Source organism: Melopsittacus undulatus, chromosome 4 (genome assembly GCF_012275295.1).
Source record: "Melopsittacus undulatus isolate bMelUnd1 chromosome 4, bMelUnd1.mat.Z, whole genome shotgun sequence".
Classification (NCBI taxonomy): Eukaryota; Metazoa; Chordata; class Aves; order Psittaciformes; family Psittaculidae; genus Melopsittacus; species Melopsittacus undulatus.
In genome coordinates, this window is record NC_047530.1 from 26,561,573 (window position 1) to 26,632,991 (window position 71,419).

Consider the following 71,419-nt stretch of genomic DNA (forward strand, 5'->3'; position numbering starts at 1 on the left):
AGAGCATAACAATGCAGCATTGGAGTGCACTGTAAGCTCTTAAAGAGGTACAGATGCTTCATCAGTGACACCTAATTGAAAACAAACATTTTTGTCAGTCAGTTTATGTGGCACATTGCAAAGCAGCAAACCACAAGTCTAAACATCACAGGAATCACTTGCTGCTTACTGTTCCTCCTGAGATCTCACCTGGCTGAGTTTACCACAGGAAAACATTCTTTGGGGAATTCAGAGAATGTGTTTTACTCTCACTGAAAAATTAACTGGTTTGCTCTTTTCTGAATGAACTCTTCATTATAACCAGAAGTTCTTTTTTTTCTTTTTAATTCTGAGTAGTGGATTCAGTTAACATATTAATGGATGAAAGACCACTAAATTCATTTAGTCTGAGCTATTATCTCTTTTACCATAGGGCAAATGACTGAACCCACTAATTCCTAAAGGAGAATGTATTTCCCTTACTATGAAAATATAGTAGAGTATGGTTATTACAAATATACCAGTGCATGCTGATTCCTTTGTCTGTAACTGCTCTGCAGAGACTAAGAATGAGGTCTTCTCTTTTCGCATCTCTGAAGTATCTACAATATTCAGCAGTGCTATAAAATGACAAGTAGCAAAGGGGTTTATTTTTAGTGGTCATTCAGAGTTTACTCTGGTCATTTACATATGTTGACTTCAAAACGCCCCTGAATTGCAAAACAGTGAAGCAAAACCTTATCAATGGTGCCATGCCTTCATATTAAAATAATGCCACTGATCTTATAAGCAAGAGCTTCAGTACCCGGTCATCATCAACCTAATAATTTTTCTTTTGGCATTAAGAAATTTGGGGGAAAAAATAAAGGATGGCACTCATAGGCAAATGATTAACAAATATTAGGAATCTATCCCTATCCCCTCCTGGAGTCTGTACACTTCTATGGATATGAAAAAGCAATGTAATTCCCTTTTCTCCTACCAAAGGAATTTGAATCAGTCACCATGGACAAAAATGCATCATAATGTTGTCATGTCAATCAACGCTTTGACAGACAATGCCAAATCCAGTGACTAAGGCTTTGTAAAGTATGAACAAGTTTCTGCTCAACAAATCTCTGCATAGATCCCCCTAATCATATTTGAGAGTATTATTTACCAGGTGAACCAAAATAAAAGAAGAAAGGGAAAAAAATAGATTGATCCTGACCAAATGTATTTTTGTGTTTTCTGTGACAAAGACCCCCACTGTTTTATTTATTGAAATGAATCATTTTTGTATTTTTTAATAGCAAAAATTAAAGTATAAAATGTTACAAAACTGCTGATGCCAGCTTCCCCCGTTTTCACCTCTGACTTTTATTCACAAACTGCAATGCTCAGGTAGGTCACTTGAACAGAACAGCCCTGTACTGAGTCTCCCAGGACAGCACCCCAGCCCTGAAGCAATAAGGCTATTTGAGGTATGAATCTCTTTTATTGACACTGTTCCACTTTGGAAAATAAGCATTTCCTAGATCAAAGATTGAAACTTGAGTGGATATCTTAAACACATAACTGCATAATTACTTTATATAAAATATATCTGGCTTGAAAGCTCCAGTGTAACCTCAGCTTCAAAATGCACTCTGGCTGGGGAGTTATGCGCTCTTCTGACACACAGGAAGAGCTTGATTTAAATCCCTGTCATCAGTTCCTCTCTGAGAGACCACAGGACAGCACTTCCTATGGAGAGCAGCTCCAATAAGCCGTTTTTTCAGGAAATAATAAAGGAACATGCATCTCTATATGTGCTGCAACTTCTGTGCAGTCGAGAACTGGGAAAGGAGGATTTGAACATGAAAACATCTGTGCTCTACCAGTACCTCAGGCACTCAGCATGAGGCAGGCCAGTCAGCACCAAAACACCCAAATCCTCAATTCCCATGAGGGAATGGCACCTGTCAGCATTACAAAGTGGAAATCTCCAGAAATTTGTTTGTTCGTTGTTAAGAAATGTTTCAACCTTGTTTCCTCTAACTGATATTTCTTCCATTCAAGAGCATATTTTTATTGGTATACTTGTGGAAGTAACCAAAGCAGCCAGTCTGCTTTGAGACAAAACCAGCACCAAACTGGGCCAGAAGGAAGCATTTTAAAGCCCTTTAACAAAGATTTTGGTAGGTCTCAGAGACTCAGTCTACAACTCTTCCAAAGGAGCCAGCCTGCACTATCCCTTTGAAGGCTCCAATAAGGTAGCAAACCTGTTTTAACAATCTGTCCTTTCTCATCTGCAGAGGGAAAGCAAGTCAAGTGTGTCCTTATAAACTACTTTAGTAAAATGGATGTGCAGTACACACTTCATTACAACTGCCATGGGGATTAAAAGTAACTTGAGCAAATGGCCCCAGCTCCTTTTAATTATCTTTTGAAGATACTCGACCACAAAAGAGAAAAAAAAAAAAACAACAAAAATAAAAAACGAACCAACAAACCAGCTTAAGAGCAGCCGGGTTTGCTGAGGGACCAGAGCAGCTACCACAGGCTGTGGGCCCAGCCCCCGGAGCCTGGCTCTCCTGCACAATGTCCCAGCCACTGGCAGTGGCAGTGGGCCGCAGGAGACAGGGAGTGCGAAAGATCCTCAGAGAAGCCCTTCCACGGATGTGTGCAGGACCAGACCGAAAGGCGTCCGGCTTTGTGTCTGAGCAATGCTGCCCTCCTATGGTACGTTGCTCAGTCCACTCCCTTCTCCACTGGCACCCCTCTGTCTCAAATGCTCCAACAGGCCCTTAATCCCACCAAAACGGCAAAAGGAGGGGGTACGTGACGATCAGTCGGTTACTCTTCCTGGCTCAGGGCCTCTGAAACATATTCCCAGATGACTGATCCAGCTGGCAGAGCCCCATACTCTGTCCAGGCCTTTGTGCTTGGCCACAGCCTTTCCCAGCCTTCAAGGTCCTCCTGTTTCCTTCTGAAGTTGCTTGGCTCTGCAGCTCATTCCCCGGTTAACCCTTTCAGAGGTAATGCAACAGAGAAGCAAGAAGCGGAGAAGTTTAACCTAGAGCACCCTCTTTTAAAAACAAACCTTTACATCATGAGAAGTACCAGTTGTAAGAAGCTCCTGACTTACAGTCATGTACTCCCCTACTGCACTGTCCGGGGTGACTGCAGCTAAAGTCCTTAGGGTGACCCAGTACTGAGTCTTCTTCCTTGTGACTGACCTCTCCTCTTTAAGAGATTATTTTTCTTTTGAAAACAGTTTCTAGCTGCAGTCTTACCTACTTACTAGCATACCTCCTCTTACTTATTGCCACAAAGTGGCTGCAAATGGCTGTGGAGTTGTCTCTGCACACCCTGCTCACAGCAGATCTCTACAGCTTTATGTGGACTCCCTTCAATACGACTCAGCACTGGCTTCATTTCGGGTTTTCACAGCTTACTAAAATGTCTTTCCACTCCACCACGAGTCGAGTCAGTAGAGGCCTCTTGTTTATTGGTGGGACCTGGCTGTTAAGTCGTGACTACTTATGAAAATTTATTCAATAAACACACCACTTGTCTAAAATGTGGCACAGGAGACTGAAAGGTCAGCGAGTAGTTCAGCAACAACAGAGGCACCCACATCTGAAATGATTTTAAGTGGACAAAGACCCCCAGCTACATTTTTGTGAATGTTTTTTTTTCTCTCTGTAGAGGACACTCATGGGTTTACAAGCAGCTGCAGAATATAAATGTATAAGGAAAAAAATAATATAAATTGAAGAGAATTATCATGGGAAGAGAAAATGGACTCTGCTCAGATCCAGTTGGTGCCCTGGATAGTTAGTGCATATTTTGTGCACTAACTGAAGTTGGTTGCATAAAGCACTCAGATACATGGAGCCACTTTTAGCTTACAGGTAATGCTCTTCTACCTCTCCCTCAAATCCCCCAAAAACCTGTGAAATCACTTCTCCAACAAGAAACAGATCTGCCTTATACCATGCCAGCCAGCTTTCCAGATTCACTGTGGTCAGAGCTCTGCAGTTTTGAGGCAAACCTGTAGCTTTTATGTAATAAAAAAGTAACTGAATTTGTGTTTACCAAATGCCTTCTCAGGTGCTTTGCACATCTGGTTTGCTTACAGTGTACATATATAGTTTATATATGTTTATAACCTTATAAAGTTTTTAAAGCTTTGGCAGTCTTTCAGCCAGAGCTGTGATGTAGGTCTAATGTGTGCTTATGTGGCCTGAGCTGAGTATCAAAATACCGGAAAGTTTCAAGTGCCTTTACGGACTCGCAAGTGGAGCTAAATAGAAGCTTTAACCCAAGTGAGGAGGACATCTTCTGTGTGTAAAACCCAAAGTTTTTCCTACAACAATTCCTGGCTCACTGTAATCACTTAAATCAGATGATCCCAGGCAGTGTATTCCTCCCAGGGACCTGCAGAGCCCTACAGCTGTCTGCATGGACACACAGGCTCTCATCTCCCAGTACCACACCAGGTCTCACAATCCCCCTGACCCACTGCTGTCCACACTGCTTTGCACATGACATGAGCCTGAGCTACAGGTCTGGCCCACACTCCAGCATGCCTTGTGTGGCACAGCCAAGGTCTTCCTCTGCCAGGTGGGAGGGCCCTCTGCAAGACTTTACCCTGGCATTGCTTTGTCTGAATTCCACAGACCCCACTGGGGAGAGGGAGAAGGGAGCATCAGCATGTACCCATCTACTCTTGGATACAGAATTTATCTTTAGTCTCAAGCTTTGGTTCCACATCCCACCTCAAAACTTTCCCTGAGCTCCTCCTCAGTGTGTCCTCCTGCTCCGACCTTTGCTCTCTCCTTGAGCTCTGATGGTTTTACCACTCCACTATGTCATGCTTGTGAAGCCTGATAAACAGCTTTTGATGGTAGGTCGTAGCTTGCTTCAAGCAGGCAATCCACCAAGCAGTGGAGATTTTGCATACAAAGCTATTAAAACACAGGGTAACATGAAGGGTCAACTTGTTTCCACACTGCTATAGCAAGCACTGAGAAGATAAAGACAGAACACATTTCTGTAATGAGCTAATTACACGTAATACAAAAGAGCATGGGTTACCTGCTTAGAGGCTGTATTCAACAGTGATGGATCTAGGAATGCTGGACACTGTAGTTTGCATTCCTTATAATACCTGAGTATCTGTTTCAAACCATTTCCTGACAATCTAATCTCCTCCTTGAAATTTCAGAAGGTGTAGGCACCAGTTTTGTCTCCCCACTCTACCCTCGGAAAGTGAAGCATGGCTATTTTTACTAGCGTTACAAGACATCTTCCATTTAAACCAAACGTGTATAAAAAAATTGAATACTTTTACAGCTTTTATACATTATGGTGAGCATTGTTATTTCCCTTTTTGAGAAAACACCCTCTATGAAATATATTTAGAATTCTTCATATAAGCTGATGAACTGATTGTAGTCATAGAAATACCAGAAAACTGACAAATTGCAAATAATTATTTCAAAAGATACGTACTGGTCTTCTACTACTGATGTACTAGCAGCTTCCTATAAAATAATAGGTATCATTTTGAAAATACCAGATCCTCAAATAAAAAGAAATACATACCAGTTCAATGTCCCTACTGTACAAAGTGGAAGGTTTCAGGAATGTAATGGAGGAGATTGTTACAATTAATTAAGCAACCAGAGTTTGCTTTTGCATAGGGCTCTTTGTCTATGAATTGCAAAGAACTTCTGAGCAGCAGGCTATGAGTTTTCCATTTTTCTTAAAGAGAGGTAAGAAAGGCTCCAAAACAAATCCTGTCTCAGCAACAGAGACAGACACTGAACCCAGCACCATATTCAGTCCTAGCACCCTGCTGTAAGCATTACAAAGTAAATGTAATACAGATAAAGAGGCAGAAATGTGCCAACTTCTGCCCTGGGTAATACCAGTGGAATCCTAGCACTATAATTAAGGTGACGACACAACCTAGTCAGTCAACCATTGCGTGTCTGCCCAGCTAATTATATTTTAACTGTTCCAGCAGCTTGGATAATCAGTTGGCAGCCATGCAAATGCTTGGTTGGTGCAGCACATATATTTCCCATCTTAAGGTGATTAATGTCATTCCCAGCCCAGGAGAAGCCAGATGATGAGTTAAGTGCAATCCTGGTGTTTTAAAGCAACTGATCAAGGGAAATAATCCAGGGCATACCCACACTACTCCTCATTTGTGCAGATAAAGAATTTAGAGAAGAACTTCCACTACACACAGCTCCTCAGACCAGCCTGAATGGACTGAGGCTGGTTTACTCCTGGGGCCGCCACAGGACATTAACATTGTACCTAAACAATTTAGTTGGACAATGAATCAAGAATAAACGCTTTTCAGGACTTGTATGAAGGACCAGGAGGTGAAATACCATGTGCTGGCTGGGGATTTTATATGCAGTTTAGCACCTGACTTAGCATGTGATGCTGAGCAAGATGAACAATGTTTCTGGTCCTGTTTCCCTGTCTTTAAAATGAGGAGGGTACTTAGTTCCTAGGTATGAGCTCCTCCTACTGAGGCTGTAAGATGCAATGTTTGTAGAATAGCTTGGGATCACTGGAAGAAAGATGTACAAAATCATTATTGATCCCTAATGTTTTGTATACTCTGCTGCTGCACTCAATAAAACAATCAAGTATAGAACATGTTTCTGCAAAGCCAACATGTAGAAAATTCTCTATTGTCTCTTTCCACTTTAGCAAGCAGCCCATGGAAATCTTTAGAATCCCTAATCAATACTATTTAAAACATCAAGACTGATTTTATACTCTGCATTCTTTGTAATTTCTCTTTCTCTCAAATAGGTAGTATTCTTGTGGGAAGAATGTCTTCCCTTCATGATTATTACAAACAAAGCTTCAGACATGCAACTCTTCACATATCAGGTGAAGGCCTAAAATTTTGGAGGCTTCCATTATCCTTTCAATAAAAAAACACTTCCATGGGGATTTTCCTGCTTTTACTTGAAAGGAAGTGTATTTTGTTTCCTTTCAATGTTATGGTGAAAGATAATGTCATGACCACCTCATAGACTTACTGGTAATCCATTTCATGAAAAATCAAATTCACCTGTTGTATAAGCGTAGCCTTACCATAATACAAGAACGCATACCGGTAGCCTAGGAGCAAATTTGTTCCCACTTGTCCCTTCCAATCATTCATCTTGTGCTGCATGTCTCTTGGAGTCATAGGGCTAGCCTGTGCATCTCGACAGCCCTGAAAATTATTCTAAATCAGTTCATCGTATTCCAACCCAACACTTCTTTTGTTTACAAAGTTAATAGCCTGAAATGGACATTCTAGAGTTAACACTGTGAACTGCTTAATTGGTCACAAGAAGAGCAAAATGCAAGTGCCAGGCTGAGTGTGACAATGCCCAGCTCCACTACTAGAAGAATGCTGGAAAATTATATATAGGTCTTAAATTTCTTCTTTTGGCCTGCAAAAGACTGTTTTCCATCATTGACTTTCACATGCAACTTATTATGTGTATCTGTCTTTCAACAGGAAAATATCAATGATGAGGCACAATGATGCAGCTTGATTGGACACTTGGCTAATTCTCTACTGTTTGAATACAGAAAGGAATTTCTGAGTAAGGAGCATAGGACTCTGATCTTATGTCAGGACAGGTGTTCAGAGCTGCCCAGCAACTACTTTTGCCTAGTACCTGAATTATTTACATCCAGCTCAGTAACAGCTAACATTAAAGTATTACGGGCCATGAAAAAAAACTGTTTCTCAGATAAAATTAGATTTAAAATTTCCGTCTGAAAACAAAGAAAAAAATCCCACCCTTGTTTTAACAAAAGGGTTGTACACTCTGCACATTTAGTTAGCTCATAGCAGGCTTGAATGAGGGAAAATATTGGCACAGCAAAGGGGGTAGGAACACATAACTAAGGAGCAGCAAAAGGAAACAGGACTGTGCTACTGACCCCTTGTACCTAATAGACTGGCTTTGTTGTAATGTGAATCTACTCTCTGAGTGATATCTAGCCTATCTATAGAAACATGTGAGACAGGAATCAACCGAATGAGTCTCATTCTCCAAGTATAAGACTTGACAGGTCTGAATGTGGGATTTAAATGCCTGAACAAGGAAGGAAAAAGATTCTAGTGATTAAAATTTTCTGCAGAACAAAAAAATTCCAACCTGAATCCACACAGTGTAAAACATTAAGGACATCTTCTTATCTTTGGAAATTATTTTACAGTTAACTGAATAACAACACTGAAAATAAAGCCTCTTTTTATTCTCTCTCCTTGACTTGCAATGGGAAGGATTTAAAGAACTATATTTGATCCATTAGACTGAAGAACTCACAGTACTGTACATTGTTTTAGTGTACTAAATTTAGTTGACTCCTGTCGCTTTCAATTACCCTTCTAAAAAGGACAGATGAAAAATAATGTCTCTATATCATTTGGTTTGCTTGTGATTAATTCTTCTCTTCTAGAGCTTGCGTATGTTTTGTAGGGTTAGGGACAACAGAACAGCTTAAGGGGGTGAAAAGCCTTAATAAAAAGCTCTTTTTCCGAGTTTGAGGTTGTAGAGTCTTCCCTTTCGTAATTATATCTCATCAATAAAATGTCAGGACTGTTGATAAGGACACAAAAGTCAGAGAATGGACTAAACCCTAATGTTGGTCAAATAGGCCAACTGTAAGAAATCCTGAATGTAAAAATAAGTTTCTACACATGCTATCCTCACCATTAACATGAAGCAAAACTAAATACAAGTTTTACATCATTAATCCACTGATTTGTCCATTTTTGCCACAGCAAAGAACTGTAGAATAGCATGCCCTAATTCTTAAAAAACTGTGCTCCGCATCAGGGGTACTCTCAGACATTTCAGAAATAGTTCAGTTCCATTTCGTATGACTTATGTGTATGCCCTCTGTAAGCTATGTACAACTCTTAACACTCCTCAGCCACTCAAAAGGAGGTAGAAAGTAGGCATGAATACTGGGGCAGGTCTTGAACTCAGCCTTTTCTTTGCAAAGGATACATAGTGAGAAGCAAAGGGTTTCTTACTGTGATGTCTTCCAGCCATCAAACGGTAATCAAATACTTTGATGAGGATGAAGCAAAAAGATTAATGCATTTTAGTGATCCGTTTAAATTTCCAAAATAGTAATTGTTGAACTTGACTGCTCTCAAAACCCTTGTTCTGAAAACAGAAAGAAGCAGCAATGATTTACCCTGAGTTTCTGCTGAGTCTGAATGATCAAAGATATATCAAAGTTTTTATTCCTCCATCTTTTTTTTTCTTTCAGTTTTTTGACTGGGCTGATACTCCACAAAGACAAAAAAAAAAACAAACAAAAAACCACAAACCACCCAACCAAAAAAAAAAACCAAAAAACAAAAAACCAAACAAAACCCAAACCAAACAACAAACAAACCCCACACACACACACACCAAAAAAATACCCAGAACACCAAAGCCAAAAACCCAGCCCAGGCTTATGGAGAGGAAGGAAGTGCTCCATTCAGAAATTCACTAATTCTTTCCAACCTGCCTGTTGGAAAGGCTAGACAATTCTCCCTTGATGGTGCTTCATTGTCAGAATTAATCTTTCACTCAAATCTAATGTAAAAAACTTCGCAGTGGTCACGTATGTGTCATTGATTTCTCCAGAGAAACACAAAGCATGAAATCCAAATTCTGTAATAAGACCTGGAAGAACTTCTGACAGGATTGAAAAACTTTATCATGAGTCCTACAGTAGTGCTGGTGACAGTAAACTGGGTAGTAAAGCAGCATCAAAGGCAAAGTTGACGATTAGGAAGCGTATATGGAATTGCCGGAAGTTGTGACTTCCTGGAGACAAGTGTCTGTGGAGTAGATATCCTGAAATCCCTCTTCCCCAAACATCCATCAGATGTTCCTTACCCTTTATCTTGATGAATGTCTTCTTCAGACACTGGGATGCCACCCGGAACTGGGGGAGAACAGATCACATCTGCACCATAGCTGGCACAAGCATAACTAACTGGCAATGCCTATAAATTCTGCTATCAGGCATGTAGACGTGCAAGTCTGATAGTTTTTTGTGGTCTGATGGCTTAAGTAAATTGCCAGCAGATCATATACTACAAACATGCCACTGCTTGTGATACAACAGCAGGTGTGTTCTTGCCCGTAACTGGAATGCAGTTGATAAGGCAGAGTTTGAAATTTACCAGTTCAGACAAAGATATCTTCTTCAGGCTGTGACAAAGGCAACAAAAGAATGGAAATATCATAGTAGACATTCACTATTTTCTTTATGAACAATCTATTTGATGAATGTAGTTTCAGTTAAAGCCCCACTTTGTGAACAGGAATCATTCTTATGACAGAAAATGATGCAAGTCCCTTTGCCACCAGAGATTCAGATCCCTGTTTGGCTGCTGTTCTACTAGACTGATCAACTGTAGGCAGATAATATGCCCTGGTACTTTTCTATATAAGTCTTTGCAGTTAGAAATAAAACTTTTCAGTTTTAAGAAACTGGACAGTCTCCATTGCTTGGTGCTGACCTACATGGGCTATCCATGCATTCAGGCAGGTTTCCACAGTAAAAAAGCTCCCAGTGGAATGCAACATGATCTACAAAAATCTTTGTCTGTCTTCTAATCTAGGTACTTGAGAACTCATGAGATAATAAGGGGTTTATAATCTATGCTGTTTCTCCCTTGGGGATCATTAATACATTAAGAGACTCAGAAACTCCTGAGAAACCGTACCAAGACAATATACATACATGAAAACTACTACACATTACAAAGTAAAGGAATACTCTGGTGGATGAACATCATACATCTGGATGAAACCATTTTCCAGAAAAGTCACTTCTTTGGTACAATTTTTTTCATTCCCATCCTTCAGAAAAGCTACTAGGATTTTTGAAGGCAACACGATATTGTGGAAACACAGTAAACAATAGGCTTCTCTAACAAGTCACATGCAGATGTGTCTGTAGGGGAGAAATGGAGGGAAAATGGATGGAATGGACAGAACAATGTCTATACATTTTGTAATCTGAGGAGATGCTATGGTGGAAAAGCATAAAAGGAGAGAATGTGGAGGAGAGCAGAGAGCAAAGCCTTCTCCACTACTTGTGTCCCCTTTAAAGCTCCCTGTAATATCACAGCCCCTGCCAAACTGTGAAACCCAACTGACCTGTTGTGAATTAGTGGATCCCCCAGTACCCATATAGGACTCATACTTCTGGTCCCAGGGTTTTGAACATAGCAAGCACAGCTCTGATCAGAACAGTGCATCAAATAGCAATTAACATTGCCTGCACTTAAAGGGGGAAGAAATCAGATTCAGTAGGACTGAAAGAGACAGATGAAGAAAATACCCAAGGTGGATGGCTCTGTTTTGCTTTTGCCAGGCAGATATTATGAAGAAGCGGCAAGCCAACCGCTGGTGTAGGAAAGGACAACGCCTTAACTCTTCCACCCTAAGCAAGAAGTAGAGAGCCTGTCCAGAACAACAATGCATTTCCTTCACTGTAAGCACAATGGTATGTTGTGCCCTTGCCTGCTCCCAGCCTGCTAGTGTTTCAGGTCTGCTATTTCTCCCCTCATTTTCAGTGCTTTTCAGGGCAATGTAAATTTCAATAAGGCTAATAATTAGCCTAATAAGGCTAAACAATTAGTCTAATAAACCTAGTGTACTTGCTGGAATAACCCAAGAATTCACTTGGAAGGCAGAAGGAAGAAACATATTGACATGAATTAAGCAAAGTAGCTAATAAAAGAATTCATTTTACCGTAGGTACTCAACTACATTCTAGGGCACTGGGTACTATGCAGATGGATAAGAAAACAACCACCTCTTGAAAGCGCTTAAAACAAAGCCAACATGCAAAAACTGTAAAGAACACAGCAAAACCACAATACATTTCAAAACATTTGTTTCCCACTCCTGCAGTTCCTCATTACCTCTGTCACTGTACTCTTGGTTAATCAAGGAATGTCAAGTTCAGGCATAAATTCTGTGGGCTAGCTTAACAGTTACTGTGTTGCAGTGTGTGATTTCAGTTAAGAATTACTCATTCCTCTTCTGCAATTTTGCTTCCATCAGTACTCTTAAAGGATTATTCAGCCAGCAGTGTGCTAAATAGCCAGAAACACTGTCTTCCTTGTGGGCAAGGGCTACATTTTTAGAGGAACATAAACTTGATTTTCAGATACTGGATACTTGCAGCTCTTACTGGCTTCAAGTAATATTTTGAGCTCTACCATCTTAGAAAAGTCAGAGTCTATAAATTACTGATGATCAGCTGTCAATGACAGAAGGAAATAATTGTTAGACCACATCCAGATATTTTCAGCACTCTATTGTTTTCTAAGTATGATGCTGTTTACTGTACACCTTCCACTATGGCCATCACCAAGCATTATTAGAAGTGAGTCAGGGATTACACGCTTGCTAGCACAGATCCACCCCTCACCATTCCAAACAGCTCCATAATGAGAGATTAGTGAGGATGTAAGAATAAAGGCTTTTTTCTTTTTTTTAGATAGATGTATCTGTTTTCAGAAAGGAATTCGGTTTATTAGTAAAACTGGTTTTGTTCTGGTTTAGCAGCAGACAGATTAAAGTAGCTGGAGGGTTACTTACTTTCAAGTAGATCCAGTTTTCTATTCTTCTCCTGGCAGAAAAGGAAAGTACCTTCAGGTTTTCAAGGCACAGATCGTGTATTTCTTGTGGCATGAAGTAATTTCTTTTAACATTCAGCTGTGCAATTCACCAATTCCCAGAACTGCATGTTATAGTTTGCATTCTGAACAAAGCTAAGTACCTTCCCTTCCAGGGCTCTTTTGTCTTCTAAATGCACCCTCCTTGGTTGTATTTCATGTTATTGTGTTCTCACTGCTTCTGTATAAATGAACATATTAATCCTTAATTTTCTAGGTTTCTTGCTCCATTTGCCAAGGAAGCATTTTTCTTCTCCCAGAAGCTGCAGATGCAGGTTATGACTGTGCCAGCTTCCTCCTGTTTGGAGCCGTCTGGCAAAAGGAATTAGTTCAGGAAAGTTCATGAAAATGTATGTTTTGTTTTCACTTCTACTGTACTTCACAGCTGTCTCACTGTGTTCTCGTCACTTTTCTTTCAAGTACACTTATGAAAACCCATCACAGCAGCTAAGGTCTGAAGGGCTGGAAAGCTGACCTTCCAAGACAAGGGATAGACATATAGGAGGTAATCTTTCATCAAATGACAGTTTCTCCACTACACTTTTACCCTTTGGGGTATCCCTGAGAAAATGCAAAACCTCAATTTTGGCTTGTTGCAGCACTCACAGTGGTGTTGAAAAAGCTGTCAGGATTCACTTGTCAGCAGCTTAGGCAGTTGTAGAACTTGAGGTCCATTTAAAAATACATCAGGTATTTGTAAGTGGTATACCGAAATGCAAAAGCATTAAAATCTGGCATAGAAGCCTACACAGGCAGGATATGGTCAACCCTGAAAGAAAGCAGGTTTTGGCTGGAATAAGATGAAACAGACAACAAGAAAGAACTACAAGTGCAATACTGCTGGTGATTCCATGTTTAAAAACATGGCATGTCAGTGTAGAGAAAACTAGTCTGCAGCATCCAATTAGACCTGTTGTATTTTTCTAAGTTGTCTGGCTCATTCTGCATCCAGGCAAAACTCAGATCACAGAAAAAGTATACTTCATCTTTTATATAACCCTTCGGGAGAAAAGGAAAAATAAAAAAGAAATAATAACACACACATACAAAAATAAAAAAAAACCACAAAAAACAACAAAAAAGCACACCACAAAAAAAACCCACGAGCATCTCCCCCCAACAACTGTTGCTATAGAAGTATCATCCACAGAGAAAAAGGCCTAAAATGAAGCAGCAAAGAATTCATGGAATCACACTTCTAAATCTTCAGCTTCCCAATTTTGAAAATACAAGGGAAAAAAACTGAAATGCATGTGAGTTAGCACACAGCTGCATAAGGCTATCCCTGAGAACCCAACTAGAACTGTAAGAATTTCCAAAGATGTTGATCTTACCACACCTCCTTTCTTCCTGTCTATAAGGACATCATGAAAATATGTCCTCAGAGAACGCAAAGTTTCCTTCTCCCTTTGAGTACTGCATCATTGCAAAGAGCCCAGCACCCCACAACAGCACAGGACATGAAGGGACTGGCACTAACCACCACAGAGCTTTTACAATCAGTTTGAAATTACAGTGCAGCTACAAGCAGCAGGATCTGACTCACGTTCAGTGAGCATCAGCTCTACATCTTGTTTAACAATGGAACTGGTCCACTGTGAAAACCCCTAGATGTCTCAGTATATATGATGTTAAAAGCATACATCCACTGGTTATTCAGACATAATCTGGGGTTTCCTTCACACGTCCTATAATGAAGCTACTAATATTAAGCTATCATCACCCATAAAGAGCACTGCAAACCATCAGCAACTGGTAGGCTTTCTATTAAAACTGTAGCAGTGTTAGCATTTGATGTCTTTACAATAGTAAAGATGTTGGGTTGTTTTTTTTTCTTTAAAGCAGAAAAGTCTGAGAAAGCCATTATTTGTCACAGGATGATCCAAAGGCTGTTAATCTCCTGTCTACACCTTAAGAAATAATAAAAAAAAAAATCTAATTTTAACAAATGCTACCAGGGATAAAAATTTCAGACTGATGCTGTGTTAAAGTACTCGTGAGGATGAAGTATCCAGCTATGGTCTTCAGTAAAAAAGAAAATTATAGGGTCTATCAATTAGAGAAGCGGTGCTCTGAGCCTATGTGCTGGCATGCTTACAGTTTTTTTAATGTCTGGCAGGATGTTTTACAAACTAAACTCAGCAAGATGACAATTCTACCAGAAGGTGCTTCAGATGGTTTTGCTAATAATTTTGATCAGCTGAAATGGAGAAAAACATCACTTCATTTATTTGGCTTTTCCAGAACCTGTCAAATCTGTGAACTATTAACTGCCCCGTTCTGCACCCCCCATCTCTCCCACCTTCTTCCAGAAAATACACTTCACTTTTTGGTTTTGTGATTTTTTTTTTTCCTTTAAGTATTCTGCATAATCTGTCTTTGTTCCCCAAACAAACTTTGGTCATTCTTTGTGTATTTCCTTTGCTAGAAGGAAGTGCCATTTCTCGAGAATATTCATTGGAGGCTGGTACTGCTACTGCTGCAAACATCTAAGTGCTAACCACCATATATTGGCTTTTGTTTTAATAGCCTTTTAACCAACTTTGTTAATGGACTGAATGCAATTTAGATATGGAACTTGGCTAAAATGTAGCTTCAATTGGCTATTAAAATTTAAGAGCCAACTAAGATAGCTAATTACAAAAAAGCTCCAGTGATAATGCTAAGCAGAATTAGTAATAGCAAATGACAGTCTGTCTAGTCTTATTCCCAAAGGGAAAGAAACTCTTAACTGAGAAGTCAACCAGACAACGTACAGAAAACCTAATTGCATTGCTGGTATTATGGCATCCCAAATCTGGCAGCTCACTGGGACAAAACAGTGAGAAAAGTCTGTCAAACTATTCAAGAAATCAACTGACCCCCTTCTTAATGCTAGCTGCAACAGATAACAGGACTTATGTTATTATTTTACATTAAGTGACTGGGAAATATTACTGCTAAAAATATCAAATTGACACCATTTAAAAAATATCTTATACCTGTCCTGAATTTGATTCTCTCTCTAGATATTTTAGATTAGGGGGAAAAATTATAAACAATCTGTCTGCAAAATGTTCAAGTACTAAAGAAGCATTCTGTGCTTCATTATCAATATCCTCATTACACCATCAGCTGAAGTGCCGAGTAGCTCTCCTGTGAAGATTTATCATGTATGGTGGCCACTTTGAAACATAGGTAGCAGTTTTTAACATTCCCTACTCAAGTGTTTCCCTGCTGTGCCTGTAAATGTCAGTCCAGTTTTTTCACGGCTGTGCGCACAGATTAGAAACAGCAGGAGAGCTTGGGAGTATGACTACAATACCAGTAAGGACACTTGTCTTCATGGCACTGCTCAAGTGATTCTTGGAATGCAGGACCCTGCTGTTTTCTAATATTTACACACAACTGGAGTCATCAAGAGCAGTAAATGCAGTCTAAAGGCAGCTTGCTTCTTTTGTGTTAGGGGCTTTACTTTCAAACAGGGATGTCAACAAAATTCTACTACACCCTCTGCTTCTTAGAAAGTGGTGCATTTCCCCATCACTGTTTTGCAAAATAACAAACACATATGTGTGTGCAAGCACAGACTGTGTAATACATACAGCAGTACTGCAGGTATTATCACAGCCATCCACTTGGATCATTTTGATTGTCCCAAACTTCAAACATCACTGCAGTTCGCAACGAGCCAAAGGCATTCTTGCCCATGAAAACTGTAGCTTTGCAGAGTCTCCTGTGTGCAGTAACAAAACCCAAAACAACATTCAGCTAGAATGGAAAGCACCCTTTTTCTTCACAGAACTCCAATCAGTACAAAGAATAGTTTTGGGGTGGGAAGATGTAGGAGTTGCTTACAAAATCTGCACCTTAAAACATCCTTTTTATATACACGGAAATGGCTGTTTGTTGCATTTGGCTCTGGTAGTGTCAAAAGAAAGAAGAGTCCTTGAAAACGTGTAAAGAAAGTAAATAAGTTACTAAAAGAATTAAAATGTCCAACAACTGAAGTACAAAAGAACATTAACTTTGAGTATGCAAAACAAGCAAGAGAATACAGTATGCTTTCCTGACAAGAGTTCTTCTGAATAGTGAAACATACTGTTTGAACAGAATGATTAAATGAAATCATTAAAATGATAGTTTGATTTGAGGAGTCTTAAATATAACAGAGGCTTCAGCAGTCCTATTTTTACATCTGAAATAAAGATAACGCCAAGCTTATACTCGTCTGCCACACTTTGCAAATAACCAGGAAAACGAGTCTGCACAGCAGTCAGAACAGAAAGGAGGAGGTATGACACCTTTTAAGTATGTTATTCCAGTTTTATTTCAAAACAACCGATTCCCTTGTTTTCAAAACATGGTTTCATCATTCATTCAACATTTTATCCTACAACATACTTATTTCAGTCAGCAGCTACTCAGACCTTATACAATCAAGCAAGCAGAGCACTTGACATCCACACAAATACACCACCCATTGGCTCATATGGATTCATTTCGGTTTGCTAAACTTCATAAAACACTCTTCCTGACAAGAATGTTGTTTACTCCCTAATTATGCATATTTTTGCAGTATTTAAACGAAAAGAAATGGTATCACACTAATATTAAACATTGCATTTTTCGACTCACAAGTCTGAAGACTCAAAACCGAGCAAGAGACTACTTTTAAGAAAGGTTTTGGAAGATGACATGCTTCTCAACTATTAAAAAAAGGGAAATCATTTTGTTATGAGAAGCACAAGCAAGTCAAGCTTTTACTGGAACTAGGTATTTTACAAAGTTATTAATAATTATAACTTTTCTAGCCTTTTCACTAACATAAAAAGAAAACTTAAGAGGGGCATTGAGAATGGGCATTGGGTTTCTGTTGGTTCTTCTCTTTGCCCTGGGCCCTGTCTAAAATTCTGGTCTTTTTCTTTCCAGGGAAACTCTGAATAATTGGAAAGTTATATAAACAGAAATACCATCCAAAAGAATTCATTACCTGTCCTCCAAAGAACTGTTTAAAGGCATTTTATAACAAACTAGAACGGAATGATGAGATTTTTGTCTTATGTTTTAATTTTTTAATCAAATTCAAGACAGACTTAAGAAATGTCTCTACAATCTCGGACTTCATCTCAGTGTACATCTAACTAAACTTCAATAAGACTTTACTCAAAATCAGAAGGAATCAGATGCAATACTGCTGTTCCTTCCAAAACACCTATAAGGAAACTAAGTAAGGCTTTATTTCTACATTATAAAGCAGAAAAAAAGCACTTTTAGTTTGCCTTTACGATATTCTTGTATATAAAAATAAAAATGCATCCTCATTTCAAAGTTGGAAAATTTTGCATTAGTATTTAACTATACATAAATTATGCAAATATTTTCATACAACATTTATTCTTCAAAACCAGGTACAAACAGTTGTCGTGTTTTTATAGGATTCATCATTTAAAAAGGAAAGAAAAAGTCTCCAGTGCTATAGTAGCTGGCAAAAACCCAGAAGTGATTAACTTAATTTATTATTCCATCTATTTACTTCTGGACTCTCTTTCTGGTTTCTGTACCTTTCTTGGATTTTGGTGAGGTCATATTCCGGGTTCTGGTAGCTACCGCATCTGCAATTCAAACAAAAAAAGACAAGCCTTTCTATAAAAGTATCAGAAATGGATGACAAGTAAATGCTTATAGTCTTTTAAGAGGATAGATCAACTCAAATCATTCACTTAGTTTTGACTGGGGGCATGGGAGACACATCACATGGACTCAGAAAAATTTGCCATAAAATCATTTGCCATGACACTAATTTCCCCTGAAAAACATATTGTACAATTCCACTTGTCAAACACTACATTACATACAGTTGATCCAATTTAATAGCCCACCTCCACCACTAGATGAAGAATCTGATACTCTTCAAAACCTAAGCTCCTCCTTCTTTCCCATGCACCAAGTATGACCCTATGATCCCTCCCAGTATGAAGCCATTTTTGGTATTTGTTGGACCTTTTCCTAAACTGATCCAGACGCATAACCAGGCAAAGAATTTTTTCTGGTCTAGTATTCTCACAGTGTTAGTGGGTTGCAGCATCTTAGACCATTCTGAATGGAGCTGATAAAAGAGGACATGGAAAGAACACAGGTAGAAAATGCCAAGCTGTTAAATCAGCTCAGCTATCAGTACAACTTTATCTACAGATTTGAAGTTATTATTTGACTAGTTTATTAACAAAGGTAATGAACAGTGCATCTAAATAAGATTCATAACAAACCTGGCAGACAGGTTATTCAAAGAGACCATACTTAAATGCAATAATAAGAACCTCCCTGCACTTTGATGCTTCCCTGCCCATTAGCAGGGAAGAGGAATAAAAACCACAACAATCCACCACAGTTCATTTCTGTTACTCACAGTCAACTTTAATAACTTTAAGAAAAATATATCACATATAAAAAATTACTACCATTTTCATAAATGCAGTAACAATGGAATGCTTTTCATTTCCTAGTCGAGGTTTTTTTTTAATTATTGCTATTGAATCCTAACTTCCTCCTCAAAGTCGGTATGCCTAACTACTTAAGTTATTGATTGTAAAATTATATGTAATTGTACAGTTCCTGTCATCTTCTTAATGTATATTACTGACAAAAAAAAGAGGTAAAACTGAGTTTCATTGAACTCTATAAGAAAAAAGCTGCTTGCACAAGACAACAGTCCTTGAGCAGTGTGAGTCACTGATTGTTCAAGCTCAATGAGTGAATTCTGGAGAAAACAAGAACACTGCAAAATAAACCAAATAGTCTCGAGTCTACTCAACAGCAAAACCACATCAAGAAAAACAACAAACTATTGCAAACAGTTTTGCTTTCATGTTTGTTTAAGTTTACATAAGTTAATTTGCTCAAAAATGTTGTTTTGAAATTAAAAGTATCAAAATTAACCTTGAAGAATTTTTCTATTCTTGAAAATTAAATGGAGAGTGAAAAAAATATTCTTATTCCTTTTTTTATCCCAAAGTACTTGCTGCTTTCAACATAAAACCATAAATGGATTTTGTTGGACAATATATCTTTAATAAATCACTTTAAAGAAATGGACAGCTTCGGTGTTAGTCTCTCATTGAGCACAGTAGCTGTATCAATGGAAGACCTGTTCTTGCAAAACACACACACCCCAACACTTTCCACCCCCACCCCCAACTGCTTTTTAAAAATCAGATCCACTCTGGTACCTTAGAAGTACTGGAAGCTAAAAACTATACAAGCAGTTACCATAAAATAAAGTAGTAAGTTAACTATGTAAATCATTCCTTCTTTCAGCTAAATTCTGGTTTATGTTCAAGAATTAGTGTCTAATTTTCAGTCATTAAGTATTTCAGCTACTGTAATTGTGAAATCTAGCAAATGGCGAGTCTTCTGAATTTTCAAATTGAACAGCCTCAGTGGTATGTAGGCCAAGTTATTCTATCAACCACATGAACTGTACCAGTTTACTTCTCTCCATCCCTTCTGAGATTTTCCCCTGGAATTTTTTGATTGCAACAGAAAGCAGAAAATCAGCAGTTTTTAAAAAAAAAAAAAAGCGGTAACTTGATCTTTTTCCCTTTCACAGGTAACTGAGGTTAACTGATCTTTCTTCTTCTTCAATCATATACTTTATAATCAAATGCTGCAATGACAGGTAAAATCCATGCATTATTATCAGAAAGACTGTCGATATGAAAATGATCACCTGCAGTAGGAAACTACTACAGGTATTTGGTTAGGAAAAAAAAACAAAAACAAAAAACCTGAGTCACCAGATTTGCATGTTTGTATTTCAGGAATCTAATCTTTCATGGTCATCACGACTAATACAAGAAATTAAAGCTTACTAATTCCTAGTTCAGTGAGAGTTTACCTATTTCTCATTGCCTATTCTGAAAAGCCAAAAAGGAGAAGAAATCTACACTGCCTCTGATTTTTCCTTTATTGCATCAATGAGTTCTTTTTTAAGGTTTTTTTAACCAAACCATCATCATGAAGAATCTGTGATTCATAACAAAAAAGGGAAAAAAACCCTTGTTATGGTTCTTTTATTCATTATTTCAAACTTAAGCAGCAGAAATATTCTCTTAAACTAAGTTAATTATGTTAGAGTAACTGCTCTCAACCCATGTTTAGCTTCAAAGTTTACAGCTATTTCAGAATTGAAGGTCTTTCTGCATTTTCAAAATTAGCCTGATAACGTATACCTCATGAACTTTTCTTGTGGGAGAAATGTCAATTCCGTTTCTGAAAACAGGAGAAGTCCTGTGTGGGCAACACCAAATGAGGACACAAAGCTACTACAAGCAAAGGAGAGGGTTTTTATAAAGCAGACTAAACTGAATTAGGTTGCAACAACAATTTAAATAAGGAAGAATTATATAGGCAAAAATAAACCAGATGGGGTCACTGCACAGCTTGTTTTGAGACTGGAACAAAGATCAGCAGAGGCAAAGAGTCCTGCAGGCTCTAGAGAAATTGTAAGACAAGTTGATTGTGATACCTGATTCCCTTCATGTAAACAGTATTATAAAGCAATTTTACAAAAAAACGCTGGCAGCACTGTGTATAGTTTTGGGCTTTATCCTTCAAGAAAGTTTTGAGAAAAATGGGGTGGTAATCATGATCATTTAATTTTAGCTTAACTGAAGAAAGGTAAAAATGATGAGAGATGCGATGTGCAAAAATACATCTAATCTGCAAAAAGTTGCTGCACACAATGAAAGCAATATTCATGTCTGCAGTGGATAGGACAATAAGCTTAAGAGAAATTCATGTTAGCTACTAAAAATATTCCTTTATCAAGCCCTTTTTGGTAGCAATGATAGTTAAATATTATAAGTGGTGTTGACCAGGGATGCTTTAGAAGCTTTATCATCAAGATTTTAAGAGAAAATACAGTATGTATCAAGATGAACACTGATGTAAATAAGCCTGTCCATAGAGTGGTGTATAGTTTCCCTTCTCACCTTGTTTTCCAATTCTACACACACCATTTGAGAAATATGCATAAGTCTTGTAAGTAAGAGAATATCATAGGCTAGAATATTTGAAAACAGAACCACATACAGATTTTAGACTGTAGACAAGCATCAGGTCAGTGAAAAACATCTAGCAGCAGGCATGCTGGATGTTAGCAACTGCATCACTTGCATATATTATATTTCCACGTAGCAAAGACTGAGTATATGCCAGTCTCTGTATAATGGCTGAAGAGTATTAGCAATTCTAGTCTATGCAAGCTCTTAAACTAGACCTCTAGTAACCAACATTAAAAACCACAGCTAACATATTTCAACCTCAAAAGCAGCACATGTAGTTGAGTAAACCTTGAAAGGTTTCCTTAAAAAAAAAAAACAAAAAAACTAATGTGTGCACACACATGTGCATAATCTTCCACACACACTGCTGTATGTTTGTCTCTTTAAAGAAGCAAAGGTCCTTGAAACTGGAGTGCTGGATCACCTGGTGGAGAGTTCTCAAGGGGTTTCTGAAAAAGATGTTCTCAGATTAGTCTCCACATAAATGGAACTTAATCACCATTCCTGTGTAGACACCTGTGCCACAGCAGGATATGACACAACTGACATTCCTTTGACAGTAGCAACTTCATTCCACACACACTGAACTGCCCAAGTTAAGCCAAGAATTGATGGAGTAGGAATGAGAGAGCTACTGACCTAGCACAACTCTCCCTAGTCAACCAGATACAATCTTGCACATGCCACTATAGCAGACCTCAGTGCATCAAATTAATCCAAGAATATGTTTTGTTACTAATTTAAGTAAGTAACTGTGGGCTTTTCATTTGCAAAGGAGAAAAGTTTAGGTCTGTCAGTTCTTCACAATTCTTTCACTGGCCATAGCATGATTTTTGTCTTGCAAAATGTGCTCCAGTCATATTTCAGCTGTCTTTGACTGTATCACATAACCACACTGTTTGCTGGATGGCTCCCCAGGAAACATTATTGCTTCAACTGCACCTTTAAAGGGTTCCAAAATAATCAAACTGGTAAAGGAAGGCAAGAGAACAGAACTGATATAACTTCTATTTACATATGGTGAATAAGAAAGAAAAAAAAAGCATTAGAAGCCAAAGACTGCACTCTGTGTCCAGCTGAAAACATAAAACGGGAACTGAAGCCAGGCTGTGCAGCACTTAATGAGAGTTAAGCATCACACTTACCTACAGTCCCTCAAATCAGTTCGGGCAGTTTGAATATGGTGCAAAGGAAGAGCTACTTTTCTTATAAGATGATGGAATAAGGAAGAGTATGCAGTGCTCTGACAAGCCCTTTCTCAACTCAGCCAGAGAATACTGTATGGCTGATAATATCTTGTAGGGCAACACCTCTCAAACAACAATCTTCTGGTACTTTAAAGGCTGCTGAATCAACTACAAGGGCAACAAACAGTAGTTTTTGTTAGTTGGCTTGTTCTCTTTTCTGTACAAAAAGAAGTATGATTCAGGGAAAAAAAGAACAGAGAGACCAGAAGAATGCAAACTGGGGACAGTATTTTTAGCAGGGCCCATTGCAGTATGATGGGGAATAATGGTTTTATACTAAAAGAGGGGAGATTCAGGCTGGACACAAGTTAAAAATTCTTTACAATGACAGTGGTAAAATACTGGAACAAGTTGCCCAGAGAGGTAGTGGGTGCACCATGCCTGGAGACATTCAAGGCCAGGCTGGATGTGGTTCTGGGCAATCTGATCTAGTTCAAGATGCCCCTACTCATTGCAGGGGGCTTGGAGCAGATGACTGTTGTGGTTTAAGCCCCTTTGGATAGTTTGGGTAAGGTGTCCCACATCTGCTTCCTCACGGGTTCTTGTGCCTCTCCTCACTGGCAAAGCATGAGACTGGGAAGTCCTTGATCAAAGTAAGCACTACTTACCAACAACTAAAACATTGGTGTGTTACCAGCACTGCTCTCAGGCTAAAGCTGAAACACAGCACTGCACCACCTATTAGGAATGAGGAAAATAACTGGTACAGCTGAACCAATGATAATGACCTTTGAAGGTCCCTTCCAACCCAAACTATTCTATGATTAAATATGGACTTGAATTCCACTAAATATATGTTTGTGAGGTGGGGATGAGAGAGAAGAAAGTTAATTTGTAGAGTTATGGGATGGGGTTTAGCTTTAAGTACTCTGTTCTTCCAAGTTGTCTGCTTCCTGCAACAAATAAAGCTGATACATTTCCATATTATCATATGGAAAAACATCAGGACACAAGAATGTACTATTTGATGATTTTATGCCTGTGTATTTCCCCAAGATAACATCAAAACTGTGAATGTGCTTTTAAAAATTTTAATATAAAATTGTTCCAGATAAAACTAACAGATTTATTTCTATTTGTAAAAAATGCTTTACTGAAGACATTCCAAAACACAGTTGCACATACACATATAAATCAGTAGTCACATGCAGCATGTGCTTAAAAATAGCCCTCCTTTCAATCACACAGTGATTTGCAGGAGCAACAAAGTTTAACTCAAATATATTACTTGCAATCTTGAAAAAGGTTAGTTCCCTGTCAAAATTTGAGTCACTGCAATAACAATTTTTCTTTATTTCCTGTAGAAAAATTTCACTTGCAAATTTTACGAGTTTGAATTGCAACACTTGTTCAGAACATCTTCAGGTCACAGGGAAAAAATTAAAACTAACAAAAAAAAAACCAACCAAACCAAGCAAAAAGCAGAAATCACTTATATGCTTTAGTTCTACATAGTGATTTAGTTCTACATATGAAGTCATTATACAAAAGCTTACCGCATGGAAAACCATCTTCAGAAGGTTTTTTGTTTTGTTTTAAATTAATACTTTTTATAAGCTAATAAAAAGTAGCAGTAACAATAAAAAGTGTAACAAGGAATTTATATGTATTTACATTTTAAGTGTGTAAGTGCTAGAAGGGATCTGAAGAGACTGTACAGAAATAAGCTTAAAATATAAAGGGAAAATACGTAGAAAACAGTGTCCAAGCAGACAAAGGAGTAAACAAGAACACTCCCATACTTAACGTTTTGGACATTAATTTTGTGGTTTTATTATTACAAGTGGTACACGTTCAAGGCGCTTCTTAGTGAATGACACTTGCGAATTGTCAAGGAAAACCATCATTCAGGAAGAACCACAAAGATTTGTTTTATATCCAATTTCTTTTTAATGTACCCATAATTCAAAGATCTTTATACTTAAAAATCATTTCCTACCACACCTCTTCTAATTTAAATAGATTTTGAAGGTCCTCAAACTATTTTGGGGTCAGCCATAAAAAGACAGATCACTTTACATTGTGTTTGAATAAACACAGTGCAAACCACAGAAGCGAGTTTGTCAACATTTCTGACAACTGAACATTTCTCTGTGCTAAAACCTGAATCTTTATGTTAGTTTCTACATAAAACATACAAGTATATGATTTTAACTTCTAAAACCAGATAATGTACTCTCATACTACAACATTTAATTTGCAGCATTTCCGAGACAAGTGAGGGAAGACTAGGAATGGCAGAGAAAGGGACAGATCTTTTCATGATGAGTCACAGACAGATACACCATTTTAAGACAAATATCCACTTACGCCTGGAGTCTGTTACACATACTAGTCATTACCAAATCCTTCACAAGAAGGAACACATGAATAACAGTCAGCTGGAAGTACTATAAGGTACAGGTTTTGCTGAAAATATATGTTTGTATTGGGATGTAAAATTAAGAGGTAAAAATCTACCTACAATGTGGGCATTAGTGTGGAGTAGCAAGACAAGTAACAAGTGGCGGCATAAACAAGCTCAAAAAAAACATATTATTTGCTTTCACCTAAAGATTGAAGACAAGGCCAATAATTCTCTAAATATGAAAATGAGCCTAAGTGTAGATTTAATCCAACATTAAGTAATAAATCTTGCTTGAAGAAAGAAAAAATTATTTTTAAGACAATAACCCAGATACTAATTTATGCAAAGTCATGCAATGTAAGTAAACATAAAGCTAAGTACCTATTAATTGAGAAATATTATTAAACCTCAATTTTGGAAAGCTTTCTAATCAATCAATCAGTATGACTGTTTTAATATCAGATGTGCGCACAGGTTTTTATACTGCAAGAGTACCTGAACACCCCAGTTAAGGCCTTACCATGCTAGATCCTATTCAGCAATAGACATGCACAATTCCTACCCCTAAGAGAACAGTCTATTAAAAAAAGACACTAAAAATTTACAGTACTTTCATTGCCATGTCTTATCTCTTTACACTGTCACAATTAGAAAAAATTCACAATAGAAAAGAAAAAGGGCTGGTAAAAAAAAAAAAAAAAAAAAAAAGAACAAAACAAAATCTGTTGTAAAAAAAAATCTGTATTTCTAGAACCCAATCTTCATCAACCCCAAGATTTAAACAAATTGCCAGTCGTATGGCTTTTATCTCTACTGGTAGCTTTGAAATTCAGGTTATTTACAAATTCTATAAAACTCTTACTTTCCCAGCATTTATGCCATTTCCACCAAAGTTCCCTACACTGGCCGTCTACTCCATGCAAGCTGATTAAAAACAAGCATATTACTCCTATTAATATCATGCAGTACACCCCTGCAGAAGCGTTGGCGGATACGTACAGTGTATGCCAAAATTTGGTATTCTGCTTTAACAGCATCATCACTTATAGCCTGTATACTTTACTATCATACATAAAGGCACATAATACTGAAAATGGAGCTGTAACAGAGTGTGAAAAAAACTTTTCATTTAAAATAGAAATCGTCACTTCTGATACCATTTTCCTTGGTGGAGAGACATTGACTAATATAATACTTCACCACCATCCATATTACCTTAAAAAGGATACCTCTTAAATTTCTACCTTTCAGGACAGCATATGGGTTCCAGTTATCACAGGGGTGAAAAAAAAAGTAAAAATAAAAAGGAAATTGGTAACAAGCTAATTTAAATAAAAAACATTTTAAAAAATGCACAAAATTTTGTGCATCTTATCTTGGAAGTACAACACAGCTTGTTTCTTGAGGGCTTTCCGAAATCCTGTTTCTAAAAAGAAGAGTCTAACACTCTTGCTTGACAGCTCCAGAAGCACTGATGTCTAACATGACTGAAAGAAATGGCCTTTAATGAACTCATCCGAAGTGGCTGCTCTATGCTGAGAACAACCAGGGGAAACAGCAAGAATTTCAAGATGCCCATCCTTTCTCAGCACCATTCTTTATTCCTCCTCCACTAAGCCCGGGGGCTCCAAAGCCTCTGCAGCAGTAGATTTAACTACTGGTGGAGACCCTGTAGCCACTGTGCATCCTGCTGTACTCAAAGTGCTGCACAGAGGATCAGGAACTTCTGGGGACAACTAATTTTTTTCAGGCAAGACTAAAACTGCATAGTCAGATGTGATTAATGCTGTTTAACTGAACAGGAAGAGGTAAACAAGATTCTTCACATCACTGCTTTAAGCCCAAATACTCATGAGATGTCATTTGAACACCTGAAAAGTAACCCATCTGGCCATATCCCCTTTAGAAACCAATAAAAAAAGCACCTCAGGAACTTTTAAAATGTTCCTGCATGCCTAAATTTTGATTTCTACAATTAACAGGTATCAAGAAAAATACCCATTTTACTGGACAGTATACCTCAGAATATTGTTTTAGTCACAGGACTAATCATATACGAAGAAACAAGTCTACAGTAAATAAAATTAGTCATAATTGGAAATGCAGTTTTAAGTATTTCTAAATATCGAGTTTTCCTCAGTTTATCAAAAACATCAAAAATCACAAGATTATGAAACAGTCACCCTTTCCTTCAACACAGATTCATGAGTCATGTAATAAGTGGTAAAGTTTTTAATTCCAAATTTGGAGAGAACCAGATTAGTAAGAACATGTATCACTTTTCACCTGAAATTACTTGATACACTCCCCTCACTTAGTCTTCATTAAAACTGATAGTATAAAAAGGTGAAATGAGAACCATTTTGCCTGAAACTCTATAGAATTTACAAGAGATGGTTTAAATTCATGTCTCTCGCTCATTTTAACCACGGGCTGTTGAATATACATATAGCCTCCCAGATACCTTTACTTAGTCTGAAAAATCTTAGCATTTACAAAAAACTAATGCTACCACTTGGATTGCGATTCCTTGAGTTCATTTTTCATCTCTATCTATGAGAAGTTTAATTTAGAATCCCAGGAAAAAAGAACTATAATATGTAATATAAAATTAAAGTACATTCTGCTCAAGTTTATCAAATCACAACCAGAAAATACTCAGCTGTATCAAATATTTTGTTATAAGGTCTTAAATGAAATCTGAAATGCTAAAACTATGAATAAACATCAGCACCATATCAAGTAATTTTATTCCCTTGAAAGAAAGTATACTCTCATTAACCCTCTTACAGACAAAACCAGACCAGAAAATTCATGAGTTTAAGTCAACAATTCAAACAGCATTCCAGTAAGACAAATAATCACCGATTTTAATGATCAGAATTCTATAACTTAGCTGGAAATGAACATAGCAGTGTTACCTCCTGGAATAAGATTAGCTTAATTACTTGGACGTCATACCACCCTGTTTGATTAAATATACTAGCATAAATCTGTAACTTATCAGTAATATCACTGTCTTTGAAATGTTATATTTTCCCATCCCGCCATATTCCATTAAACTTTTTTTAAACAAGCAGGTTTATTTCAGGGTAGGTTCCAGTGATACCGCTTTATTACTTTTAGACTACTTGAACACAGACAACATCTGGTCTTTTACTGAAAAGTCTGAATTAAAAGTTCCGTAGGAAAAATATCTTTGTAATTACTTGAATCTGTTTTGCACACAACAGTAAATGGTAAACAATCTCCCCATAAGATCCTCTATTTCCCCAAAACATACCATTAGCTTGCTCATCCTATTTCCTCCTTCTGTCCCACTGAGAAGGGGAGTGAGCGGCTGCGTGGGAGTTTTGTCCCTACCCAGGGTTAACCTGCCACACCAGTACATGTGACTGTGGAAACAACCTTTTGACTTACTAAAAGCAGTAGTAGGTTTCTTTTTTTCCGGGCTTCCTGTAACTTCCATTTCTGCTTCAGTGTCCTCACTGGCTGCAGCTGCTGCCTTTTTATCTGCTGCCTTTCTCTTTTTCTAAAGAAAAAAAATAAAGATAAAAAAGGCAAAAAAAAAACAAAACAACTGAGCTCAAGAACAGAAAAGACCAAAGTAGAAAATACCTCACCCTCACAAGGTATTCCCTAATTTTAAGCACCATTTCTTCACACAATAAAATGTCTCCAGTTGTAGAGATAATGTATTCATATATTAATGCAATACTAGTACTAGGCAACAGAATATTTAAAAGTTCAGTTCCCCCATCTGCAAATCACATTAGGAGTTGAAATCTGAATGTATGAAAACACAAGTTTTTATGATCAAAACCTATTTTTTTATTTACACAGAACAACTGTTACAAAAGAAGCAGTCTGAAAAATCAGCACAAAAAACACTTTACCCAAAGTTGTTAATTGCTTTTTTTAAAAAGCAATTACACCTCATTAAATTCAAGTTTATCTGGATCCTTGCTTCTTAAGGCTTTGCACAGCTTAAAAGTAACTAACACCCACTGACAGTACATTATTTTTTTTCTGATAGCAGCTATGAGTTCTGTTCCAAAGAGAGTTATTTGGAAAATCTGAACTCTATTCAAGGTACATTATCTTCAAACCTCTAAATGGATAGAACTGTTGTTATCTGTGTATTACAATTAATCTCACTATTACAAAATATTCTTAAGGTAGTTATGGAAATATTATTTTTTTAAAGCCACATGATTTTTTTGCAAAGGATGAGTTGACCTGTATCTGTATCCAACATAGATGAATGCTGGAAGAGCTTACCCTTACTATTTTCTTTCTTTTTTTAAAAAAAAAAAATTGTGTTAGACTAGAGCTTTACTAATACAGCTTTAAAAGTGGCTAGAACTTCACATAGCTCATGAGAGAAGGGGAGAGTGCATTACATCCTTCCTTTCCAAAGTGTTGCTTCATGATTACCATCTAAACCCTGCTGGGCTGAACAGATTGGTTCGATAATTACATACAATAACTGCAGTGGGCAGGTAACCCTCAGCTGGCACAGGGCAGCTCCCCTGTGAGAACTTCCATATGCAAACTGCACTGATGGAGTGCATTAGGTACATCTTTCCTGCCGGTGCACAGGCCTGATTACCGCCAGCCAAGACTCCAAGGTTAGCATGTCAGCAGATTTGTGATGCATTAGGCAGGAATAAACACAGACACTCTTGTTCATTCTGACCAAAATTAAGGAGGACTATTTCAGCACTGTACTGCTTTTATAATCAGAGATAATGCATTCCTCCCAATTGTACTAAAAAACATTTCAAATGCTCATCAAATACAGATATCCACTACATGCTGCACAAAAGCAAAATACATTTATCTTGTTTCCAAGATTACTTAATAAAAAGTGGTTTCTTAATCTTGATGCACGGGAATTACACAAAAGCAGAAATCAGGCAACATTCACCTGACAAAAGCAACACTTGTGCATCTGAAGCTGAACATCAGAAGGGGCCACAAATCACTAAGATCCCTATTTCTCCAATTTAGTTTGCTCCTAGTATTTCCCAGCAACTCTTCAGGACTAAAGGAAAATGTGGTCCTTGTCCTAAATAATTTCATCAAGAGCTGCAAATATTTCCTTCAATACGTGGTAAGGCTAGCTTCTTGTTTTGCTAGAACTATTATAAAAAAAAACACACGCACACAAACCATGCATGTACCATACGGGGCAGAGGTGAAGGGAGAGGGAAGAAAAAATCCCACAACCTCCAGCAGAACTGTGGACTGTGCTTTATTTACTTGTATGTCTGGGGAAACTTGAGTCATGATACAAGAAACAAAATGTTAACTTTCAATATAGCAGACATCTATGCTATTAGTCAGATACCAGCAGTAGAAAACTACTGAGACTGAAGAACAACCATGCCTATGTTCAACATATAATTCACATCATGGCTCAATTAGCTATATACAAGCTAAAAGCGCAGGAGACTCCTACATTTTAAGAACTTATTTATGCAGAAGCTAGAAATATTGTCTCCTAGCTATGAAATAGCATAACTTCAGAACACCAAACAACACTGTTTTAAGAGAGTATTATGGTGGCTCACCCCAAAGGAATTGAAGAGTAGGTGTTTTAAGACATGTTGAGATTAAAAGATCAGTACAGCCAAAATGCCATACTCTATATAAGAGGTCACTGTCTTCTCAAGGGTGGATGCCAGACTGCATTTTTCTTTTCCAAATTGGACATTAAGCATGCCAAAAAGAAATTCAGCATGTGCTAGAAGATACTGGCTTTCAGAGGAAAGATGCTACTGATCAGTGGTAAATTATCTTTATGGAAAGCATTTTCTAGAAGAGTTTGGAATTTGGAGATTATTTTTAAAACACTCAACCATCACATTAACTAGCATTCTATGTTATTCCTTTCTTTCTCTGCATATCTAAGTGTCCAGCCATTCTTAACTAACCCAAATCATCGTCTCCCTGAGAAAAAAAAAATAGTATCATGTGCTCCCAAACATGTAGTCTGGGAAGGGAGACATCCTGCTCATCCAGTCATTCTTGAAGTGCAAAAATACACCCTTGGAAGAAGGACTGACACCATATATTCTTCTACCCTAGACTATACCACAGATGTTACAAGGCCTAGAAAATCCACTGTGGATTGAAGAATCATCTGTCCTGGTATCTGGTCAAAATCAAGCAGGTTAGGTCAACCTTATTTCAAGGAAAAACACCTTATTCTGTTCAGACACTCTAGCAGTAGCTGGCATGAAGTAGTTAGCATGGTTCCTCAGAGGGTGAGGGGTTTTTCTGGTGGCTTTTTGTTGGTGATGGGTTTGGTTTTTTATTTTAAAGAAAAGAAAGAAATCCCATGTTAAAGAAACTAAGTCCTAATTGATCCTGGTAAGCAAGAACCTACACAAAATTACTATCTCACCTTTTCGGAATGGTCTTGACTAATACTGGCTATCGAAATTAGATTTTTGAAGTTTTATTCCACTGGAAATGTTCACCAGCAATCTCTGCTGGACAAGGACATTAAAGGTCACAGATGTTGGCTCTGCAGCAGGCCAACTTACTCAGCAAAGAAACCAGTCAACCATTAAAAACAGATTTTTTTTTTCTCCCAATATACAGGTCTCAAGCCATGTCAATCCACAGGAGGAATAAAAGAAATTATAGACTCATGGAATCATTAGGGTTGGAAAGGACATTAAGATCATCTAGTTCATTATGCTAATGAACTCTCCTTTTGGACAGATCTTTAGATACAGTTCAGCAAAAAATATTAGTATAGAGACAGTGGCCGTGCGATTTTAGCCAAAGTACTATTTAATTGGGGGAAAAAAAAAAAGCTGGACATGTCTCCTCAGAAGACTTTAAAATCCTATAGCTTTTTTTCTCTTGTGCTTTTTCCTCATCTTTAACACACTGCTGATCAAGTCAGTAAACAGGTAGAACTGTCATACTATTGTCCTATATTATAATTCTCAGTTCTGTGGTTCATGCTAAAGGAACCAACAAACTTCCCACCTGTTATTAACAAATGTAAATAAACAAGTAATAAATACACTTTTGTGTATGGGATAACACAGTTATATTATTTGACCATTTGTGTTATTATTAAACCATTTTAAAACACACTTTTCTTAAGGCTTGAAAAAGCTCTTACACTGTACTCAAATGGGAATCCAAATCTAGAGTTTGAGGTTTCTTAAATACAAGGAATAAAATACCCACACACTATCAGTACAGTTAAGACTCATAATAACATATTAGATTACAGTGAATTCAATATGTGAATTCCACCTGGCATCAAGATGCACACTTAAAACTGAACTTTGAACTAGTCATGAAAATATGAAATGAAACCTAAACTTACTTTACTTTACATGCATTTTGATCCACCTGGAGTATTAGCAGTTTAAGGAAAAATAAGTAAATTAACAGAATGTTAATCTGATCATATGTCATTACACTATGCATCCTGCTATCCAGGGCATTATATATTATGAAAGTACACCTATAAATATCATTCTATATTAAGTTTTAATAACAATTAGTGAAGTTAGAGAAATTATGTGTTAAGAGTTGAACTTAAACATTTCAATATATGCCTATTCTCTACTTGATGCAATTATTACACTTACTTCCAATACTACTAAAATTATTTGGCTCAAAAATGCATTAAAAGCAGACATAATTTTTTAAAGTAATAACCTTTTGTGTGGGTTTTGTTTGCAAGTCTCCATTCTCTGACAAGCCAAAGTCAAGTACTCCATCATCTTTTTGCCCAATGGCCTTAAGCCCTTGCAGAAGTATTTCTCGGAAATGCTGATAAACAGGTTTCTCTTCATAGCTCAGTAGTTTCACCTTTTCCATGTATTTGGCTATTTCATCTAAAGAAATGGTACCTCCAATTAATCTCTATTTGAAAACATTTTAATTATTCACTTTTACCATAAAAGAGTCAGAAATTATGCATACACTACTTATGCTATTTTTTAAAATGGCTATTTAAAACTCAGAATTATGATTTACTACAACATATTTTGGAAAAAAATTATACCAAGGTTCATTACCCAGTGATAACAGCATCACTGTTTTTTACATGTTCATTGCAATGAAGAAAAGTTAGTTGTAAAAAAATTTAACAGGCCAATCTTCACCAATGAATGATTTTTTGCATGGTATTTCTTATGTATGTATTTATAAACGTTGAAAAGGAAATTCTTATCTCAGAACTTCATCAGTTCAAGACTGAAACACGCATTAAAAAAAAAACAACAGAAAAAAGCCCAACATGAAACATTTGACCACTGCAAGAAAAAAAGACCAGCAAAACCTCTTCTGATCTGATCATCAGGGGTAGCTGCAAGTAACTAAATATTTAAGATCTCAAGAAAGCATATTTCTAATAGTCAAGCTTTTAAAAAAAATAATAAATCTACTCAGCAAATTGCCAATGCAAAATATAAACAGTCTATACTATATTTCAAGTTTGCTTTACTTCATATTTTGAATCTCAAATTCCACTGTGAAAAATAAATTTACACATCTCATGCTTGCAAATACTTAACATTGTCTTTAGTCAGAAGCAACACAGTATCTGCAGTTTATGTAACTACAGCCAGGAGGAAGAGTCTAAACTTCTCTTTATCAACAATCTAATTCCTGCCACACTGTTACTTTGATAAAAGCAGGAGGAAAAATAGATACAAACTTAAGTAAACAAGTAGGACTTAATAAAGCAGCAGATTAGAGTACAATGACCAAGACAACCCTCTCAGGAGGTGACATACTGATGACAGTATGACAACTCCTCACCTTCTATAGCAACTGAATCCATCTGGTTTTATTTGAATGCAGAGCAGAATAGCCTTTCCTTGTATGCATCAAACATGCCCCACCTTAATACAAATTTCAGAGCTTCCAGCCACTGCCTAAAGTTGTCTACAATTTGGTGATGGGACCCAAACCAATTGATGGATTTTATTATTTTAGAAAAAGGACACTAAATCAAATTATTAGATAATGCTTACCACATGGTACAAAACAAAGTATTTTAATTAAAAATAGCTCTTCTTACTTGGTTTGTTTTTGTCAGGAAAGCATTTGTCCATCAAAACTGAGATATCTCTACAGCTGAAAAACAAAATTATTCAAAATTAGGGTTTCTTTCAAAGTTTGGATGTTGCCATGTTCTGATCAACCTCCCAGGTACCTAGTTTGGGCTACTGTCAAAGATGGGAAACACTAATAGACAAACTTTTGGTATGACTTAGTACAGCCATTTTAAGAACTGCAGTGTTTTTGAGACGCTGATGAATGCGAGGCAGGCTACGTGAAATATGGTCAAGTTTTGCTCAACAGCTTTTGATTCTTATAAAAGGATGCAAGCAGAAGACCGAAGGAAAAGAACTGGTCCGGTTTAAAACCTCACATACCGATGCTCTCACCTCTTCCTGCTAGAAGACTCTCTAACAGATATTATTCAGAGCAGATCACCTGCCAAAATAATAACTAGGGGAAAGGGGAGGGAGCAGAGCTGCACTAACATTGATGGAGGCCAAAGTGTTACAAGTAGAGATAAGGAAGCCAGATACAAGTATCTGTTAGAGACAAATACTGCTTTGCTGGGACAGCTTTTTTCATATTAAATATGTGACAAGAAAGACTTGAGTGGGGTTGTGGGGGAAGATGAAGAAACATAATGGCAAGGGAGAAGGACAAAAAAAAAAACCTAGAATTCCCACATTAATAGCCATTTAGGTGAAAAGATGCTCAAAGACACTGAAAATTCACCTTTAGCTCTCATGTCTGCCACTGACTTCAGAGTGTAGTGTTACAAAGGCTACTCATATCCCAAGCTTCTCTTTCTGTAAATTGGGACTAATGGTTACCAGCATATTTCTAAGAGTGCTTTTTGCCTTAACCATAGCAGTATTCTAAAGCAACAATACTGTAGTGGACAAATAAGTACCCTGCATGTAAAAGAAGACAGTAGAACAGTGCAAGTGAAGCATAATTATAAGCCAAGGATACATGAGATACGATGAAGGGAAACTGGGGCTATACAAAACAACAGCCTTTCCACAGGGCATACAAAGCATTTCTACAATAAGACATTTTTATTCCTATTTTTAATTTCAAAAGAGAAAGAAAACAAGTAGCTTCTCACCCAATTTTTGAGTCTCTGACAAAATCTGGATCTTTCAAATTATCCTCCCATGGTAAATGGCCACTAATCCAATGAATCATACAGTAACCCAAAATCTCCAGATCACCACGTCTTGACGGTGCTAAATATATACACACACAGAAAAAAGGAACCATAAGAACAGCTAAGAAAGCATACACAGTTTAATAGCAGTTAAAATTTGTAAATATGTTAAGACAACAGAAAGCCAATGCTAACAATGCAACACTACTGCATCCATTACTTAGTTATTCATTTTAGCATGAAAACAAGGAAGGAAAAAATTATTATTCCTGCATCTGGAAGGATACCTTCATTTTCAATTCTTTTATCAATCTCTATCTTCTATTCAAGGTATGACATGCTGCAGTTATCCCAATTTGGGAAGCTGTTTAAGTACTCAAATTGTGGAGAAAATAGAGCAAGTTAGTGAAGTGATTGACTTTCTGTTCAAAACAGTTTTTACTTCCCTTCTGCAAAAAAGTAATAGCACTGAAATGCCACCTCCTGAAAAAAAGCATTCCACAATGCAGAAATATTTAATGTGTCTTGAAAACTGAATAGAGGACAATAATCAATCAGATCCCTAAGTGTTACAAAAAAGCAAAACCAAACAAACAAAAAAAGCCCCAAAAACCCAAACAACAAAACCAAAACAATCCACGTGTATATTGACTACAGACTATACTAGAAGTCTAAATCAGCAAATCAAGTCATCGTTATTCATATTCAGTTTTAAGCATAGGTGCAAGATTTCATGCTGAAGTAAATAATTTTCAAAGACTATTATTTTTGAAGAACACACTTTCATGTTAATAAAACAAAATTTAAGAATGAAGAAAATAAAACTGGTGTTCACTACAAATCCTCAATGTTTAAATCAGACATAGGCCTGTATTTTCCATGTTCAGCCTTTTCTCACATCTTGCCTTTTGATGTTCAGTGACTACAGGCATAATACTGAAATAATATTCCATAATTAAGCAAAGTTTTTTTTTTAAATCTAAATATTAAGCTATAAACAAAATACGACTATCGTGCATCTTTACCAAATATGAAGAAACAGTGTTTGCTTTGACACCAAACTATTATTTCCTGAAAACAGCACTTGTTTTCCTGTCTGGATCTTGTAGGCACTATTCCATTCCTACTTAGTTTATAAAAAGCAATATACTAAACTTCTTAACAGTCTTGAGAAATTAAGGAAATCCATTTAAGAAAGTTACGTTAAAAATACAGTAAATTAATATCAAAGCAAAAGCCAGTAAATGGAAAAAGAGAAAATGCCAGCATCACCCATAGAAAAGAAAAAAAAAATCATATATTCAGAAACCTGGTTGTTTACAAAACCCAATGAAGCAAATAGATTCTTTTGTATTTATAAAAAGTATGCACAAGTGCCTATCTTTGAGAACAGTTTTAGGCCCTTACCTACACCCTTGTGTGCATCAATACTGGTATATTCAATAGTTCCATCATGACACCTTTTGGGATCTTCTTTATATACCTTGTGAACTCCTTCAGGACAGTATCGGTAGGCAAGTCCATAATCCACCAAGTACACCTAGTAATTTCCACAAAACTCCAAGATTAAAAAACTATAAATACAAAAAATATTGCATATAACAAATGTGACTCCCAACCATTCTCTTAATTTCTAAAAAAACATTAAAAATTGTGATGTTTTCAACTTTAAACAATCCTTTCTCAGTGCTTTATTGAGAGTACGACGTGTGATTTTAAAACGTGTCAGGTTCTGCTGTTTTCTGCATAGTCTGAGGTCATTTCATGCTGATGCAAAGGACATGTACAGTAAAATAATCAGTTACAGACAGTAAGACTAAACGTAAAAAAAAATACATTTAGAAATAAAAAAAAAGTTCAGTTATACACTCACTGTCCTACTCTCTGTAAAGTCAACTGTCCTATTTGAATACTACTTCATACTATTACTTCTCACTAACACCACAGTTACTTCAAGAGAACTGAGATTATTTTACTTATTTCATAAGCTTAAACATATGAGCAAGACAACATACATAATTCTGAAACTCTAATATGCATTGTTTGAATAGTAAAGAGAGTTAAATATGCAGCAAAATGAGACTCACATAAATCAAGCAGAACAATCAACACTTTAAACACCAATTTTTCCAAGTAACAGAACACTTATCTGATGGATTTCTTGAACAAAGGAATGAGGTAACAAGGCAGACAGGCAAACATAATTTACCAGTGTGCTATATAATTTTAAGCTTCCACCTGCAAATACTTATTTGTGAGTCAATTTTCTTTTAATCTTGAGAATTTCCCTAGAATATTATTTAGGCCAAACAGTCAATTTAATAACTGTCCAGCAAAAGGAATAAAAAAAAAATCCAAAACACAGAATATTAACTAGATATAAATGTCAAGCAGAAATAATATTACCATATACATTCTTGAAAATGAGCTTCTGCTAGATTTCACAGGTTCAAAGCACTGCCATGTGCTGTCAAATAGAAGGTTTAAAACATGAGGAATAAAATGCATTAGAAATACCTGATTAGGGTTCTTGTAACTCAGGAGAAGGTTTGAGGCCTTGATGTCTCCATGCACATACTCATGCTCATGGACGTATTCCAGGATATCAAGCTAACAAAACAAGAGTCATATAAATGCAGTACCCAGATCCACCCAGCAGAGGACCTGTACTCAGCACAAAAGTGTGATTTAACTGAAAGACTTGCACAAGGAAGACAGATTGTAAAAATAAAAATACATTTTTTAAACTTACTATTCTCAAGCCTAGCTGCAGCACAGTTTTATGGGAAAATTTCTTTCCATTCTCTTCATATATCTTCTGAAGATCTCTGCCAAATCGGTCTATTACCATAAATCGGTAACTAAATTCAAGGAGGAAAAAAAACCCAGCAAAGTTACTGAACTGTACTTAGCAAAGTATTTTATTTGTCAAGTGCACAAATTACTGATTGAAAACATATCTATCAAAAAATAAACTGCAGGTAAACAGGAAACACATGTTATATATCAATTCTTAACTTTTTTATATAAGCTTGTCAAAAGTTCATCTATCAAAAGAACTGTTCTTTCTGGCTAGTTACACAATACAGTAACAAGTACCCGCAGATGAACACATCTGTATTGTAATTCACTATAGGTAAACACAAACATCAATTACTTACAGAAATATATTTTTTTACTTTATAAATGACTGACTTAACATGGTGACTTGAAACCTGTTGCAACCTTTTTTAAAACTATTATTAAAACCAAAAAATTTCTCACTTGCCAAAGGTGCTCTGATATTTTTTACTATAGCCAAATTGATTCTATTATGGTAAGAGCTCAAAGTGGCTATATTAAAGAAACTTTTTGCATTAAACATTGCCAAGAAAAGTTTATTTGAGGGTGGGGGGAAATCACTGTCATATTTACTTTGGCCTCTCAAAAGTAATGTTTGTACATTAGGTGAAAGTTGAGAACCAACTGAAACAATAATACTTCTGACATACAAGGGAATATGTACCAACTGCCCTATGTAGTGGTCTGCACAAGCAAGCCTGAGCTACTATAACCTGCCGGAGAACTTCTCAAATTCCCTTGCAGTACAGCCATTTAGAGAAAGCCCACTAATAAACAAGTTCTGTTACACAAAAAGATATACCATACAACACTAAGCCACAAAAACCCTTCATGACACCGAACAGTAGTAAAATCTATACCTAGACTTAAAATATATTTAACATGAGACTAGCAATTATTCTAGCTCACATATTAAGTCAGAAAGACTATTATTAAGGAAAAAAAAAACCAAACTCAACAGATTTAGGGAGAACACTAAGTCCTTTACATGTGTGAAAATACTCATTTAAAGAGTACACCATATTAGAGAACAACTTTAAAGATAGTCATATTATTAAAGGACTTATACACCAGAAGTTGACTTTATTTTAATTAAAAAATGAAAAGCTTTTAACTTACATATACATAGTATCAGTATATGACAGCAGTGCTTGAGACAAATGAAAACTAAATCACAAAGAATGTAATAGACACAAATACAAGTAACAGAACACAGATAAAAGGTATCTATTGATCTATTCCTTAAACATCCCATTATAAACACAAAACTTCATAGCAGAAACAAACAACATGAAGATAGATGGAAAATACATCATATAAAGTAAATTAGGGTGAAAAGGATAGTAGCTGTGGATGAAATAAATCCAAGTATATGCCAAAAGATGTATTCACCTGTTTCCATTTTTTTCATGCAAGCCAGAACCCCAGTATCTTGGTACACCTAAATACTGCAGTTTATGGGACTTAGTCCACCCATGAACTGAAAATACAAATAAAGGTAAGTTTATGAAACTGTATCAGTAGAGACCTGCATAAAAAGGGAGTACTTGCAGTGCTTACAGTTCCTGCATTAAGTGTGAGCTGCTTATTTCATGGGAACTTGTATGCAAAGTGTACTGGAAAGATAATCATATATCCATTTTAGGGACAGGGACACAACTAAAGTTTCAATTTAGGCAACACTATCAACACAACTTTAAAGAACATCTTACCAAAAAAAAACCCCTAATTTTACTATATGCCTAAATTAGATATCAATTATGTAAAAATAATTTTTAAAATTACTTAAAATTATTCTCTTAAAAGTTTGACCTTATTCCTGTAGGCACTATTTTCCAAAATGCTTGTAGTTCATTAAAAACATTTTAATAGACTGCTTACTTTCATCTGGCTTAGCAGCTCGCATGTAGAACTTTAACTCAGTAAAAAGAGGTCCATTCTGGCTGGGTTCCTTTAAGACAATTTAAAATTAGTTAAAACCTCCAGTATTAGTGCCTAACAATTATTAAAAGCTCACAAAATGCAACATTCACCCTATAAAGAAATATTCTCCCTCAAACACTCTACCCAGTACTGATAAATTCAATAAATGTTCTTTTTATAAAAGATTGGATCTAAAAAATTCTTATAAACTGCTTAAAATTAAGGGTATCAAAGAATCCTTTCCCATAACAAAAGATTAAAGAATTCAAATGAACTGAAATATATAAAAATATTACTAATAATTGTCAGCAAATGTTTAGCAGAGAATATTAAACATTATCTCAGATTTTCCAAATTAAAGCTGGATTACATCAGTTGCAATAGCCATTAACAAGCCTAAAATAACACCTGAAATGATCTGATGCAAAAAATCTTGACAAAAGTTAAATTCATGCCTAAAATAAGGTATTTTGTTCCCTTTATACACTAGTTAAAGATAAAATTTAGAGAGGATCTCCCAAGTTATCTTAAACTAAATTACAACTATACCTACTTTGACTTCAGAATCTACCTTGTATTGAAGCTAACATGAGGTATTTCAGTTCCATTTTCTAGAGACAAATCTATGCTAACCACCTATTGCAGCTAAAGTGAAAGAGAAATTTCTTTGAAAACAAAACACAAACCCACACAACTAATTAATTCAAACTCTTTGAATTTCTAAGTGACTGATTTTGAGATAAGCTTAAGCAATTTATTTTAGTCTAATTACTCATATATGTCCAAATTAATTCTATCTCAATGAAAATACCTGTTCTGGAATACCCTACACTTTAAAAAACTAACAAAAAAAAAGTGATTCCTGGCAAGGGATTCCAGATAGAATACAATCACATGATAATAGCAGAAGTTTCAAGATATATAACATTAATCTTAAATTAGTTTAATTGTAACTTTTAAATGCAGACGTACTGATCCAGGAAACTGCTAAAGGCCAGAGAGTACCACTCAGCTAATAGAGGTTTACTGCTGTCTGACATTAATGAAGCTGTGTAAAGAGATCAAACGCACTGAGGCGGATGGACTTTAGTGTGCTCCTGATTTATTGCCTCAGAGGCAGAGCAGGAAGGCTGGTCAGAATGAGAACAGATCCAAGCTTAGACACCATTCCTCAGCCTGGACACTCAATCATAAAGCCTCCACCTATCTCCACCTCACTTTTACCAGCATCAGTGCCCTGATAAACAGTGGAGCAAAGACAACAGTTTTTGGCCACTCCTTGTGGGACCAACACTCAGCAGAAAAAAAAAACACAACAAACAAAACAACTAGACCTACTGATCAATGCACGTGAACTTTGGTTCATGCATGTTTATTTTCAATTAGTTCATTTACCCACTACAGACAAGTTAGCCATACACGTATTAGATATACAAAGGAGAAGGATTAAATAGCTCAATACTTATACTGCAGTTACCTTGAACAAATTCTCCTTTGGCCTATTCATTTGTTCCTGTGTAGCATAATCCATTAATACTTTTAACTTAATTTTAAAATATTTTTATTCAATTACATAGTTTTTGCACAATGCTATTTTATAACTAAAATGGAACGAAAAACTGTAGGTGCTAAGAATTCTTCAAATATTTATCTTTAAATAAATTATTCCACAAAAAACCGTGTCTCAGTGCTTCTGCAAATGCTGAAAATCTGGTCTCTTTTCATACTTGAGGGGATGGATAAATGATTTAGCCACAAAACAGATCTTCGTGTTGACTACGAAACTGTTTCCTCATAATACCATTAATTAATTCTACATAGAGATAAATGCATACACTATCTTAAAAAGGCTCATATAATGACGTCCAGTATTTGCCATACTAGTCATCTCATAGCCAGAAAGTTTTCAAACACAAATTTCCACAACTTTACGCACAGGGTCATTCTAAACACATGATTTGCAAAACTGAAATTAAAGTCTAATTAGAAAAGATATACTGAAAGAGATCATGGAGTACACATTGGAAACCCAATGAATTTCTTCTAGTAGTATTTAAAGAATTCTGATCTTTTTCAGTCAGCAGTTTAATTAAGTGTTATTAAACTGTGCATCCACTCTTGAACAATGACATCTGAAAGGTCCACACATTAAACAGCATTTATTTTTTTAATAAAAACTGTGATTCATTTTGTACTGCTTCGACATCAATACTATGAGGATATGTCAAAGACTAAGCCAATTTCCATCCCACTTTAATAGCTTAATTTGAAGAACATTACTATAGAAGCACATATTTTGTTAAACGCTAATAATTGTTCAAAGCTATTAGCCACGTCACTGCAGCTGATAGATCAACTAACAATCACCCAGGCATCAGAAAATAGCCTCTTATGCTTAGCTGCGTAACACTAGACTGTAGAGGCATAATATGTTATGGGTTATTTGTGAGGGCAGCACAAAGACCAGGGCTACCTTTTAGTGCCATAAAGGCAAAATTGTTTAAGACAAATTAAAAGCAAGTAGTCATCTAGATCAGTAATGGAGTTATTTACAAATTGCTGCAATAAAGTGAATATGGCATGAAAGCAACCCAAAAGTTATTGCGACTCTTCTTCAGAGCCCAAAGTGGAGGAGAAGCAGATGGACAGGTTTCAAACTCCAAGGAGGAGGATAGCAGTTATGCACAGCATAAAATAATGCAGAACTGATGATTTTCCAAACAAGTCAACCTGGATTCTTCCATGAAAGCTAAATGGTGCTCTGCTTCCTGATCAGTCCAAACTCAGCAGAAGCCTGTAATCAAGAGCCAGTGTCTCTTAAGCAGGCCATTACTGATACTAGAACATCTCTTATCTGCCTCCAGAACAGGCCACAGTTCATGCATAATAGCCACACCTCCACAAGTTGGACATAAAAAAGCAGGTTGCCACAATGCCACGTCTGCAGGCTGGAGCTCCTGGTCTGTGTGGTTCCTTCCAGCAAACACCTAAAGGCAGCAGCAGTATGCTGCTGTTTAAAGTGCAGCAGTTTACCATTTGCATGGTAAATAGTGTTTTTTTCAGTGACAAAATTTCACAAAGAGAGTCATCACCAATACTATCCTGGGGTGTCCGAACAGTATCAAAACCAACACTCTAGAATTTCCCTGTAGTCAGCAGATGTAAATATCAAGATTAAAGGCACATACTAACTGAAAGATATTTTATTCTAAGTTAACCTGATATTTTTGTTTCAGGAACACATCTTAAAAGTACTAACATATTTACATAAGGGTCAACTACTGTAGTAAATTGTTTCAGTATCACCATATAGGTTAATAACTAAAAGACTAAAACATCGCAGCTCTGAACTGTGCTGAAGAATTTTTTTTTTTAACATTGTGAAATTCTCATACAGTTTTTTGGTATTTGCTTTTGTCTGAGGAATAGAAGTACCACCAAGATAATGAATGCCTTGGATCTACTATGACTATTCACATATTCCCAGGTTTTTTTACTAAGACTTTACCAGGGAATCACATGTAATAGTAAGATCTATACAAAATAATGTAGCAAAATTTAACAAAGAATACTTTATACCTTAGGAAGAGAACATTATAGCCAAATCAAGTTAAATAAGGTTTTTTACTGTAAGATTCAAAGCATAGGAAAATTTCAACTAATAAAAGAAATTGCCAATTTTCTACAATGGGCCATCAACAACACTTTTTCTTCTCTTTAATCATTAGTTAAAATTTTGTGTCAATGCCATTTTAATTCAACCAAAATTAGAATATGTATGTGGTTTATGATAAAACATTTAAAGGACTTCATATCTGTGGGGACCTCAGGAATCAAAGTTTTGCTGTTTCTACTTCCAAGCCATCTGTCAGCTTACCAACTTTCAGTGGCAAGCAACAGTACATACAGACTCACTGTTGAATCACAGAAATTCTCTAAAAACTAGCCAGATTCCATTAATTTTGTGATGTCTGGGCTGTTTACAATAAGCACCAAATGAAACAGAAACTGATACATTCTCATGAACCCTTTACAACTCTGCTGATGTTCCATTATCCCCCCTCACTCACAGAAGTCTCAATTCTCAGCAGCATTCCTCTATATCACCACATTTACTTTTATTCAAAACAGCACTAAGCAATTGCATTCTTATCAGTCAGAAAAGACTTTAAATTATACATGCCATTCTAGAACGAACATTTCCAAGTTGTAAAGTAAAAATTCAAATGCTCTCTTACCACTTTTGCAATGTAAGGTGCATCACTGCCAACCGGCTTTGAAGAATTAGCATCAGCTGTTAAAAAAGAAAGCATTTATTAGTAGTGCGAGAGGAAAATGTCACAAAGCATACAGTTATTTGCTATGCAGCATGGCCAAAAACCCAACAAAGCAATTAAGTACTGACATGAGCATATATCAGTACCTTAGACTTTGGTAAGAGAAATAATTCTATATGGCAACTCTGCTCTATGGGAATATGGTCTTGTATTCTCCATTCTGTTTGAGTAGAACAGGCAGTTTATTAAATAAAGTTCATTTTTTGTTATTCAATAACTCCCCTAGTTAACAGCATTTCTATCGTTTTCTAGGACTGATGAACATACATAATTATGGGCATAAAGACAGAGAACACATTCTCTCTCTTATTTTACTTTATCACATATCCAAAAGTGACTTTCTGTTGCTACTTAAGCTGTTGATATTTGTGACAGGAGACATAGGTATGAAGGACATCAAGCTGGGCAAGCACAAAGTACAGGAACACTCAGGGACACAGCTTTGTGCAAATGATTGGGAAACAAACAGAGAGCAAGCTTTGTCTTGAACAAAGCAGGAATTCTTAACATGAAGAACTACACAGTTCGAGTGAGCTAGAACTCCAGTCTCAGTAAATTTAGTAGCTCATAGAGCAAGGCTGAGCAAGTAGTAGAGAGCTTTGGCAAGAAGCCACTCACTGCCCCTGGTTTTTTTCCTAATCCACTTACGCTGGAGCCTGTTCATTATGAAAGCAAGATGGATCACTAATTCTTTTTTTTCAACTCAGTATGAATTCAGTGCAACTTTTTCACCAAGAGGAGGAAGACCACAAATGCACACCAAAAGAAAGAGTTATTATCACTATCACATTAACTTTCATCCCTTCAAAATTGTTTGGAAAGTGACTAGGGCAATCAAGTTTTTTAATTCCCTGAGGTATCCACAACAGATCTCTTATCTATTCAAATAACAAAATAACAGGGATACTAAGTATGGAACACTATCTACTAAAAGAAATTTTCCTTGAATTCACACACAAAAAAAGAGCATTACAAAGCAGGATCTGTGCTAACGCTTTTAACTGTACAGTCCAAGATTCCATTTTGAATACTGATTACATCTTAAAAAAAAAAAGTGTATGACATGTCAGAAATTCACAAGCCAGTCAAAACCAAAAGCAGCACCAAAGTCAAAACCAGCCAAAATACTGGCTGATAAGTAGCCTTCATAGAATACACTTAAACAGTTTCAGTTCAGAATTTGCGATACAAGGACACTTACACAAAAATACCTTCTTTTAACCAGACAAAAAAAAATAAAATTTAAATAAATACTAAACTATCCTTTCACTGCTAAAAAGTAATACATTAGAGGTTGTTTAAAAAAAAAAAAAACACTGTGAACCAAATTAAGGTTCTAGTGAAAAAGATCTCTTGGAGACACTCTGTGTTTCTCACTTAGGGTCAACTTTTCAGTGCTCTGAGTAAGGATAAACATCTTGCTCTCCATTTCAAAGCATTATCAGATAACTACACTTACCAAGGTATATGCGTCCAAAGCCTCCTTGCCCTATAGGGACACCTAATTTCCATTCTTTTCTTGAAGTATCTGTTAGAACCTCTCCCAGACCAAATAATTCAGCAAGTTTCCTTTTTGCAGGGGCTCTTTTTCCAGCAGTCGCCTTCTTATATGGCATTTTCCCTGGAGCAAGATGTGGGAAGGGAATGAAAAACAAAACAAAAGAAAGCATAGATTACATGCTGACCAGGCTTATTTTATGTAGAAATCCACTTGAATGAAAAAAAAAAGCATAAGTAGTTTTAAGTCTAAATTTGTTTCTACAAAGATACTTTAAAAGAAATACAGTAAACAGTTTCATTGGCATGAATTCTAAGCGAAAACCAACTAATTTTTCCAGGAGGCATTAAAAAGAATTTTGGTGTCAAAACTCTTCACGAGAGAAACCTATTAGAAAACCCTCTGTAATAAATGGTAGAAAAATCGCAGAATGTATCATACTTAATCAATCACAACCAATCACAGATCTGAACCTGGAAAAGTAAACTGATGAAATAAAGCTCATTAGTTTTCCTGGAGGGAAACTTGCATATTCAAGAAGTATCATAGTCCAAGCCTTCAGTAAGAGCATGAGGAATTCCTATTTGTTCTAAAAAGTACCCAAAACATTAAGCTATTCAAACAGTAATTTTTTTTCTCCTACATATCTACATGCAAAAAAAACAAGTCTGCTTATCATTCACAAGGCAGCATTTAGTAGATAATCATCAAACTAGTACACAACTACCTATTTTGAGACTGTCACCTCCAAACCTCAGGTCTCAGATAAGCATTATTTCCAGACTAACAGCCCACTGGACCCAAATATGCACCTTTCTGCAGAATAGGCCTCATTGTGAGCAAAGAAATGCTTTGATATTTTAGCAGAGTCATATTTTGATTCAGTAAAAGAACTTATTGAATATACAGCCATGGTATGGCAAAAAGTGCACTAGGCCTCTTTACCTGAAAAGCCTTCATGATTTGTTTTTACAAATAATTGATGTTTCCCTCTGACTTATAAAAGTCATAAAAACAGTGTCACAGTTATTTTCTAAAAGATACCATTCTTACTGGAGGTATTTTACCATTATTATTTTATTTTGCTTGAGGAAGCAGGAAAAAATATTAATACACAATTCAGGAAGTTTCTGGATAGCAAAAATCTCTTCCACATTAGTCTAGCTACTCAATACAATAACCCTAAGATAATGCAGTTACTTAACACCAGTTTTTCTCTTTCAGTTATAATGTTCCTCTAAGACTTTTTTTTATTTCCCAGATAGAAAACCAAGTAAGTATGACAGCTGTTTCAAATCTTCTCCCCCCTCTACAAGCCTCTTTTCTGACTGGGTAGCACTTTGGGGAAATGTTCTTCCCCAGATAATATCTGCCACCCAGCATCTGAAGAGAGCAGTCCATACCCATTTCTCTACTTACTAAAGGCAAGAACTGTCAAGTTTCCTGAAAATTATATTCTGTCCACTAATATTCATGTCTGCAGCTATGATCGACTAAACCCCTAGGGGTGGAACATGACTAAAATCTGACTTGGTGACGATTGGCATTGGTGATGTGCCCAAGAAGCTCACTTAAGCTCAACAAAGGGGACCATGAGGTGGAGCACAGTTCTGTGGATAAAATGGTGGTGTAAATGTCTCCCTGAGTGAGCCAGGCCAGCACAGGACAGTGAATACAAGGTTAAGCTCAACTTAAGAGTATAAAACCTAAACAACTAGCAGAATTTTAAAAAAAAAGCAATGCATTTGAGCTCGTTTCAACCTGACTATTCCTTCCCAGTGGCTGGTGATGCCAGCATTGTGACAGTGAGCATATTATAGAGACAAGTAATAGGAATCACATTGGTATAGTGACTGATCTGGGTACTGTGATCTTTGTGCTTTGCCAAGTGTAACTTAACATTTGTTTCAGTATATTTTGTATCACCCTCCAAAATCAGAAATCCCATATAGCATTAACTATGTCCAAGTAAGTAATTTTTATATTTACTATTATGCTCTTGTCCTAGGCTCAGCTGAGAGTTATTTTTCTCCTTCCTAGCAGCTGGTGCAGTTCTGTGTTTCAGCTTTCCTCTGAGAACAATGCTGATAACACACCAGTGTTTTAGTTGTTGCTAAGTAGTGCTTACCCCGATCAAGGACTTTTCAGTCTCTCATGCTCTTCCAGTGAGAAGGGACACAGGAAGCTGGGAGGAAGCAGACAGGACACCTGACCCAAACTAGCCAAAGGGGTATTCTACACTACGGTATCTCATGTCCAGTATATAAACTGTGGGGAGTCACCCACAAGGGGCAGATCACTGCTTGGGTCAGGTTGCGTATTGGTTGGTTGGTGGTGAGCAATTGTACTGTGCATCACTTCTGGTTATTGGCTGGGTTTTCTTCCTTCCCTTTATAGTTTTATATTCTCTCGCCTTGTTACTTTCCCTATCATTAGTAGTAGTCATAGTAGCAGTAGTTTTATATTATACTTTAGTTATTGCACCATGGGATTTACATTCTTTCAATTCTCCTCCCCATTGCACCCAGAGCAGGGGAGAAGAAGGGTGGAGAGTGAGCGAGCAGCTGTGTGGTTCTGAGTTACCAGCTGGGTTTAAACCATGACAGCTCTCCATACACAGAGGATCTAAAAGAACCTGATATGAGAATACTAGGCTCCAGCAGTAAGCAGTCTGAAGACACCAGTCATTCAACACAGAAATAAAAGCAGAAGAGAAGTTACATGGTTCTACTTTTTCAGAGTCCTTATTAATCTAAGAAGTATCTCTGTGTCATGGAACCACATCTGAATACCTAGTGTGGTTAAATAAATAACTTCAACATCACAGGAAGAGACTGCTATGCATCAACATACATGGCACAAGCTTTCTCATTATCACAAAACGGGACGCTTTAATTCTGCATTACTTTCCCATATTTCCACTTCTACACAGCAACATTCTTCCATAAAACCAAGATACAATTTTTACATTTTACACTTCAATTTTAAGACTAGCTTTACCCAAAACTTCAAGACATTTCTCTCTCTACACCTCTGCAGCCTTTTGGTTTTGGGGGTTTTTTGTTTGCTTGGTTGGTTTGGGGGTGTTTTTGCTAGTTTATTTGTTCATTTGGGGTTTTTTTAATCTTCAAGGTGATACATACTGTAATCTCTTAGAGGAAGGCTCTTTCTCCAGATTTTCTACAGGAGAAACGTTAAGACTTCAAAGCACTAAATGTAATTCCAGATAGCTCAACCAAGACCATACCAGTGAGAACGTAATGGTGTCAAAGCACCAGAAAGAACAAGTGGTAGGATAGCTACCTGTGTTGGTATCACTTACAAGTGGAGGCCAAAATGATCACAGCAGACCTTTAAGCAGCTTCTCAGGATGCCCTGATCAGGAAAAGGATTAAAACAAAGGACAGACTGAAAACAGTTGAAGTTGTAATGGGAAAATAGACCAGAAGCCTGGATCCCCAAGACTGACTCAGAAGAAAGCACAAAACTCAGCAGTGTTGCCTAATGACTCAAACATAAGACAAGATCACACTCACTGTCATCTATACATACGTACACAAAGTAAGTATACTGTCTTCAAGCTATGAACAATATAAGAGACACGAAGAGGGCTTGAAGGACTGCATCCCTTGACCTCTGAGTTATTACAAATAATTCCAGGGAGACTTGGTCAGATGCACTCAAGTCCTTGAACGCTGGACAGACTGCTGCCCAGTAAAAGCAAAATTTGTAGCCTCTTTTTCAATAAAGCCAGCAAGCCAGTGAAATAAAACTATTGATATGCTTCACATCTTTGACATTCACAGTGCATCTCTTGATAGCAGCCTCACTTAAACGGGAATTAAGTTTACTTAACACAGCTCCTCAAGAGTAAGGAGAAGCTAGGGTTCCCTTTCTTTTTTTCTCCCCTTCCTTTTTTGTTTAATGTGCTCTATGCCTGAAGGCATTTAGGAAAAAAAAAAATGACAACTTCACTTTATCCATAAAAGCAAAAATTTTAAATGGACATAAGTTTGAACGTCCCCAGCTGGGAACCCTGCCCTTAACAAATACACGAGATACACATACATGGTTTCTTGGCTGTCTATATTCATATCCATCTGTTAAGATGGCACCATGCCTACTTACAAGTTGGTCAAACTATCAGTAGGCCATAGGTGCCAAACACTGATCGCTTTCAATGGGCAGCAAGCACAATACTAAGCACTCACTCTCTCGCAAAAAAAGCTGTCATCCATGGAAATATTTAAGCAATAGCTGCACATGCTTTCACATTTATTTGGATAAATCTATTCCAGGTTCTTCTACTGATTGAAACTTAAATTACTTGAGACTGCAAAAATTCCTACATGAAAATTCTAAAACTAGGGAAAAAAAAAGAAGAAAAAAGAAAATTACATTTTAGTGCAAATTCTATCATTCTATGTGCTTTTCAACTTAAAATACTGCAAACATCCATGGTTTGTCAGGAAACTTATGAACCACCAAACATAATGTAGAGCTGCCTACTGTACAATGAACTGCAATAAAGTCATCTACTTCTCCCTAAAATCACCCTTAGAATGCAAAAAACACATACACACAAAAATAAATCACCTTTAACTTTCCTGCATCTCAATTATCTCTCCCTATGAGTAAAGGGAAATATTTTCTATCCTGCAGGTATTGTGAAGCTTAATTCATTAGTGCCTGCAAGCATGCTGAAGTCCTTGGAAAGAGAGTGCCATAGATGTCAAGTATTGTACTATCATTCAAGTATCAAACAGACTTGGCCCTACTTAGCTAAGGTATCTGACAAGAACCATTTTCAAGGTGTGTGCTTGTAAACAGCAGCATTTTATGTGGCTACAATATGCTCAAAACAAAGATTTTCCTACTAACAAGTATGAATATTCCAAGTCTATTTGTCTAAACTCTCCAAAAGCCTCTTAAATACCACAAAAGCTATTTCTTCTGCTTCTCCCTAATAAAACATCTTGGAAAAAAGTGAGTACAGTGTACTTGAGATATGCAGACAAATCTGCATCAATAGTGCTATTACTGGTGTTATCTTTATCAATGCAATGGTTGCTACTCTAGAGATACTTGAACTCTTAGAATAAATATGAATAGCCACTTCTCAATTTTTCTTGGCATTCATTCTCAATAAACTCTGAAATTAATAAGGAAGTATTTCTGCTGTGTGGCAAGTCAGGCTGGTTTAGTCCCCATCCTCAAGTTTTATTCTCTGGAAACTGTCATTTTTATGGTTGTTTATCTCACTAGGGCTTGTTTCTGTATTCAACACAGAGAAGGCATGCTGGTGACCTGATTCTAGACAAAATGAATAAATGTACATTGGTGGACCACAATTAATGAGAAACATTTCATCACAATAGTGCCATACTGGACAAAGTGAAAGCTATTATAAATACACTGAGATGACTTTTCACAAATTCAGAATGTAGCTTGTTCAGAGATAGGGAACAGAGAAATTATGGTGTTACTGACTTTAAAATGCTTTCTCAAGAAAGCATTTTCTTCTTCTGAGCAGTATTTCAGGTTCTCCTGAAAATCCTGAGCATCACTCAGATAATTATGCGATAAAGAACACAGTAAGCTTCATAAAGTACCAAATCAGCTATCATCTCAAACCACCTCACCACCAAGACAACAGCAAGTACCCATGCAAGTGAGACATGTCTGGCTTTTTTGATAATTTGGCACACTATAAAAATCAACACCTCTGAAATTCATTAGGAATCCTATCTCATTTGGGATTATCCCCACAAATTAAGTGGACAGCTTATTCCTGCTGAGGAAGGCACAAGTCTTTTTACACAATAATAACTACAGGAAGCTTCACAACAACTTTTACATTTTTGTTAATACCAATGGATTCCATATGAATTAATAAAAGCCTTTAGCACAATTTGAAAACCAAAGAAAACACGAGGACTCATCCTGCCTGCAGCTGCTTAAATCTTAAACAAGAAAGGCAAATGGCGAGAAATAGGAAGTGAAGAAAACCCACAACCACTGACAAACAGAAACCATTTTAGCCCAAATCTTGCACACAACAGGCCTGTTCTGATCCTAAAATTTCAAGTTTTTGTTTGTGATTCGTAGGGTATTACTTAAGGGGGGGGGGAAAAAAAGTTTAAGGCAAAACTCTGGAATACCTCCCAGATGAGGTGATATGCTTGTTAACCAACACCGGGATGTTGCTGAAGGCGACAAACCTCCAGGTGGCTCTGAGTTTAGCCTTTATCCCACCTCCCCAACCTCCCCATAGCTCTTAAAAAAAAAAAAAAAAAAAAAAAAAAGAAGAAAACAAGTAACTTAGGCCGCTCTTAGCAAAGGCAGTTTTAGAGCCATCCGCCCGAGAAGGAAGGGGAGTGGGTGTAGCGTTCCCATGATGAAACTGAGGGAGCTCTGACCCACCTGCCCCCATTCTCTGTCTCCCTGCCGCCCAGGGAGCTGCCTGCCGTGCCATGGACTGAGAGGGAGGAACCGCAGGGAAGGTATCTTCCGTATCCCGGTAGTAGACGAGAGGGAGGAACAAGGCCAAGTGGGCCGCGGCGGTACCAACGGCTTCCTCAGCGAGGACAGCGGGAAAAACCTGCCGAACCCGCCTGAAGGGCCGGGGACGCACGGCACGCCGAAGGGGAAGCAAAACAGCGCCCCAAAATGTGCCTCCTAAAAACCAAAACCTACACCCTAACGGCAGACGCCGGCTTCAAGTACCTCCTTCGCGCCAGACCCGACCGCCGCTCCTTCCACCCCGTCCGAAATTCCCGCACTGCGAGAAGCCCTGTGGCCACCCACCTGCCCCGGCGCTCACCTCCCACCATCGCCCGCTCCCATTGGACCTCCGCGCCACAACCTCCCGCCCTCGTCCCGCCTTACGCGCGGTGCCTGCTGGGAAGTGTAGTCCGTGGGTGCCCACGCTACCGGTAGTCTCGTGCTCGCGGTGGCCCAAGACCCGAGGGGAGCTGTAAGAAATCTCGGTGTTTTAAGCCGAAATAAGTTTGGCAAAGCCTTAGTCAGGCTGATGCTATGTGGCGATAGCCCCTGTTTGGGAGATAGGGCAAGACACAGGCTGCCAAATTCCAGAGGGATGCAGGGTTCTCCATCTTGTTTAACTGACGGCCCAGGCCAAAATCAAAGCACTCCAGCCACCTAGGCACCGGAGCCTGCTTTTGCACACTAAATCATTGCGTACTAGTACATACCTCATGACTTTACCTACTTTCCTACCTACCTGTCAGAATCCTGATTTTATCTACTACAATCTTGAACAGTTGTGCACTGGAGCTTTTCCCTACTCTATAGAGAAGCTTATCTACACTTTGACAAAATATGTATTTAGTCCTGACATTTTTCAATAGGTTCTATAATACATAAATTGTTTTGAGTGCTTTTCAAAAATAATAATTGTGAAGTTTTATGAAAAAGACCCCATGCCTTTGAGGGCTCTGAGCACAATGTTTGAGGTGTGGACTCACCAGTGCCGAGTACCAGGGGATGACCAAAAGTGTAGGATGGGTTATTTATTACCATCCCTTACTATAATGTGTAATAAGAACATTACTGGAATATGCTGACCACAACTTTAAAATACACATTAGGAATTACTTTAGATTTTATAAATATGTTTAATTCTGCAAAGAAAGGACTTCATATCTTTTCTTAAAAGATCTCTGATCTTACATGAAATGGGAAATCAAATCCATATATGTCCTACAGATACAGCTCTTAAGAAGAGTTCAAGTGCTACTTTCAAATAGCAGTAAATATGCAATAGATACTGTACTATAGTATATATGTAGTTAGATACTTCTAATTTGCCAATAGGTCAAAAAGGATGCTATTTAGAATATGGCTTGAAAAGAATGTCTGAAGGTATAGTGCTCAAACTACAGTATAAATTCTACTAACCAGTGTCTCATCAGATTACCCAGATTAATCTTGAAAGTTTTCATAAGACTGGTGAATCTCCAGAGCAAATGGAGAATAGCCATTTTTTCAGGAGAGCTACGTGTAATCATCAGTTTCAGAAGACATAGAATCATAGAATAGTTAGGGTTGGAAAGGTTTATCTAGTTTCAACCTCCCTGCCATGGGCAAGGACACCTCACACTAGACCATGTCACCCAAGGCTCTGCCCAACCTGGCCTTGAACACTGCCAGGGATAGAGCTTTTACAACCTCCCTGGGAAACCCATTCCAGTGCCTCACCACCCTTACAGTAAACAATTTCTTCCCTATATCCAGTCTAAACCTCTGCTGTTTAAGTTTCAACCAGTTACCCCTTGTCCTATCACTACAGTCCCTAATGAATAGTCCCTCCCCAGCATCCCTGTAGGCCCCCTTCAGATACTGAAAGGCTGCTATGAGGTCTCCATGCAGCCTTCTCTTCTCCAGGCTGAACAGCCCCAACTTTCTCAGCCTGTCTTCATATGGGAGGTGCTCCAGTCCCCTGATCATCCTCATGGCCTCCTCTGGACTTGTTCCAACAGTTCCATGTCCTTTTTTATGTTGAGGACACCAGAACTGCACACAGTACTCCAGGTGAGGTCTCACAAGAGCAGAGTAGAGGGGCAGGATCACCTCCTTTAACCTGCTGGTCATGCTCCTTTTGATTCAGCCCAGGATGCAGTTGGCTTTCTGGGCTACGAGTGCATACTGCTGGCTCACGTTAAATTTCTCATCAATCAACACCCCCACGTCCTTCTCCTCAGGGCTGCTCTGAATCTCTTCTCTGCCCTTCCTGTACCTGTGCCTGGGATTGCTCCGACCCATACAAGCTGCATCCTCATTACTAGGAGAATATAAAGAATGTTCCTCAAAAGACTCAAAATAGCACAGAGAACGTTTGAATCCTCTTACGTCCCTCAAAAAGAAAAAAAGAAATAAAAAAGAAAAAAAAAGATAAAAATAAAAAGGTGAAATGTTCCAAATGATTTAGCCTCACAATTTCAATCTACAGTAAGAAAATTCAAGGTCTTTGGGAATTATTAGGCAAGGTCAGAAATGTAACCAAAATCACTTGAGTGGGTTCAGTGCTTTCTCACATGGCTGGGTAGACTGAAACATAGGAGTGCATGAATGTGAGGGTTCCAGTAAAAATATCAAATAAGAAAATGCCACATGTCAGCAGGTAGTGAGATAGTGTGTTATACTTGTTAGGCTCATTTCTGCTTTAGCTTAGTTTTTTCAGTCTCTAATATGTAGACTAAAGGTCTGCAAGATATCAGAAGGGAGTATTTGACCAAAAGATACACACATACTTTTCCACTTACAGATGCAAGTAAGCAAGCTTCAGTCTAGAAATATATAAGTTTGGATTTCAAAGTTATTAAATGACACAGTGATATTTTTACATAATGTTCTTCACATTTCTACTTTTGCACTTAAATAGCTCAGAACTCCAGCATGTATTCCATTCCTGCAGTCTAGTTAATTTTTCTACTTTACGAAATAAGAAAAGTCCTTACACATTTCACAATGTTTTTTCTTTGACATACTCCACGCAATGCTTTAAAAAGCAAAAATTAAAAAAAATCAACAATTACAAAATTAATGGGTAGACTGGGCCACCACAGATGCTTGATAAAAGTGTACATACGTGTTACACTTGGCTGTCCTAACTGGGGTTTGACGACCACAGATGAGAGATTAGAGTTTACTTTTCCTAAAAATCTTCATAACATTTGCTTCAAATTCCTGTCTTCTTGAAGTGCTAAACAAAAAAAAAAAAAAAAGCTTTGTTACAAACCTGGTGGTTGCAATTCACAGTTTCAGAAAGAACAGTGGTACGATCATGTTCCAAGAAGGAGTTCTTGATTCGGTAGCCTTGCATTAGCATCTGCCCGCAGTGTACTTGCTGTGGTGTACTAAGAATTATGCTTAGCATTATATCTATGGATTATCCTGCATTGTAAGTATACTGACACTAGGGAGAAAATGCGGTTGCTGCAAACTTTTTTTTTCCCCTCTCATTCACATTTCACACTATTTTCTTCAGTGGAAAGATGTGTATAAATTAAGTAAAGGTTGTGGGATTTCCCTCTAATGTACTTTTATTAAACTTTAAAAGGATAATCACTGTTCTCTAAGAATAGCAATATGGCACTCTGGAGTTGTCTTTGTTCATCCGTTAATATACAGTCTGACAGTATTTAAGATGATCTGCCCAATAACCTCAAAACTTGTGTGTATTTTACAAGACTAGTATAAAATCCCAGCTGAGTGCTGTTGAGAGGTAGCTAGGAACAAAATTGGTTTTGCCTTGTGTTTAAGATCTTTCCAGGTGTCTTTACAAGATAGACTAATTTTTTGCATGTTGTAGGTAGGAATTTAAATTTTTGTTTATTAGTTCCATTAACATGCAGTGAATAAGAAACCAGAGAGAATCAACTATTATTTTGAATATTCTGTCTGTTTGATGAGACAGGTTTTTTTGCTTGGTACGGTTATTACACATCTCTCTAAAAATACTACACATGAGATAAGTTTTCCTCCCCAAAGGAAGGTACAATATTGTTTCATGATAAGATCAAGTTCTTAAAGAACTTAATAAAGAATCAGCATTATTCAGCAATTAAATATTTTCCCCTTATTGCAGATGAAGTATCAGACACAGAGATGCTGAGTGAAACTTGTTTAGCATGAAATGACAAAGGAAATTTGTACTAAATGTCAAAATAAGACCTGGATTTCTTGACTCACAATTCTATATTATGAATTTTAAAAAGCATTATTAATTGCACTATTCAAAACACATTAAATTCAAAATTAAGATGCCAAAACATGTCTTTCTAAAACTTGCAGCTAAGAATATCTTCTGTATTCATTCCTCAAGTTAAGCACTTAAGTAGTTAAATGAAGGAATTGAATATGAGGAAGAAGAGGTCCAAACTCCACAGAGTACTGAAAAATTTAATGGAAAGGGGATGGAATATTAGAAGAACTAGTGAAAATGCTCTGTAAGAAAAGCTAGTGTCAGATCTATTGAAAGTTTCACTTTTTTTTCTGGAAGTTCTGTGATGCTGACAGACACGTGATTTAAAGCTGCTAAAGGGAATCATTTTAAATAACTTGAAGCTTCTAAGACTAGAGTTAGTTTCTTTGAAGTGCATTAAATTAATTCAAGTTAAAGGACTTTCATGAATTTCTAAAGGGTTTGTATGTTTTCTTTGGTGAAGGTCCAAACTCATATGCCTGGGCAGTTTTTTCTGTTTAAAAATAAATGACTGGATTGTTTTGAACATGAAGTGTCTTCACCCATCTTAGTTAGAAGCTAAGTTTATAGGTATCCACGCATTTTATCTGAGAGCCTTGTATATCTTTTGCTGTAGATACATTCACGTGCATACCAACAACAGTACAGGGAATCTGACTATGATACAGAGAAGTTCTGTTTATCATCAAACATTTCATATATCCCATTACGTGTGAAAGAATTATTATCTGTTCTGTTGCAGTGCAATGCTTTTTCCTATAATGTAATTTTACTCTGCAAATTTATTTTGGTATTAAAAGGTTCCACTTTATAATGTCTATGGTTCAATCAGTGATCTAAAAGGCACTTAAATACTTTGAACAAGATACATAAAATGCTTTTATTGCAAAGCTTTGCTGTATCTACCAATTTTACCATTGATCTCTTTCTACATACGGCAGTTCTGGAAGCTGCCCATGCTGTATAAAATCACATGGTAGCTTTTGATCTCCAGCTGGTGATTAAAGCACATTATGGAGGTTTGAAATTTTCTTGTGGTCATTAGCATACCTCCAAACACTTCTCTGCCAAATAGTAGTGGCTATCTCACTGCACACTGTTTAAATAAGAAAGCGGAATTCTATAAACTTACTATTTACTGTCATTTGTGGCTCAGAGGATACGGATACCTTGAATGAGGTGAACTCACTCTTAGCAGTAGAATTAGTGATCAAATAGTGATTTCTTACGGTGATTAGGGTCTAGCAAAATGCAATGAAGAATGAGTTTATGTATTTATAAACCCTCTTTTGATGTAAACTGGCCTAGAAAAGCTTGTATTGTTGCTCCCTATCTACAGTGCTATATTTCTCACTGGCTAAAGACTACACTATGACTTCAAGGTCACTAGGCTGTTACAGGTTTTCACAGTGGATTTTTAAACAATGCCACCTTAATTCTGTCACTTGAAAGTAGCAAAAATAGCATCTTTCCCCGTGCTTTTTTGAAAATGCATTTGTGTGGTGTGAAAAATAAAGACCTACCATGTGCTTGTTACTTTCGCTAAGAATTGCTTTGAGATTTCCTTTCACAGGAAATTAATGATTCCAGCTTTATGTATTTTTATTTCACATTATTATAATACATTGGATTTTGTTTATGTATTTTTGCCACCTCCATTTTACTAGGAAGCAAAGTTTACTGAATGTTACCCAGATACAGAGGAAAACATAACATTTGTTGAAAGATATTACAGTCAGTAAATACCAAATAAATTCCAGAACTTTCTGTTAGTTACTTTACCTTGTCCTCTCACTCCCCAAAACAGAATCAATATAGGTAACCAGGTTTCTGACAAGTCAGCAGTTACAAGATTTTAAAAGGGAATAAAATCTGGATTGAGAGAAGAGTATTGGCCTGGTCTGGATGTTCCAGTTGTAAAGAGGGTATTTGAGAGGACAGTAGAACTTCTGGAAAGATGGGCAGACCAGTGAGGGAACACAGCTTTGAATCTATTATACTGTGTGGCAAAGCACCTTGAATTCTTTGAATCTAAGAAATAACAGTTTCCTATCTCTGCTTTTATCCAGAAGTTTCACTAATGGTTGGAGGAAGAGCAGAATCACAGAGAGTTTAAATGAAAGTTTATCATTTAGGTAACATTTTTCTTTTATTTCCAACAACACCCTAAAATACCCAAGATCTTTTGTAAGATTGAGCATAGCTGGTTTTGTCCAGGGAGCTTATTTTTTAGAGAAAAAAAACCCCACAGTTAATGAAAATCAGTGCACATTGTATCCTTTTTCATATCAAAAGCTAACCCATATTCATACAAATAGGTATTTAGTGGATTAATTGTCTCATGCAAACTTTCTTTGAGGAAGTAGAAGGGGCAGAAGTCATTGCCTGTTTCCTTGGAAGGAAGCATCATACAATGAAAATTAAAAATAAACCACTGCATTTCATTATAAGCCACACTTTTCTGTCTTACGGCAAGCTTTATTATCCAGAGCTAGCTGTCTGGAGAAGAAATACTTACTGCTGCTCTTCTGTACTGCAGCATAGCACGAAATCCTTCCCATCATGCTGCTGTATGGCATAGTCTTGGTGTTCATGACCATGCTAATTTACATAAAATTTGCATGACATGTAACAAAATATATGATTTGCATAAGAACTGGTTTTCTTCAAGTCCCAAATGGCACTGAGAAGCTCTAAAAAAATGCTACCACTAGGTGTCTCATTGGTTTCAATATACTCCAACCGAAGAGCAAGAAATGCTCAACAAAATTTAACAAAAATACAGCTAATTACCACTGACATTCCCTCCTTCGTTACACCAGCACACCCTGAATTTAATCACATGCATTATTGTAATCAAGCTGTCAATCAGATTTTGAAATATTTCATTTTTTGACATAATTACAGCAGAATCCCTACAGCCCTTCTAGAACATGGATATGGCAAGATTGATACTGTGTTACAAAATATGATCTGACAAAAAAAAATTGATGCTTCTGTGCAAAAATTAAAGAAACATTGAACTGTTAATGCATTTACCCTGCAAATGTGTTGCATCGGGTAGAATGTCAGGAGTTAATATATTAACTGCCTGCCCATTCACTGAATAATATACTTGTTCTTGTCATGCTTTAAATGTTTAAACACTGTCCATGTAATTTTTTTTCATTTGTTTAAAAATCTGTAGCTTTAATTTGCTTAATTGGAACAAACTGTATGGAGGACTTTTTTTCCTTTTAGGCTTACAGCAAAAGATTTAGAGAAACAATCAGTGTAGAAATAGGATGCCAAGAAGAGAGTTGGGCTTCTATTGAAACTCCTCTGAGCCGCTCCCATCTAATGAAAGCTACAAAATTAGTGAGCCATTTGAATAATGTTTGCAAACAGCTCAAGATAAAACATCCTTAGTACATATTGTTATCTTTGTCAGAAAGTTCGTGTTACTGGTTTTTGGTCTATGGTATTTTTTATGTTAATACTTCAAAACATACGAGTAATTTTTCTTTTAATCAAGAAGATAATTTTTAGCATCTGATGACTATCTCATGGCCTCTGTGAATGAGTTTGCAAACCTCAGTCTGATTTTACGTAGACAGATGTCCCCCTTCACAAAAACAACTGTCACAATTGGCAATAGTTATCACATGTGCTGGCACCAGCATGGGCTCAGGATGAATGGACAGGAGGTAAGAGAGTGTCCTCCTTGCTATGAGGAGGTAGGTGAAGATGGGGTATGTTTGCAATGCCTCTGACAGTGCTGCATTTTTAGTGTGCAGTATCATTAATTCAGGCATCTCTATGTGACTGGTGATCTTTGCTTTAAAAGTCTTGTTTGGATATTTGTAGACAGGTATTCCACTAGAATATCTTGATCTAAATGTTTTTTGATAACCTAAGACAATTTCTTGTCTGATAGCAAATTAATAATTAATTTCTTCCTTTCTGATGGCAGGTGAAGAGAACTGCAAAAATATTTTTCACTAGAGAGATATGCAAGGCTTTTAAGAACTTGCAGAAACACACAATCCTAGCATTTGTTCCACCCTCAACTTAAGAAGCCACACTGTTATGTGCTCCTTCTCTCCATCTTCATTCTGTCCTCAGGGCCTCATTTGCTTATTTCCCGTGTCGCTGGCACTGGCCCTGTTATTCAGAGAACTACTGTTTTACTTGAGTAGTATCTCAGCTCCTAAGACCTCTGATGATAAGATCTGTTTTTTCTAATTGAGTTGCTGTATTTTCATGCAGACATCTGTTGAAAGCACTGAATTAATTAATGTGGTAGTAGCAACTAAGAAAACATGATTAATCAGCTTTGTCCCCTGCCACAGTGAACTTAGCAGGGCACTGAAAGAAGATGTATAGAATCTGATGGGCTCTCATTTTATGATTTGTTCTTGGGGAATAGGTTAAATTCCTTTCTTTTCATCCAACCCTCCACCTCCTTTCCCTTCACACACTTGAGCCTGGGTCCAATCGCACATACGAAAGATGACCTTGCATATCTCATGGCAGAGTAGAGAAGTTCTGCGTTCCCTGCAGACTGGCTGCTCTTCAATAGGAGATGACAAGCTCTGTCCTCCCCAGCTGCCTATAGCTTGTATTCAATTGAAAAAAGCTAGAAGTGTTTACAATCTATTGCTGAAAGAGCTAATATTTTCAGTAAAGACATGGCTTCGAAGATATTTAAATGGCATTAAACCTACCTCAATAGTGTAAATAAAGAAGCAAGTTCGGCAGTTTTTATGGCACCCTATACTGACAATATTCTAAACTGTCCACTAAACATTTTTCATTCTCTATGGAATATCATGGAATACTGACTACAATATTTCTATCAGTGTTCTTTTACTTGCTAATAACGAAATTGCAGCAATCAACCTTTTCATTTAGAACTACTTGCTCCAAAAAGTAAGCACAGCCATTTGAAACAATTTTGTAGGTATCTCAGATGGAATGTAAGTTTTAAATTGTTGAATTGTAAGACTGCCAGCTCGTAAGCATATTATAATGTATGTTGGTCTGTTTTGGTGAACAGCTGAATAATAATGCACTTTAAAAACAGTTTGAAATGCATCTTCTAAGATATAAAGCAGAGAGGATGACTAATATGAGAATATGGCATTTCACAGCAAGCCTAATGAAAGCTTGTGAAAACTACAGTATCTCATCAACACACTGGCTACGTTGGCTGCTATACAGTCAATACTATATTGACTACTGGAAGGGTTATAAGCATAAAGAATTCCATCTCTCCTGATGAAAGTAACTGTGCTGTGCCAAATGGGTAAAAGAGTAAATCTTCCAGTTCCATTAATTTTTATAACTTATTCTTAAATATTTCTTAGAATTGTGTCCTGTCTCCTTGACCAATGTAAAGTTTGCTTTTCCTTTGTTTTCAGAGTCTTTTGTAAACTGTCATTAAAGTAATAACATATTTTTAATACATAATTTATCTGCACAGCCCCAAAATAAAGCCTGTTTGGCTGTGTTTCTAATTCAGAAAACTTAAGAGGGTACAACTACTTTTAAAAGGATTAGATTCCCTGATCAGGTGTTTATCGTTTTCATTAAGTTATTTCTTTAAAGTTGAAAATATTTCCTAATCATTTGCTGTTTACTTGGATTTACATTGTCTGTGCATGAGACAGGCTTCTAAGAGGGATGGGTCTGCCTGGCTCAGGCATGAAGTCATTAGTCCCATTTGCACAACCCTGCATGCAGAGAGACCTGAACTAGCCCAGAGTGCACACGCCATTTCTCTCTTGTGCACACACAGACTGTTGTTCAAGTATTTGTTCCAAGATGAAAAGTACCCTCCCTGTAGTCAGCTATCACTGTGTGCCTATTCAACATAGATGTTACATTGCCTTTAACTCTGCATCAAGATTCCGTGGCATGGCACTCAGCACAGAGGACCAGCACACAACCCAGGCTCCCAAAACCAAAAACACCTGTTCCTGAAAAAAATAATAATAAAAAACCTCTAATATGAAAATATATTCTATATAACCAGTGAAAGGTAATGCTTTTTACCACTTCAGTACTGATATCTTTGTGCTGTAGTTTGGATTAAGTTCACAATGCAATTTTTTAGTGACCACTTTATGTGTCAGATGAAAGGGGGAAAGCTACACTTGGGAATGTTCAAAATGAGGTGCAAGAAAATTTTTCTATTATGAAAAGAAGAAAAGGGAATTCAGATGCATGGGAGTTTGTAATTTCTTTATGCAACTGGTGAAGTAAGATACATAACCTTTTCCTGCAAATGTTGTTGGTCACATCACCAGAATGCCAGAGCATCTGGTGGAAATATTAAATCTGCTGTATCATCCTCAAGTGACTAAAATGGATGGAAGAAGTATGCAGATGTAGGTGTGTACCTTCCCAGGGATATCCTGAACAACATTTGTATCTGGTCTTTCAAACAAGCCATAAGTTGTGAACAATTAATTCACCTCACAAGTAGGCTGCACTTGGGTAGAAATATTTGAAGTTGTATTAGTTATCAAGATACTAATTTATTAGGTAAAATAATCTTTAGTTACCAAAACCTCAAAAGATGCAAAGCATAAAAGAAAGCAAGGATGCATGGATAATTTTCTTAGTAGAATGACATATTTAACTCACAGCCTCAAGGTTGTTGGTTTGTTTTTCTCCCAGTGGAAAGCCAAGCATAAGTTAAGGGATGTAGGTTATTATAAAGCATCTGAAAAGTTCCTTGCAAAACACCAACTTGAGATGATTTTTTTTCGAATTAACAGCATAGCATAATAAAAATCAACGTGTCTGTTCTTCGGCGGTCATTTTTACCGAGGCAGTGTGAGCCTGCAGTAAATATCAGTCACTGAAGGCATGGTCTAATAGTGTTTTATTCACCTTTCATTCATTCTGAATTTGCATTTCTTATCAATAATAAGCTGCAAAAACTTCCAGGATAGTAATAAACACAATAAGTGAACACTAAAATTGCCTTGCTTCCTACTGTATACCAACAGAGGAAATAACACCAAAAAAACCCCAAAACCTTCACAGAAAAGTATATAGATAGATGCATTCACAAAATGCGTAGAAGATGTTCCAAGAAAGAACAAGAAGGGACATTTGCCTAGTAATCAAGGAAGCCTGGGGATTTAACAAATGAGTAACAAAGATGACAACATGCAGAAGTGGGCAGCTGAGGGGTTTGATCTGGTGGCAGGGAGAAAAGAATTGCATCTGGTGTTTCTGGGCACAGAAGTTGTTGGGAAACAGGTAAAGCAGAAAGAGGCCAGAGTCCAGACAGGACAGGGCAAGAAGAACTGAGATGGACTTACTGGAGAAAAGACTGGACTGCTGGAAAGCCTTTTCAAATCAGCACACTGATTAGAAAATAAAAGGATAAGCAAGGGCAGGAGTAGGATGGAAAAAAGAACGTATCTCTTGCACTGCTCTCCTCTGCTCTAGAAAGTAAGCATTTTCCAGCTGAGGAGAGAGGGAAACTGAAGCAGACAAGACAGCAGGTAGAAGATGCGTGGAAACTTCAAGTTCCCAGCCAAGTTTGTTTAGCATGGCCCTGCATGCTACACTTGGCACATGCCAAATTGACCATTTGTAACGGTTCAGAAATTTACTTGTTCCTTTTTTACCACACAAAATGATCCTGGGGCACCTGCACCCAAAACATAGGTTAGAAATATGTCTGATGAAGATGTGTATCTGACAGAAAGTGAATTGCACAGATAAAATTAGGTATATACTGAAGAGCAGCTCTTTGCCTGCTGCCTGGCAGTTCTGCCAGTGCACTCCAGGCTTGACTTGCAATGCCCTGCATAAATACCCTGCCCCATCTCCTTAGAGCAGTGACTCAGTTATGCTGAACTATGCCACCTCTATGGCAGAATATAATCTATTGTGTCTGGTTTATGACTCAGAATCCAACACAGTAATCAAAGCAAAACACAGTAACTCTAAAAGTGTATTTATCAGGCACACAATTTGGTATATCGTCATTCAACAAGCAGTAGACATTTCAGGCTGGTACATGTAGCTACATCTTAAATAAATGGTTGCATTATCAACAAGCTGCATCATGTTTTTCAAGGTCCCTGGGGGAGGACAGGAAAAGCTTGGTTTCTTTTTACTGTCATCATTACTATCCAAAACACATAGGACTGGACAGCTCAGGGACCTAAAGCATGGATAATTTTCTTTTCTGATCAGACTGGATTTGAAATCTTGACCTATACCAAGACTGTTAAGAAACCAATGGTTGCCAACTTATGTAAGAAACTGCGAATACTTTGGTTGTCTCAATATAATTTCTACACAAAAGCAGGGTACGAACCACAGCCCTATCAGTTTTGCAATCATCATTGCAGATTGAATAGCAGCAAATGCTTAGAGCTTATCTAAACAGGGAATTATTCCGAAGCATGTGCATACTTTTTGTTTTAATATCATGCAGAAACATTTGCTCCAGCATATACCTACCTTGGTTCTGATCTGTTTAAGCCAATGGGAAGGAATAGTTTCTTAACATGTCCATGAGCAGGAAATTTTGAGTTGTTGATGACCAGATTAGTGTTTCCCTACTGTTCTTGACTCTTCAGCATCAAGAAGCAAACTCGGCTGCCCAAAGCCATTTCAGTCCTCCACAGAGAAGAATTTATTTCTACCTTTTGCAAAAGGTTTTAAAATCAGTGTTATGGAATTGTATTCAAAGAAGACTTCATAGTTCTCAATAACATAAGCATCATGACCACTCTGATCTTCATACCTTTAGCAAAACATGTTCAGATCCTCCTTGAGGAATAGTTTCCTCACAAACTGCATTTAACTTGCACTACTAACAGAGATTTCTTTCGTGACACATTGAGCCATCCAGTGGCACAGGCTGAAAAAGCTACTGTGTGTACTTGTTATTACATTTCTTACAGTCCCTTTCTTTATATAAGGGAGTAAAAAAAAATCCTAAAACAAACAAACAAAAAAAAACCCCTCCTGACATTGTTTTAATAGATAAGAGGGATGGATAGGGAAAAAGGAAAGAAAACAGTGAAAAAATACATGAAGTCAAAGTTTCAAATTTTGTGTTGAGGCTGCACATCTGCCCTTAACTCATATCTTTATGTATCTTTGTTCTTCTTTATACAGTGATTAACATCAGATTTGGTCAGTCTTTGACCACCTAAAAATTCTTGGTGTCACAATCTGAATTAGGTTAATTTGTCCCAGATCACCTTACTTTTGTCAGCACTAGATTCCTGTGAATGTAAAACAATACTTAGTAGTTGAAATGGGAAGATGTAAGTATCTATATTCAGAAGCAGAGATACAACCATTGAGGGCTTAAATGAGCCAATAATTAAGTATAGTGAGTGGGGGGGGAGGGGGGGGTTGTTTAAAAGATTGTGAGCAAATTAACTGCTGAATAGTGGTGCTGTAGCAGTAGTGGGTAGAGCTTGGTTTAGTGTGGGCAAAGAAGAAAGATCATTAACAAATAAAATAGGGAGCACCTCAGGGGACACGCCTACAGACTGTCTGTCACCCACTGGTTTTAACATTTCATTTCAAAATTTAATTAGATACCAGTTTCTGAATGCCCAAACAAAATCAGCCTCTTTGCATACCATCAACATGCATCAGCTTTCACTAGTAGATCTGCAGCTGTAACATCCTAAATTTTGAGGGGAAAGAACAACAACAGAACAGCCAGAAATTTATATTCCTGGTTCCAGCAACTAAAAAAAAATATCTAACAAAAGTGAACAATGCTAACACCTGCATTTAACTCATCACTGATACACTGGAAGTGATAGCAAGGCTCTATAGAAAGTATATGAAGCAACAGTGTTTTGCCCTAACTTTGCAAAGGACAGGACTGAAAGTCTCTGATATCCCTGGTTAATAAGGAAACACTTCACTGATCACAAAAGCAATGAAAGTCATCCATCTTTATAGTAAAAGTTCTCTGAAAGAAGATAAAGCTGTAGTTACAGAATAGATTGTCCACCTTTAACAAGCCTGTCTACCCACTTGTGTAAGGGAGTATCAAAGGTTTGGCTTTACTGAAAACATGTTGTTTATATGTTCTGAAGAGACATTATTCAAATAAGGTCTTCCCACATCTTCCCAAGCCTTTTTTGTTGGGTTTTTTCCCCAAAAAATAATTAAAGGTAAACTTACTTTTAGAATATTGAAAAAAAGCCATTATTTGGTAAAACATAGTGATTAGTGATTTTAGGGAAAGCTTTTACCTTAAAAAGCTAATTTTAAGTATTTTTAGGGTCAACTTCATCTGACCAAATTTTGTAGCTTATCTGGGAAACCACTGTAAGTACTGTATATAGCACTATAAATCTCAGACATGTAACTCAGTAAGAACCATTAGACTTACAGGACTCCCTACTTATGCAGTGCTGTCAGACAGATCATTGCAAAATCCATGTATAAATAGCTAATTTATGGTGTCATAAGGAGTGAAAAACGCAAAAGAAAGTTGATGGTTCTGCTCTTGAGACAAACTAAGCTCTAATCAATGTTTCCCGTTCTAAAGCAACAGCAGCAAATCAGTTAAATATCCAGGCAATGTCACAATGCACAGTTCTGATGTCTATATTTTTCTTACCAAGGCAATCAGGGTGTGGAGGAGACCAGTGGCATAAGGTATGTCAGGGTTTCAAGTTTTCGTTTACCAAAAAATAAACATAGCCAGAGCTTTTTGAAGAGTTACTGACTTGGAAATCTAAACTTTTGTGCAGATGTGTGAGCTGCATTCATTATGGTATCAGTGCATTTTTCACCAGGGGTTTATCAGACCAGCAGTTTCTGGACTTTGCAAATAATTGAACACTTTTGTAGGCTAAGTTGTACTCTGCAGCAGGTAGGCAGATAAAGACTATAAATCATTTGTCCATTCATCTATCTTAGACACATATCTCCCTATTTCAGTAATACTCAGAAACCATATCATTAGACAACTGATAAAATCATCTCCATTTTATACATGAGGCCTGGGGTCCTCCTTCAGGTTTGGGCTCAGGTCTGTAATGTCCTTCCTTTTAGGACAGTGCCCCACTCACTGGACAATTTTCTTTCATTCTCTACAGCCTCTCTCCCTACCAGATGCTCCCTACCTACCCCTTTGTGTGGGGTGTACACTGAATGTTATGGTTTACAAAGAGAGTGGTGTGGTTTGCTCTCTTTGTGTAATTCAGTTTATTCTGACTACTCCACATGCACGATATTCACAAATACCATAACTTAAACAGATTGATCCAGTCTCTGAGTTTAATAGCAGCACTTAATCTTTTAATGTAATCCAGCCATTACCCATAGTGTTGTAATGAATTATACTGAAGTAGTTTACAGTGTGCTGGGTTAATGTTAACTGTGGACTGTGTCAATCTAAAGTGAAACATAGGGCATTCATGCTCCCTCCAGCATAGGAAAGTCCAATTCTGCAAAAGGTTGTTGAGCTCATGTCAAAGAGCAGATACCAGTGCCAGCAGTGGGAGCAGTGGCTGCATGGAGGAGATGCAAGGGCCGGCAACTGCTCCCTGGAGCTGCAGAATCCAGGACTGGGGCTGAGGCACCCTCCTACTGCAATAGCTGATGGACCTGTAGGCATTGCTGTTACAAACAGCCCTGAAGATTATGAGAGTTCAGAGGAGTTGCCCTCACGTGCCTCTGCAGAAGAGGGCTTCTAAGGGTTGAGGTAAGAATCGTATGCTTTTTTTCAATTCTAATTATCAATATTCTTTACCTGTCTCAAAAGCAGTAAGGCCTAGGCAAAAAGAGAATCTTTTCAGTAATGCTTAATGGCAAGTACATATGCATACAAATTGTTGCAAAATCTGTACATGTTTGGACAGGGTCTTGCTGGGAAGGCATCCTGTTGGCAGACAGCTGACTCTGCAATCAGAACAGTAGCAGTCAGCTGAAAAGCTTCACCTCCTCAGGTTAGTAAAGCCCAGTATGACCCTCTTCTTCAGTAGCTCGACAGTGCTTGTTGTGTTTCTGTCTTTCCAATAGACACTGTTGACTTGCTAAGGTGAGGAACGTGGCTGTCTTATTTGCTAGGAACCTTGCAAACAGAGAAACAGTTAAACTGTAGAAGATAGGCAACAGGCTCAGATCCACAACCCTGTTAATTTACTTAATACAGTATTATATTTGACAGATTATCTCTGCTATGGTAAGGGGCTATCTTTGCTTGGGCACTTAGCCCAGTAGCAAATACAAAGCTGGTTCAGCTTCATAGAACCCATGGTACAGCGCAAGGGGGCTTCAAAGTCTCAAGAGGTGTTGCTTCCAAATGAAGTTTCTGGCTGTATTGTGAACCAGAGGAAAGTTTCTGACAGGAATGTGCAGTGGATTGAAGGGGCCAAATAGACAGTGGGCAGCGATAGCTCCCTCACACTCTTGACAGCAATTGCTGTTGAACGGTTGAATTGATTTCTAAACCATGAGACACCCCGTGTGTGCAAAGCCTACTGCTTAGCAGCACCAGGACCAGCTTAAAGGCCTCTGTTTCACTTAAACCTGCATATCCTTTTAATGCACAGTAAAACTAGTCTCCTCAGCCTGTTACTACATTTCCTTGTTTTTTTGCCTCATTTAATGCCCAGACCCCTCACTAGATATGCGTAAGTTGAGGCAAGTTCACACAGTGCAAAACACCTTTACTTTGGCACAGAAAGCAACAAAGCTTTGTTGTTCTTAAAGCAGCATAAGTGCATCACGTTAGTGCAGATGCCAACAAAGTGACTTCTGGGTTGACAGCACGTCCAGAGCTGCTGGCACCACCGCCAGGAGCCTGCTCCCAGGAGAAGGCAGCGTGGCTCACTGCTAGGCATAAGCCACTCGCATCCCCACACGTAACAGAAAACTCACTTAAAAAGCAGTATGATGAGGAGCGGTGCACACCTCGGCTCTGCCTGCAGCCTTGCCGAGCCGCAGCCCTCGTCGCTGCAGGGCTGCAGGAACAGCCGGAGCACCGCACCGTGGCGGCATGCGGCCGGACAGGCTGGCATCCCCGTCTGTGCTGCTGCAAACCTCCATCCTCCTGCCGGGAGCGTGGGGCTTCTGCTGTGAGGCTTCGGACTCAGGTGAAATTAAATTAAACTCTTCCCCGCAAACGCGAATGCAAAGCAAACTTTGAACTGGAAACTGGCTGTCAAGCAAAGCCGTTGCTTGCGGATGCTTTAAGCACAGGCACACATCGGCAAAGTCACACTCACCTGGGGGTCACACAGCAGGAACATCAACACTCCATCTGCTTACCAAGAAAGCCAACACAGTGTTAAAAAACAGCCAGGATGCTCAGACCAGATTGGACTTTAGACAGGAAATTATCTTTTCAAATTTTGGTTGAACGATAAGAAGCTTTTAAAACTGAAGAAATGAATGATGTATGCAAAGCTGTACTTGAAATGATTCTGGTGTTGCAAATTGCCATGCTCTTACTGTGGAGCTGATGAAAATAAATGAAGCTCTGCGTTGCTGGGCTTTTTCCTCCCCCTTCTAATAAATGAAATGAAAAAGCCCCATTATTGTGCCACCTGCTTCAAATTCCTAATTGTGGTAACTGAATTCTGAAATTGTTTGTTAGCTGTGTAATATCACAGGCATTAAAAATACCGAGAGGCTATTAAGTTCTTTAAAACACAGCACTGGATAAAAAGGTGCAGCTATCTTCAGATTTTATTTCCATGAAATAACTTTTCTAGTGGAGAAATGTGTTCAGATCCTACAAGTGTATCCTGAAAAAATCCCTGCTAATTTAACAGTTAGAGAAGCTGCAAAATGAAGACCCAGGAGAGGTCCATTGGCATATTTAAATATTTTTTAAAGAGTGGTACGCCGTTCTGTTCATGTTTTTCTAGCACAGAAATATAAAAAATTCAGAAGACAATAGAAATCGCATGAAATTCAAACACAGTATTTCTGATGAGCAGGTAGGTGTGCACACGTGTCTCTGAAGTGCCTCTAACCATTGACTCTTGCTGTATGTCAGAACTATTGCTGCATGTGTGTATAATGCATCTCATTTAATTCCTAAATGTCTGTTTCTCATTTTAATAATGTTCCAACTTAGACATACACATAGGTTTGGTTTACAATCTTTTTTTAAAAAAACAGTAATTATCCAGACAAGCCAGAAGGAGTTGGTTTTGAAATATTTTGTCATTACAAATAATTTTTCTGAATATCCAGATCCTATTGTTTTGTACATTTTAATGAGAAAGGACTGGAATTTGTTAAACAGATCTCCTGCAAAAAGTTGTCCCACACATCTTAGATAGCCCTTTATTTCACAAATGCATATATGGATAATACATATATATATAGATGTGTGTTTAGATTACTGGACAAGACACAACTGATTCTCTTAGATTAATTTCTGATGTGTAAAATCCCAGAACAGAAATGAGTAAAGGGTTAAAATAACAATCTCAGAATTCAAGTCATCTGTGACAATATTCAGCACATTGAACTGCTGAAATCTACATGGAATTAGACATCCGTTTGTCCATTGAACCAAATTAAACAGTTTGTTATTACCCTGCATAAGCAGCAGTTTAGAGGAT

At 37.3% G+C, this 71,419-nt stretch overlaps 1 protein-coding gene across 1 annotated transcript; it reads right to left on the reverse strand.

The window, feature by feature from the left end:
• Positions 1–18,042: 18,042 nt before the first annotated feature.
• Positions 18,043–52,828, reverse strand: VRK1 (VRK serine/threonine kinase 1). The gene is made up of 13 exons (XM_031049488.2): positions 52,544–52,828; positions 46,082–46,243; positions 44,524–44,579; positions 40,244–40,313; positions 39,755–39,842; positions 38,274–38,382; positions 38,039–38,131; positions 36,929–37,061; positions 35,480–35,600; positions 34,388–34,443; positions 33,019–33,197; positions 28,744–28,855; positions 18,043–18,279 (listed from the first exon to the last, which is right to left on the reverse strand). The coding sequence occupies exons 1-13, from the start codon at positions 52,593–52,595 to the stop codon at positions 18,197–18,199; spliced, it is 1,314 nt and encodes a 437-aa protein (XP_030905348.1). The 5' UTR covers positions 52,596–52,828; the 3' UTR covers positions 18,043–18,196.
• Between the last annotated feature and the right edge of the window lie 18,591 nt (positions 52,829–71,419).

Coding starts and splice junctions, on each gene's coding strand:
- VRK1 (XM_031049488.2), bottom strand. CDS start 52,595: ATGGCACGGCAGGCAGCTCCCTGGGCGGCAGGGAGACAGAGAATGGGG. Junction 37,062..38,038: donor GTTACAAGAACCCTAATCAG/GTATTTCTAATG, acceptor GGAAATTACTAG/GTGTACTTGGTGGATTATGG. Junction 35,601..36,928: donor TGATGCACACAAGGGTGTAG/GTAAGGGCCTAA, acceptor GTATATATTTAG/CACCGTCAAGACGTGGTGAT.